Here is a 72089-nt window from a genome sequence, read left to right on the forward strand (position 1 = left end):
AGTATTAATGACATGTGAGGAAGGCGTTACCATTTGCTGGCACAGAACTGGTGTAGAGGAGAGAGAAACCTCGCCCCGCCACAGAACTATCAGTGCGAAACTTGATTGCCACACGGTTACTGGAGGATGTGTAGTTCATTGGAAGAACGTTGCCACAGGACTTGTTGCTGTTGACCCAAGTGAACCACATTAGCCCATCTTACCTACACTTCATTCTCAAAGATTATTACTAAAATTATTTTCTTATTTACTTACACAGTACAGTACAGTATTAAAATATTTTACATTTGCCTGTAAAAACTAAATAGAAAATTGTGTAAATATTAATTTCACGACTTGTTAACAAACAACTCAATAGAGGAGTTCTTCCAATAATTATTAATTAGAGATTATATGGTATATTAAAAAAGTTAAAGAAATATCTTTATCTAATATTCAAATTTCAGTTAATAAATAATATAATACTGTATTAATTTAAAATACATAAGGAAATTGTATCGAGTATTTCAACTTGTAGTTTCAGCTCTTTCCTGTCACTCGTCTAGCATTATTCCCCTCCACCATTTCCTCCCATACTTAAGGTTCCTGAAACCTTGATCCAGGCCACACAGGAGGAGAGGCAGAAGGAAGGTAAAGAAAATAGGTAAACATATTCCAGATAATTCAATGTAATTTTCAATATTAAGAAAAGTTAATTTGTGTAATTTTGAACATGTTAAATTTTTGGCCTTATTAGTCTGGGACCACAAAGCTCAGTTAACAGCAGACTTACTTAAAGGTAATATATATTTAAGAAAAACTTAATAAATAACTTCAAGACAAAAATTTACTTACTACATTGTTAAGACTTCACCAAATGAAGAGAGTTCCTGTATCTGAACATAATCATAAATACAGTTAGATGAGCCTTCGAGATCAAAGCTCATCCAGGTGAAGTGGATGACAGTGCCTGGAGAGGTGAAGATCCGCCACTCACAGTCAAGATTGTTCTGGTAGGTTCCGTTGGCTGACCACATATCAATGTAGCCAGATTCTTCCTCCAACACTGTCACATGTCAAGGAAGATTATATATAACATGAGGGACATGTGGGTCAACAGGTGGCAGTGACCCTAACACTGCCAGGGGTCAGACAGCTATACTGTAGATATCATAAGGGACTGTTGGTCAATAAGTGATGAGGGATACATTTTATCATTGATGGGTATCAAAAGAGGTTTAATATGATTTGAGACTGATGACTGAATACTGAATTACCATTGAACAAAATGGTTACCATTATATTATAATGATGAGAGTGTATCAGTGAGAGTAGTAATTTTTCCTCCAGTAAGTTGAAGTACAGGATCCATTAATGTTAATAGTGCAGACTGTGGTATAGTATACACAGTGCATTATGAAGTGAACAAAATTATCAATATTAATTTCAATAGTTGTTTTTTACTTCAGCCCTTACCTTGAAGTGATTCACACATGTTGTCATTGTTTAGAACCCCAGAAAGTTCTCCTGATGGTGTGTTGGGTGGTTCTGAAGTATTGAGGTATTGTTGACGAGGCTGAAATCCAAGAAACAGGATACACATTAAAAGACAAGTATGGCAAGTACAGTAGTAAATTAAGAAGTACAGATATTTTATAAAAATCTTGATTAGTTAAAATGAACTAATTTCTGGGTACTCCATATATTGAAAACTTAAGGTACTAATGATGATTACCAATTAACATTGCATGTAATCACATGTACTGTATAACCGGGATATATGTTAGAAGTTTAAAAAAAATAATCCTGAATAAGATACAGATAAATACAAAATAACAGGAAAAATTTGCACCTAACTTACATATATGCTGACTTCTATGTATTGTATGATGTAAATGGGAGAAGTAAGTTAATATACAGTGAACAAGAAGTACCACAACAAAATTTAGTTACTGTACAATACCTCTGATCTACAGTGAACAGCACGTACAGTTTGATTATACAGTATGTTAAAGATATTTTGTATTTTATCCAATTTAGTCATGAACAAAAACATACACAGTGTTAATCACCAGTGCAGTATCCCACTCTAGGACTGTATAACATTGTCTGTCTTCTAATAATATTAAAATAATAAATATATTAAGTCAGCATTACCAGTGATACATGGAATAATCTAATGTCAATATTTGTAAGTTGACTAAAAGTACCCAGTAATTATAGGTTGAAGTGGAGAGTACTGTATACCTTGAGTTTGTTGAGGAGAGAGGAGGTGGCAGGTCCAGCCAGCAGGAGCAGGAGAGGCAACAGGTTTCCCAAGTGACGACCCATGGTGGTCAACACACTCACACCAGAGAAATAACTGTAAGGGATGAAAGCTAGCAGACGAGTGACCAGCAGCAGTTCTCTCTCACTCTTATGTTCTCTACCCACCAGCTGTTGCTTAATATTACCAGGGCAGCAGGGGAGGTGTGAGGGGCCAGGGAGGAGGGAAGGAGAGAAATGAGATACAGTATAGTCATAAAGGGTGGGAGGGACACTTGTGTAATGAAGTATACATTAATTTGTGAAGATAAACATATATCCAGGTCTTTCTTTATAGTGTTACAGAATTCCTTTGACTGCTTAATTTATGCAGCAAAGCAATGCCTCAATCATAAATTCCTTTGAGGTCAATAGCTTCATTACAGAATATGCTTTAGTAATTGAGCATTGACTAGTTGTGTACACAATTATTTTTATGGTTTAACAACCCTGAGCAAAGCTATCATGAACTTCATATCTCATTACAATGGTGTCAGGTGTCTGGGCTGGAGATAGTGCAGGTGTTGGTCACAGAATTATACAGCGAGGTGTAGTACAGTAGGTTTGGTGGGTGAATTAAACTTTGTGAAGTGTGAGATGGGTACTGGGCAATTTCAATAAACTGTAGTCACAAACACATTCCATTTCTTTTAATTATTCTTATAACATATAGTACTGTAAAGTTTAATCAAACGATACTGTACTGTATGGTGAAATGAACCAAGACCCAGACAGTATGGAAACAAGTTTACTAAAGTTGAGGGTGACTGATTTTAGCATCCATTAGAGCATCCTCAGAGATATTAAATAGGATCCAAATCCTTACCTTCAAGAATGTGAAAGCTACTGAATCCACAGTTGAGGTGGTTTGCCTTTCCAATGAAGGTACTGTACAGTATTGCATTTTTTGTTGGTTGACGGCAAATTATCATTCAGACATAGCTTTCATAAAGCTGCAAATGTATTGCAACAATGCATGCTGACAGTGTCCAAGAAGCACTTCACTGTTTACCCTGTAAACTAACCTTTCCCTAGCTACAAGAAACCATTTATGAAGTACAATATTATCAAAATGCACCAGTACTGGACAGGGACATACACTGCACAACAAAATGGCCATATTACTCTTTATCATCGTTCTTTTTATACTGCATAGGATTATAAATGTGTTTTTGTCACGTGATGACTAGTGGCAACGGGAGCTTAATGTTCCATTTTGGCCACCGTACCCTCCTCATTGGTTATGATGAGACCCAGCATTTTTGTGTTGTTCACCTCTACAGTGAGTCGCATCTTTAGCACATTAGAATAGAAAATTGTCCCTCCGAGTTTCTATAAAAAAAAGTTGTAGGATCATTTGGTGTACTTTCATTGTTCCAGTCGACATCACCATAATTCAAATCTCCATTATGGGGAGGTGGCCTGAGGTGAGTGCTTCCAACAATGATTTTGTCTCTTCCCACAAGTTTAATTTTACATCCTCACCAGACTGCCTTTAGATTAAACAACCACATACCTCTTACTTGTTGCCTCAGACAGGTTTGTAACTTTATTATAGCATCAATTTCAAACTTACGTTTATCCAGATAACATTAATGGATCTTAAGTAGTTTTATACTCTGCTCTCGTTTGTGTACAGTATACTGTAAAGTTTTAAAGCCAAATTTGATTCACAGGACGTAATGGGTTTGAACTTATTCACAAATCTGAACCCATTGCATTATCCGCAGTAGCCTCATTTTATCTGCCCACAATACAATACTATTTTGGGTGTGGTCAGACATATGTATGTTTATACACTGTCCACCTCCATCAAGGCGTGAGGTTGTGGGGTCGGACGTTAGCTCACTTTTCTCACATGTAGGTATACTACTCAGGTTTCCAATTAGTTACCCTTGCCTCCACTACTTTTCCATTGTATATCACCAACGAGATTCAATGCTCATATTCCTTTGATTCCTCTCTCTCTCTCTCTTGTGTTTCAAGCTTATAAGGAGTTTCCCTTTGCATTTTTGTGTGAATTGGACTCATAAAAGTGTTCTGAAAGGTTAGGTTCTGTCTCCTTACAAAGATTTTGACTGTTGAATGAATTTACACTGTTTCCTCATCCTCAACTATAGTCCTGAGGGAATTTGGTTTATTTTCCTGCTACCTACACTGTTTGGGATAACTTGTACATACAGACCTTCACCACAAATGCCATGAAAACTCATCATGTTACGTGTAATTCTATTTTCAGCCTTGTGTGACTGCCTTTCAGGGACTCCATACTGTATGTAGCTTCAGTTTAATAATTTCTCTATTCTATAAACCATTTTCTCAGGATCCAGCTGTTTCTACTTGAGAGTTCCTGTCCTAATGATCTACAACAGCATCATCAGCATTTGTCTCACAGCCAAGGTAACACAAACAATACCAATTCTACAATAATTTGTGTTTATTACCTTCAGCAGTCACACAATACAGTACTTGCAAAATCCCTTCATTCAGTAGTTGCATGCCAGGAAATCATTTGGGGTCTTATAGTTCACACACTAGAGGGCGCTAGTGATGGAGCTAAATGGGAGTGTTACTGGTAGGTGTTTTGAGGGTCTGTGGGTAAGTTTGTGTCAACTTCAGGTATTTAATCCTTTCACCACGGGGACATCACTTTTAATATTCAAGTTGGCTATTGTGATTACCTTCCTCTTAATCATTAACTCATTAAGTGATATAATTACAGAATATTCAAAATTCTGGCTCCTAGTATAAAAAATCCTTACAATGTATGATTTACGATACCTGTACTGTAGTCACCGGTACAGTACATGTTGTGATATGACGGTATTTAAGGCCTCATAACGTCAGTGTCTTCTTGTATTGATATGGAAATTATTTTATGCATTAATAACAATGATTAGATTGTTATATTATAAGGTGGTGCACAAGTTCTCCTAAGTGACTGGCCAGGTTATGTCACACATCATTTAGTAGCGATGGAAAGAGTTTTCCTGTGTTCCTTGTAATTCTTTGTGTATCATTTCTGCCTTTGGTGCATCTTTTTAAGGTATACAGACTGTTTGGATTGCATAACTTTAGGATAATCATTTACAATCATGGCATCTTCACTGGGATAGGATTTACTAACAACTTGCTGCCACCATGATGTTCCTCACTGTGCATGATTACCATGTACTTGTGTGACCCATTATCAAGAATAATAAAGGCTGGCAAAAGTAACCAAGAAAAAGAGTTGGAATTTGAGAATCTGTAATATACTTGTATCTAAAAACCAGAATAAATTAAAATCATGCAGTACAGTACTTCCTCGTTTAACGTTGCCTCCGATAACGTTGTTTCGTTATAACGTCGCTATTCTTTAGATACCTGTGATTCGGATGACGTCCCGCCGATTCAGTGTAATTTCGTCACGGACTACATTGTACGGCGCATCACCCTCTCTCATCTTGGCGTGCTACGCTCTCACCCGCGGAGCATCACGGCGTCCCCAAGCGTCGCCAGTCTTTGTTAGGCTACCACAGCGTTCGTGCGTGTTTAAGCAATATGCTCTTAATACTGTACTCTAACCATTCAAAATGGTTTCCAAGCGCCCATCAAGTGCTACTGATGCTAGTGTTGTGAAGAAGCAACGTAAGACCATTAGCCTTGCTACGAAAATGGAGGTTTAAACCAGGAGGAGGAGCCAAACGCCGGGTCTCAGTGACTTGCCACCCTCCTCCTCCTCTCCCACCCTCCTCCTCCGCTCCACTACCCACCAAACACTCGCTCCACCACCTCCGTCCATCGGTGAGTACAATACAAAATGATTTAGTTTATTTATATATATACGTACTATTTTCTAAAAAAATGCCATTGAATATCTGTATGTGCAATGTATTTTATGGGGCAAAGGGAGGCTGGGGAACGTAACTCCCGTATTTTATTTATTTCTTATAGGGAAAATTGATTCCGTTAACGTCGCAGTTTTCAGGAATGGAACCATGACGTTAAGCGAGGACTTACTGCATATGTGAAAGTGGAGCTGGGTTCCATATGTATGACTGTCCATTAGGGTCAATGTAGATAGAGCACACTGTATACTAAGCCTTCGGTACACAAGGAGGCGCCATGGCCGGTACTGCACTCGACCACATTCACTTCCCGAGTTGTAAGACTGGTACCCATTTATAGCTGGGTGAACTGGGAGTGCCCGGAAATTGAACTACCAACCCCAGGAACAGGAGGCGAACACTGTATCCACTCAACCACCATGCTCAACATATATGTACCGTAATTAAGCCTTATGAGTTATGATGCAAATTTGGATACAACATACTTTACACATACTAATTACAGTACAATACAGTGAAACCCATCTAATGAACCTGTACCTCTATCTAGCGTATAAAGTCTGTATGGTGGAGATTTCACATCTTATCGACCCTCAATTTAATGGACTCTTCTCTCCATTACCCTTCCCTTACCTCCTGGTCGAGATAGATGATAAGCAGCAGTGAAGAGAATACAGTACAGTACAAGTAAATATTTGTACTGTATGACGACAGTGATGAACGTTAAACCATTGATTATGATGACTTAACCACTTGATTACAATGACTTAACCCCTTGATTACAATGACTTAACCCCTTTACTATGATGACTTTAATAAACACTGGGTTGAAGATAATGTTGATGGGTAACTGATTAACTCCATTACTCAAATTATGGCACAGTAATTGTCCTCTTTTTCACCTTTACCTAACAACTGTGTAACCTGAGTGAGTGAGTGAGTGAGGTACCTTAAACCTTTGTATTGTTGTCTGGAGCTGAATTTTGAGTGGCACGAATAATTTTCCTAGGACACAGAATATAGCAATCATCTCTAGAGGCCCAAGGCATCTATAACAAGTACAGAGAATAAATCCATAATCAGTTATAGCAGGAAACAGGGATTATAGATCAATATACTGTACTGTGCTTTCTTGACATACCAGATATGCAGATCTATACACTGCACTGGACTAACTTATAAAAGGAGCAAAAAAACAGCATCTCAGATATAGATATAATCTGTGATATACGGATCAATATTAAAGTAAGAAACCTCTCAAATGTATGTACAATACACTCTTTGTATATTATCTAATTATAAGACTTTCATCAGAAGCCACAGCTGGTCAGTCTGTGTAGAAAGGACAACTGAAAAACTCATTATGGATAGTTTTTCTTTAACCTAAATCAGTTTTGAACTTTTCAAATCCAATGTAGTAAGAAAATTACATAAATACTTTTCTTTGCTACTTATAAAAACTCAGGCACAATTTTAGCATATACCGGTAAATCAATTGTTATCCCTCAGCATTATTCTAACACATTCCTATAATCTAAAGCAATAGACTGAACAATGGGTTTGCATACTTATCAACTGTGAAGTGAATCTTGCTATGATTGGCAGCAAGAATAGAAAAATGTGTATATATACATTTTACTAATTAAGAAAAATAAAGCTAAAGATTTATCCTGAAATCCCATTACGTATATATGAAAGCATGACAACTTGTGTATTAATTAGTTAACACTGTCTTGTCATATCCAGGTCCAGTACTGTACTGTACTGTATTTTAAAGGAGACATGAAGATACAGTTGTTCTTCATGACCCTCACTTGGCTTCAGTTACTGTCATTTCCCAGATGCAGCACACCTTAGTGTGACCCACTGGGGAGGGGGGGGGGGGCTACTGGACCTGAGTCACACAATCTAAGCTTGGTTATAAACTATCATGTCAAGATCAATCCTTCATTCCTAACCTCGTGCCTGACTCACATGACTCTTGTATCTGAGGCCAGCTAGATATGGAGAGTAAGGAGGAAAATCTAAGCTTCAAATATTAAAAGACACCCCCCACTAAGGAAATCATCCTACAAAAATAAATGTTGCTTCTTCCCGGTGCCACAAAACCCAAAAGCATAGTTAATTCATCCAGGTATTGATTAAAATACATCTAAATCAATGCCCAGGACCCTCACTGTGAGACTGAGTGAAAGGACCTGGTTCACAAAAAGGTCCATGAAGGTGCAGTGTCCCTCAAGTATTTGTCGTGTGAGTTTAATGGTTGACAATCCTGACATGAGATAAAAGCTCGGTTGTTCCTTACTTATGACTTTTGGTATAATAACAACAAATAATGACTAAAATATACAGTAGCCTTCAGGTAAAAATGAACTTAATAATGTGAGTCACAGGAGACAGGTGTTAGATTGCAAATTTCCTTTCACTGCAATCACCCACACTTAGTATGATCATAGAAGTAGTGGTAACACAGACAAAATAAATGGATGAATATACTAGACTGACATTAGATAATTATTTGAAATATATGATCTAAAGTATATTGTGGGACTTGTTCTCAATTTATGATGTAGTATTAGCTATTTTTTTATTTTTCTCATTACTTGACATTGGATTTGAAAAGTCCATACCTGATGTAAGGCTGTGAGCCAAATACAGTATCCTCAACAGGTATTGAAATTAACTTTTCTAAATTGATTTAATTTGCTGTGCAATTTTTAAACCAAACTCAAGTCAATAAAGTATTACAGGTATTCCTCACTATTCAGATGGGTTAGATTCCTTGAAAACCATTTGTTAAGTGAATACAAACTTCCCAAATCCAAATTGCTTGGGACCAACAAGCCCTGTTTGAATTCTGGAAAATCCCAATTTTGGATACCAAAACAACATGGTCTTTTAATACACAGTTTAAGTGTAATAACTATATGCAAATTGCTCAAAATCATATTATTTTCTTAATTCCTTATATCTGTGGAAAGTAGAAGTCATTAGCAATACAGAACAGTAACACGTGGCGGGATTTTTCCATTCAAATTTTGGATACTAACGGATTCTGGAGGATTGGATTTTGGAAATTTGACTGTATTCACGTAACGAATAACATTACATGAGAAAAAAACAATAATATACAGTACCTACAAAAAAAATTAAATCAGTTCACAAACAACAAAAACCTACCTAACTACTGTAATTTAGTACCTCTACTACTTTATGTTAATTCCTAAATTAAATCAAACATACTGTATAATTGTTACATTACCTTATTGGATGGGTGTCAGGGCTCACCACAGGGAGAGAGGAGGGTGCGCTCATTTGAATTTGAATTAATTTGAATTTTTGATCAGACCATCTTTGGATAAGCGAGGATCACTTCCAGGTGAAAAAGACGTGTAAGAATACAATTTTCAGATAAACAAATTTTTGGATATTGAATATTCAGATAAAAAGGGATACCTGTAGTGTATCTGCAAAATATTTAATTTTCCTCATTACTTGACATTGAATTTGAAAAGTTCACACCTAATGTAAGGTTGTGGGCCAAATATCTTGAATAAGTATTACAGTTACTATATTTTACCACATATAAGACTCACTTTTTGCTATGAAATTGGCTCAATAATCACCTTTCATCCTACTGTAAAACTGTACAAACATAATTCCCATGAAAATCTGTAAGGCTGTGTGTTTACATATTTTGAGATATCCTTGCATAATTATAACAACTATGTAATACCCTGAGAATTAAAATTCTTATTGAAGTGAAATAAAAACACTGACTAAAGCTAATTATGTAATGCTGTCAAGATTATTTTAGGGGCAGTCAAATATCAAGAAATTCTTCAAGAACCCACTAAATGCTCCAACCACTAGGAGCTTCAACCTGACTCTCCTAACAATAAAAAATAATGGTCTCCAGTAGTGTCTTGATGGCCAATATATAATTAGATACTTGTATATTACGGAGTGGGTAATTACAATGAACTAATACACCAATCACTCATAAACTACTTGGCCCCAAGATATAAATTCAAATTAATTACTCCTTAGTTTTGTAGAGTAAAACATTTCCTCTGTTACTACTGTCCAGTATTTGTTACTTCAAGACTTGTGGTAATTTCAGTTTATTCAACAATCTGTAGCTTCAACCAAAATTCAGTACATTGTAAACCTATGAATTATCCGCTCTGTATCTGTATTTTTCTGGCTAAATAAACTGTTACAATTCAATTCAATTCAATACATTATCATAAGTAAAAAAGTAACATGTAGTACCAAAAGAAATCTTAGGTGAGCTTACTGCACCTTGTAACACTAGCCAGAAAAATTGAACAATTTAAATAGCATTATGAGCATCTCCCTTAGAAATCAGTATCCAGCTTCTCATAACCAAAAAAAAAAAAAAAAACCAGTACATCAAAGCCCCAGCATTAACAAGGGATACCTGGTAGGTTCCTGGGATGCTTGCGAATGTAAGATTTTGCAAATAACATTCTTAAATACACAACCTTTAATATCATACCTTAAATTAGGGATTGAAGGCAAAAAAATCATAAATTGATGAAAAAAAATTTACTTAAACCCTCAAAATATTATAGAGGTATGTACAGTTCCTTTATACAAATGTATTGTGTTAATAAAAAGGAAATAATGAGAAAGGAAGTGAATGTGGCACAGGTATGATGTTAGGGAAGTCAACTGGATCACAGTAATGGAGACTCGTTGCCCCACATGGTTCATATCACTACCATTGTGCCATCAACACACACACGAATGCACGCCTCACACGCAACACTGTGAATGAAACGTGCATATGAATATATTGGGTTTTCCTTTCACAAACTTATGACTGGGAAGAATATATAATCTATCCCAGTCATAAGTGCATTATCAACATTATGGGAGCAAAATAATTAGCAGTGTTACTTATGTATATAAAGTGTACTTTTCTTACCTCATAATGAGATGCTGTAGAAGCTTCAGTAATGATACTGAAGATATTACTGCTCCTCCTTTAAGACCTCTGGACCGGGATCATCCAGAATGTCTGATGAAGGACTGGCAGGTGAGTATACCATATCAGTGGAATGAAGGGAGAGGCAGGTCATAAGCGTGGGAGAGGTAATTTAGATGATGCCCGGGCTGGTTGACGAGGAGAGGGACGGGAGTGGAGGGAGGGGCTGGATCTTGGTGTTAAAAGCTTGTGACTGGCAATTGTCTGGCTTTCTTTTTTAGTTCTTTATAGTCATCACTTACTTCACTCTCTTTGCACCAGACACACTACCACCAGTTAACCCTCTGATACTATTGGCCATAGTCTAAAATCTCCCCTCTTCACAGTCTTTTGAAGCAGGTTGTGTAGGTAACAGGAACTGTTTTTTCCATTTTAATAAACATTGGGTAGAGCGATCCAGACCCAAATTACAGCCTTAGAGATGCATCTGCCAGCCCATAACAAAGTAATAATTAAAGTTATAATTGCTCAGGAGGAAAGAGGAGTAAGAATTCATGCAGTCTGGCTACAGCAGAGACAACTCAGATAAGACTGGAAGGAGAACACAGCAACGTGGGAAGCAGCAGGACACCGTGACGTCACATCATGACAAACACCCGCAGTTTTTAAAATAACCACCACACCTTTTTATGTTACTTTAATAGATTTAAACCTCTGAGGCTTATTCACGGAAAGTACAACTCGCAAAAGTTTAATTCACGTATGCTGAGGTTCTGGTGTAATACAGTAATAACCTTTAGACTTTAATTGATGCAAGAAAGAGTAAACATGACGAGTGAGCTTCCAAGAAACACTAACATAAAAATTATTAAGCATTCACCAGAAGCCATTTGGACTGGAAGCAAACTTTCAAACTGAAAAGGATATTACAGCAAAAATAAATTTATAACAATAAATCAGTCAAATGTGAAGATACAGTGGCTGAATACTGTCCACGGGTTTCATTAATGTGATTATCATGTACAGCATCTGAATTAATAATTACTGTATCCAAAATAAACAAATCCACAATTCCTTATGAAAGAAAACTAAAGAATTGTCTTTCTTTTAGAGAAGATTCATGAGTAAATTACATCAACAGCTGAAATGAATGTTTCAAAATGTAACATTATGGAGAAATTATAACACCTGTGCATTAATCTATCCTAACCTGTACATTAAACTTAAATCTGCCTTTGTACTGGTATTCCAAAATCGTTTCTGGATGAACACCTTTGCATTTCTAATCAAACCCATTACAAAAACTAAAGTTACAGTACTGTATCTCTTTTTGCAAAATGTACCGGTACTCCACTGTGAGTAATTAATAAAAATATCTGCATTTCTTCCAGTAACACAACACAAAACAACTCAACACACACTGTACACCTTCCATATACTAGACAGCAATTAGGTAATACTGAATTAACAATATCATACCACACAACACAGTATTTTATCATCTATCTCCCGACAAGAAGTCCTGGGTATATTTCTTATCTCCAATGAACATGGCTAACTTGAGAATGGCATCTACGGTTGGTTCGTAAAGCAGCTCGTCATCGCAGTCGTGAATCTCAGCTTGAACTGTAAAAACAAGTGAAAACAGCAATAAGAAACAAATCATTCTTAGTACAATACAAGCTTTTCCTATTAAACTGACCCCAACCCAAAGTGATGATTCACCTGACATCTACGCCTCTTGAAACAACCTAAACAAAACAATAATAATTAGACTTTAGTTCATTACTATACACATCTACATTCCTTTCATCTTCAAGTTACTGTTATTTGTGGGATGTGGGATTTTTTCAAGGTTTGAGAGAGTTGTCTCGTTACCCGGAAATCTCTCATCTCCGGAAAAACTCTGCATTAAATGTTCCAGCTAACAGAGATATCACTGTATTGCAACCTGAAATCGTGTGAATAAATATATACCGGGTACCTAACAATAAATGAAGTTATACATGACATTGGTTTTTCTACTTTATTTTCGAATACAAGGCTATCACTAGCTCATAAAACAAGCAGAATTAAATATATTAATGAGAACTCCTACAAAATTTAATGCACTATGAATAGTTATGTTGATGTGAATAACAGCCCCCTTTCAATGTCAATGACCCTGAATGTCCAGGTTGTTTGCTCAGCTAAGAGACCTCCTCCCCCCCCCCCAGCTTATAGACTTTGCCTCCCACATCCACATCTGTCTGTGTTTACATAACTGTTTGCGATGCATCAGATGTATCTGTCTCAGAGGGCAGAGTTGGGGGTGACTGAGTTGAAGGGGTTTAGGGAGGTATGCATCTCCCCAGGCTGACTTGGCTTTGACCACTGCCTGCCTGTTGGCTGCAGTGCAACACAAAGTAGGAGGATTTATGCAGTGTTGGCCTGCAAGGGGGTGAGTTTTGCACTGTTTCAATTCAATTCAAAGAACTACTGGCTTACAGGATGTAATATACCCCCATACATGAGGGGGGGGGGACCTGAATGCATGCCAATTCGCACTTATGTGGGGAATCCCAGAAACTTAACCCTCATGTACTCTGAGACCCTACTGTATTGTGCTTCAACAACTAAGTTCTTTAAGTGCATAACAAGGTTAGTAATTACACACACACACACACTAATTCATAATTATTAAAAACTATGGGAGATAGAACAGTTATACACATAAACATATTTAGGCTAAAGATTATCTTAATAAACTTTGGTTAAGATAGACTTCAATCCTCTTGTTCGTATCAAACTCATTTTGTAGATAAAACATTTGGTCAATGACATCTCTCTCTCACAGCTCCCCAATACCACCACTTCTTAACAAATACAGCTGCTGCTGGAATAGTTATGCTTTAATAAAAAATTTTATAGTAAACATTATTTTTCTTGTGTACAGTTTTCTTTAACATAAGAACATAAGAACATAAGAAAGTGGGATACTGCAGGAGGCCGACTGGCCCATACAGGGCAGATCCCTTTCACACCCATCCCAGCACTTCCATGTGCCTATCCAACTTCGTCTTGAAGCTCCCTAGCGTCCCCGATCCTACTATAGCACTCGGTAGCCTATTCCACATATCCACAACTCTATTACCAAACCAGTGCTTGCCTGTATCCTTTCTGAATCGGAATTTATCTAATTTAAAGCCATTTGTTCTAGTTATTTCGTTATTACTGAGCTTCAGAACATCTTCCATTTTACCCTTGTTAATCCCACTTACCCACTTGTACACCTCTATCATATCTCCCCTAACTCTACGCCTCTCTAATGAATGTAACTAAACACCTGGTAGTAATTAGTGTCGATATAGAAGTTTGTGGGTTACAGGTGAGGTGTGTACATGTGTGTTCATTAAGGTGTATAGGAACATGACAAGATGATCAATAAGTTCATATAATTTTGAGTGTTAATACCCATTCCCTAGTCACCTTACCTAGTTGTTATCATTCCCTCTCAGATACCACAAGCAAGAAAACTATTAATAGATCAGTTTAAAGTTTTATTTATATGTGTATATAATACAAGAACCAAGTGATATTTAAAGAGATAATAACTGGACAGTAGCATGTGTCTTGAGGAGGGTGCAAGCAGACATGGGAGCTAGTTTTTCATTTAAAATTTTGCTTGTTAAATTTAATATAAGTTTGTTAATTTAATTTTCCTATTACAAAACACTAATATAATTAAACGAAATTCTCATTAATTGGTGACTCATTAAGTGAGACTTTACTGTACCCATTTCTAGCCAGGTAGACTGGGATGGCCCCGAATGCAAATCATTGGCCCCCATAACAGGTGCCAAGTGCTGTACCCACTCAGCTGCCACACCCCAGACAACAAAGGAGTACAATATCTATTAATTAATCCTTTGGGAACACAGCACCATAAAATCCAAGGTATAACTTACCTAGAATATAATCCACAGTGTCTGAGAATAGAGAAGGTTTATGCGAGGGAATTAGATGTTCCCGCACGATGCAATGGAGATGAACCAGGGTCTCTAATAAGTCATGAGTATGTGCAGGCTGCAGGGCTGGAGAAAAACGACACACAATGTCTCTTCCACTAATCCCCGGCCGTTCCATGATGAGGCTGAGGACAGCACCCAAAAGGCGATCCAGAACACGCCTGTTAAGAGTGCCATTGAGACGAACCCACGGTCGTACTGCCACACTGATCTCCTCATAGTCCGTACTAGAGCAGGAAATAAAGATTTGATTATGGTAATGTCCCACACAGACCCCAAGTATAACATTTGTGTCTCTACATCAAATGAAAGACAAACATACAAAACAATCTTTATCTCCAGTATCTTCTCCATACAGTAGCTCTATTGTTCTATGTTGTATAAGAAGAAGAATCTACAGGATGGAGAGAAGGTCTGGGCACCTGTGTGGGGACCCAGCCTAGTGGTGTTTCCCCAGCAACATTCCTAACATATAATGATCACATGTAGTCTCAGTCAGGTCAACTGAGGTTAACTTAGTCATATCCTAAAGGCAGTTATATAGTGTGCATTGTTTGATCGTTAAGTGTGAGCATAACACCGGAGCCAAGCTTTTCTGGTATGTGTACAGAGGCATATATGAGAGCCTCTGTGGGTTAGGTATATTATGAGGAGTGGGTGTCCAGGGAGCAAGAGATATCCAGAGGCTGTTCCACCAATTACAGCCAAACATTAGTTCTCTAAGAGGGCTGAAGTGAGGATACCATGGGAGTATGTTGTTTTATTTCCCTTAATTTTAGAATAACTCCCTACCTACCTTAGGGTGGTGATGAATGTTATATGATTACGAGTCAACATATTCTTGTAAGTAACATCAATAACCTTAACCTATTCTCTCCTCTTCTGCAATTAATTATAGTGATTACATGTGTGACACACCTGGTGGCAGCATATGGACACACTTCCACCCATCACCCACAAGAGGTTCTTTAGTCCTCCACTTGGAATAATATCCGAGTTCCTTTATGCTTACAAGTAACCTGGAGATTGATCTAAATACCAAACTATGGTTAAAGATCACAACAATAATACTAAAAATAATCAACACATTAAGGAAAATATATTCACAGTACATAATAAGGATAGACAAATGTAAAAACCTAACCTAACCTAACCTAACCTAACCTAACCTAACCTAACCTAACCTAACCTAACCTAACCTAACCTAACCTACCCTACCCTACCCTACCCTACCCTACCCTACCCTACCCTACCCTACCCTACCCTACCCTACCCTACCCTACCCTACCCTAACCTAATTCAAGACCTATTACTGACTAGGAGGGTTTCCTGTTAGTAATGCCAGTTGGCCATCTTTTTATCTGCTACTAGTCAACTATTTATTTCTATCCAATAAAAATACATTATAACGAGTAATAGCGTCTTACTCTCCTCTCAGCTTGTGCCAAATTCATGCGTTGGTTTCTGCGCAATAATCAATAATGGAAAATTGAGGAGACAGACAGACATATACACATATAGGCAGACAGACACAAACAGGCAGACACACAGATACACACAAATAGACAGAAAGATAGACAGATACTTGTACATACACAAATAGGCAAACAGAAAGTCAGTTACACAAATAGGCAGACAGAAAGACAGATACATACACAAACAGACAGACAAAAGATGACCTTACAGCTTCAACATAATCACCAAGAGGGGACTAACATTGCCGACAGACTACCGACATAACGTTGGAACCATAATCCTTACACATTCTGATGGTGTTTGATAGTCTTCTCCATCTTCTTGGACACCTCTTCGTCACGCCTGTACTTCCTCTTACGCATGGCCATGAAGGAGTGAATGTGGCGTATAGAGTTCCCCTCGTCTATCTGTCCTCCTCCTCCTCCTGAGATATTGGAATATTAGACAAGGAAGATAAGATAGTGATTATTATTATTATTTTTTTTAATATGCGGTAAGACGGTTTAGTACAGAGGTGAGAAAATATCATGTGGAAGGCAAATTACTGTACTAAATTTAGATGAACTTAAATCCACTTGATTTACAAAGGTCTTTTCAGGAATGCAACAGTTTTTATAAATTGAAGGATAATCTGGATGTGAACATAAATGAGAGCCAAGTATGTGAGTGTATAAAGAGCAGACCAACAGCTACACAGAACATTATGGTTAGGAGTAAGATGCACGACAAACATGGAAAGAGTTAGAAGGATTAAGAAGAAGGAAGGAGGAGATACACATGGAAAAAGACAGAGGAAGGAGGAGGAAGATTAAGGAGGAGGAAGGGGAAGATACACATGAAGAAAGGTGGACGGAGGAGGAAATACAATGAACAAAAGGAAGAAGATATAGAAAATATTGCAACAAAAGAGGCCGAACATGGCTAATGGTCCACACCCTCACCCTCTTTGGTCTTATAGCTCTTTAAGGAAATCCTGCGCGAACGTCTCGAGGCCGGGAGAAAAATATCATTACCGTCCATTAACTGCGAAGAGCTAGAGGCTTCAAGAGGGTCATCTACAGTTTTATTAGTAGTGTCTGAAGTACTGATGCTTGGGGTGGGATGATCGGTTTTCATGACAGACTCATCCATGGCAGCAGTTTTGTGGACACCATCGGATGAGATGGTTGTGTCAGCGTTGTCATCCAGGGAGGTGCTAGTGACTGTGGGTAAAGAACTGGCTTCACCTTTCACAGCTGAAAGAAATAAAAATAATTAATCTTTGACAAATACAAATAACTAGCAAGCCTACAGCCCCAGGTTGCCCACAGAACCACAGGCATGAGTTGTGGATCAAATCTTTGACATTATTCCCCCTACAAAGTCACTTAGTCCTTTTTTATATGTTCTTTGTTTATTTTTTTCTCAGTGATTTATATTTCCATTTTATATTTACATTTTTCCTTTACAAGTGTCTTGCTGTCTTCCACTAGCTGTTTCCTTCTGTTCTCTCATTAGTTCCACTCTCTTTTGTCTAATGGTTCAATTTCTCACATAAGATTAGTACTGTACATTATAACTCAGTGGATAAAAACTATAATAATTAGCATGGGTTTAATATAGAGCTGTCTCACCTTGTTCTGCTAAGTCATGGGTTTATTACGAACTGTCTCACCTTGTTCTGCTAAGTCATGGGTTTAATAAAGAAATGATTCACCTTGTTCAGCTAAGTCATGGGTTTCTGCAACATTGACTTCAGGGAGATCCGACGACGCTTCATCGGCAGGCAGGGTGGAGGACGTCTGCTCAGGATTTGACTGGTCAGGATGGAGGTGAGGGCTGGTTGTTTCCCTGTCAGCTGTGCCACCTTCCTGCTACAGGGAAAGACCAATATATTCATAAGAGTAAAACACATACGGGAAAAAAGATACCGTATATAGTTTTTAAATCATGACACCTTTTACATTACGTGCTGGTAGCTCTTGCAAGGTCTACCACAACCCCCACCTTTCTTTAACTGGATATTATTAGATGATTGTAATATAAAGTAGAACATCTCCTGAAAGTATTCCTGTCAGCACATACTCCACTATATTCTATAAGTGGTAGAATCATCTTCATTATATAAGTTCCTCCAGGTTTATCTTCCATAAAACGAGTGATCAGTATACTTCTTCCAGTAAAGAGTAATAGAGTACATGATAATACTTAACAAAATCCATTGAAGCATTACCAAACTTGGATCATGACAGCAGAACCAAGAGGAACTGAGACCAAGGAATCACTAGCTTAACCCCTTCACTACAGGGATGCCACTTTTAATATAATATTTGGCCAACACCAGATGATTTTATTCAGCTCAGAAGGGAACCCATACAAAAGGGGTTTAATGTATCTGAACTCTGATTACAAAGAAAACAAAGGAATAACATAACATAATTTTTAAGCCTGAGTATGAATATGACTATCTCAGTGTTGTGATTCTAGAGAGGTCATACACAGCCAGTACCACAAGTGTTTTCATCACATAAATTCAACATGCAATTCAGATTAACCTTCAGGAGTTCAATTGTGGTTCAATAGTGTTTTTGGGAACCAGCGTGTATCAGTGAAGTAGATGAGACCACGAATGATAACTTTTCTTAATTTTAGACTTAATAGGTTACCTGAAGATTAACCTCCCAGTCTCAGGGTATTTAGACTTCAGGCCGGTTAAGCTGGAGGAGTGGGGGAGGAGATGATAATTTAGGTGAGCACTTGGGGGCTAATCTTCAGGTGATCCATGAAGGCAAAAATTCTGAAAGGTTTCGTTCTTGGCCACTGCCTTGGCTATGTGTGTACAGGATACATTCATAGTGTGTGTGTGTGTGGTGTGTGTGTGTGTGTGTGTGTGTGTGTGTGTACAGGATACATTCATAGTGTGTGTAGGTGAGGAATGAATACTCCACTTCTTATATATCTTCAGTCTACTCTCAAGTAACCCTCTGAGGATGCCAGTCTCAGCACACTGCCCCTTACCTCCACAGTATGGCCATCGTCTTCACTAACTTCTGTGGCGTTTTCTTTGTCTTGACTGTTTGTGCCCTTGTCTCCATTCTTCAGGTTCATGCGGTAGACGCCCTGTAGCCGTACACTCTGACGGTGGACTCTACAGGGGGGATAATTCTTATTTATTCAACTATTATAGCACCTGCATCTATTAGTAAGATAATTTATAGGTTGGGACACATTCATCTACGCCTGTACGGTATCTCTACTCACGTACAGTCTCTTTCTACAGTCATACTTCACTTAATACATTCAGAAATGCTTAAGACACTTAGTGAAAAGACCGTGGCAACTATATAAAATAATAACACAATACAGTAAGTAAATAACAAATATACATACAATAAAAGTACAGAAAATAAATAACAAAATATACATACAATAACATATTAAGTCACCGATGAATCTCGTACTTCAGTGATTGCAGTGACTTACCTCGTGATTTTGTTCGTATGGATGAGCCAAGGTTTCGTGTATGGCATGGTGACCCAACGCACCACAGCGACACCCACACGCAGCACCAGTAGTGTCTTCTCCATCATTGCCACCACCCCAGTGATGCTAAAAGGCCGATCCTCAAATATCTCCTAAAAATTTCCAAATAGCAGGTAAATATCAGGGATTATCCATATAAGACTCAGATTTAGATATTCTACTCATGAAGCAGCTGAGTTTTATATCATAATTTACGTTCATCCATTCCATATATCTCTATTTGTTTCATTCTTTGTGTTCATCCATTCCATATATCTCTATTTTTTCATCCTTTGTGTTCATCCGTTCCATATATCTATCCAATTTTATCATTGCATCAACCATTTCTCTTTCTCTCTCTCAACTCTATATTTCTATCTCTTATTCACCTCATTCTTGTTCACTCCCAGTCAGATACACAGATTCAATCCTGTGGCTGAGAAGGGTTAGTGGGTCATTCTCTGAGAGGGTTAACTCACTTAAAAAAAATGCTCAGACAATATTGGTTTTTATTTATTTTTAGCTCTTAAATGAAAGTAATTTGGGATTACCTGAAAATTATACACCCCAGTTTATTAAACACCCTGACACTAACGTTATCTAATTTAATCCCTCCAGATTGCATTAGGGTATTTTAATCATCAAGTGAAATAAGCTGGGGTGCTTAATAATCAGGTGAAATAAGCTGGGGTGCTTAATAATCAGGTGAAATAAGCCGAGGTGCCTAATCTTCAGGCGATGCACAAATTGTCATTTCCTCTCCACAAAAAAATATAGAGTACCGCATATCTCTACCTTCAGATTATTAATAGAAGCACCAATGTCCTTGCAAGAGTTGATGTACTGATAGACTTCCACCACCATGTCAAGCAGTTCCTGACTCTCACCGTCCTCCTCCCACTTCTTCAACACATCTTCCAGCAGACACCAATCCTCCAATGTAACTCTGGTAAAAAGAACAAAGAAAATGGTAAAACCTCTATTCAACCATTTGAGTCCGGAAGGGTTAAATCATAATCATCAAAGGGTAAATCATTGCTGTCAAAGGGTTAAATCATTATCATCAAAGGGTTATATCATTAGACTGAATCGTCAAAGGGTTAAATCATCATCGTCAAAGGGTTAAAGCATCACCATCAAAGGGTTAAATCATTATCAGCAAATGGCTATATAGTATCATTATTATCAAAGGGTTAAATTATCACCGTCAAAGGGTTAATTGACTATATATTATAAATGAAATTTCTAACTGACTATTTGTAAGAGGTTAGTCCATTTTATTAAAGTCCATTGCAGTATATGAAGATTTCACCACACTGCAATTCTCGTTTTCACTACAGTACCAGATTCTGTATAACTGTCTGGAAGAACTGAGGTACAGAAAAAAAGGATCATGTGAAGATTACTGTAGGTACTGTACTCCAGCTCATTTCACCTGATGATTAAACACTACAGCTTTACTTTAAGGGGTTAGGTTAGGGTGCTTGGTCATGTGGTGAAATAAGCTGGGATGCCTAATCTTCACGTGATCCTAAAAGACTTACTTCTTCCTGTGTTCTAAAGCTTCTGCGATGATCTTCTTGGGTAAGGGAAGCAGAAAATTATCAGTTACGTCCGAGTCTTTGGATGCCGCTGCGTCAAATTCATCTTGCATCACCGGAGGCGGCCTCAGACGGCAGGTTATCTCGCAGGCGTTGACCACCAGGTGCTCTTGTGCGTGCTGGATGTTGATCTGGTCCACCTCAGCCAGAGTCAGCTGGTCACGCATCATGTAAAGTCCCAAGCGCGATGCCGAGGACTGACTGCCCCGTCCCTGTAAGTCATATGTGAGGTTAAGCCCTAAGTTTATATTCATGTTACCGAGGCTGGAAAATGTTGTTGTTGTTGTTGTTGTTGATGATGATGATGATGATGATGATGATGATGATGATGATGGTTTGATGGATGATGATAGTTGATGGTTGATGGATGATGATAATGGTTTGATGGATGATGGTAATGATGATGATGATAATGATGATGATTAATGATGACAGGTTAATATGATGATGATGAGGATGATGATTAATGATAATGACAATGATGATGAACCCCACCAGTGGCTAAGTACGAAAAAACTGAAAATATTTCCCTATTAGGTTAAAAATACTACAAAACTTATTAAGATGAAGTGTACATGGACTGTGACTAATTATTTATAAGCAAGAATATCAGTGAATAGAAAGACGTTTATTAAAGTTGGTTAGTCGAGGTAAATTGTACGTGGCGGAAAGAGTTAGAGGAATGACCGTGACTAAATGGATACCTGTGAAAGAGGACGAGGCATGAGGGTTTGAAGAAGAATGGGACAAATGTGATTAATGACCCCATGGAACGTTAGGCTTGATGTACCCATGTGTTCCATCCTGATTTAGTTGGTAATACATTAAGACTAATACATTCTGGGCATTGAAAGTTCCCAGACCCCAAGACAAGTTAATACAAACATTTCTATAAATCTTCCATTTTAGTTGCAACCTGAGAATTTTCTTTCCCAAATGATTACTCATAACTTAAGACTCACTGATGTTTTACCTTTTCACAATACTTCCTCAATCCTCTTGTCATTCCAACATTCACCTAATCAACTTTTTCCTATTAAATCTAAAATTCTTTGATCCTCACTCATAACTATTTTTCACATCCCCTTGTCAGTAGATACTTTTCTATGCCAAATTCTCACCTTCATCTCCCTATCATCATCATTTATTTCAGAGTCAAAAAGTATCAATGGTTAAGTTTACTCTCACCTGAGGGCAGGACACGTCTAGGTCTTCTTCAGTAGAAGAAGCATCACCGGGCTGACAACTATCCTCTGTGTCTTGCGTGTCCTCATTATCTTCCTCCAATGCTGGTTCTTCCAGTGCTTCTTGTTTCATCTTCATCAACTGGCCAGCCTTTTCTGCTGCTGCTCCTGGAGTCGTCTTTTTCACAGGCAAACCTTTTTCTGCAGAGTCCGGCTCAGACTTTACCTGCTCGGCGTCTCTCGTGGATTTACGGCAGGATCTGGTCGGCCGTCTAACATCTTGCGGCGGTGGAGTGGATACCGTTTCCATTTTTTCAGGAGTGTTTTGACCCTGTTTGGATTTTTTCACTTTGTCTTGATCTTTTCCAATTGCTTTCCTCTTTACTGGTTCTTTTGTTTTGCTTTTCCCATCAACTAAAGCCTGGGATTCTTTGAGATCCTTAAGCCTTTCCTTTACTACATGTGTTCCTTTGGTTTTGGCAGTGACATCACCCCCTATTAATGTGTTTGACGAAGATGGCGACGGAGCGTTCACGTAGTCCAGGAAAGGCCCGTCAATATCCTTAATATCTCTACCGGACATCTGGGTGTGGGAGGAGAACCTACGCAGCAGACTCTGCTGGTGGTCCTCCATGATGGGCTGATGCTGGTCCATCATGATGATCTGCTCGGGAATCACAATGTCAAATATGAGGCGTTTAGTGGCCATCAGAGCTACTATGGTGGCACAGTAACCGCCTTCGTGAAGAATCACCACTGGCACCCCATCTTCTCCGACATTTTCGACATATTCTCCTCCTTTGGGGTCACTACGAACAGTGCCGGAAGTCTTTTCTTTAAGCATTATTTGTCGTTTCTTTTCCAGCAACTGCTTCAACATCTGCCATGACTGACTAAATATTTCATACTGATACTGAAAGACAGAACACGGAGATTAACAAATGTGGAAAACAAACAAGCAAAGAATTAATACACAAATACAGGCATAATGAAAATAGGAGACAGTGCATAACAAACAAGTAAAACTAAAGATGAACTCTATCAAACTGAAGGATAGATGTATGACCTTTTAATGTCTTTTATTACCAAATATGATTGCGTAGAATTAAGTTGTGTCAAATAAAATCATGAAAGTAAATTCCTGATATTGCACAAATATTTCTGGTCGCACTCTCATGTTAAATAAGGGAGTCTACTTTATTGTTTTGAGGTGCCCAATGTTGAACAACCAAAATCTACACTACCATCCAGTTGCAAGGTTACAAGGCTCACAAACAAGTACAGTACATCTTCGCTTTGATATTATTTAACACGAGTCTATCAAAGTCAGTGTAGAATTTTACTAGCTTTGTACACTGCTTCATATCATATACAGTTTTGTGACCAACACCTTCACACAAACTCAGCTGATACACTGACACATCCTTTATCTAATATCTGTATAATGGCAAGAGCAACAGGCTACTCCCTCACAACACAACACTAAACAATATCACTTGGAATATTATTGATGCCTTTAAATTGGAAGACAGATAGTTGACAAATGCATGGAGCTTTACTGCCACACCTTCACACAGTGCTAACAGTAAGTGGTGGTGTGGTGTAGGAAATGACAGTGCATGGTAAACAGCTCTGCCCACACTCTCAACCCTGTTACACTCAACATATTCTCTACAGTTTACAGGATAGACTGAACACACTAAATACAATGATAATTATTCATTCAATCATTATAACAGGCTTGAGGATGATTCTATACATAGTAAGATGATTATTATAGATCCGAATACAGTCCAACTTTACATTTAGCAGCTTGATCTAACTGTGTTAATTGTAAGCATAAACTTCAGATAGACTATTAACACATTATAAAGACTTTAAACAGATGAACAAGTCAACAAAGACATTAATCATAATCATGTTCCCAATAATAACCAATTCAATTATAAATGGTTTTGGGTAGTTCACTTACTTTAAAATTAAAGACGTGTAGGTACGTCACCGAGAGCTGGAAAGGTGACGTGGAGAGCGGTAAACAAGTCTGGGCAAACTGAGAACGGTTGTAACATTTCTTGAAGCTGATCATCTGGTCGTGACGCATGCAGGTGAGCACATTGTTGAGCAGGGCCTGCGGGTACTGTTGGTACGCCAGGTACAGCTGGTAAGCGTACGAGTCACGGTCATACTTGGAACACAGTGAACTCTGAAAATATTAAAGTGATGAGTTTGAGTATATTAAAACCTACGTAAACACTGTACAGTGACCCCTCCGTTAACGAACTCAATCCGTTCCAGAAGGTCGTTCGTTAACCGAAAAGTTTGTTAACCGAAACCATTGTTTCAATGGGTTTTTGGGTAATTGGTTCCAGCTCACCGAAAATTTCCTAAATTCTACAAAAATGGTAGAAAAGTTCACTTACTTTGAGGTGTGTATGTAGAAGGCTCCTGGATGATGATGATGATGATGGGATTTAGAATGGGGGTGGAGGAGAAGGAAGAAGAGAAGGCATTAGGGTGGAAGAGAAGTCACCCCACGGCGTCATTTCACCCATAAAATTTTAGCTCTCTTGGTGTAATTCAAGATTATTTTCTTTAAATCAACACTGCACTGCATTATATATTGTCAATATGTAAAATATATTTCAAAATGACCAATAATTTGCTTGGAAACACAGAAAAAAAGCGTTTAGTTGAAGAGAGTCTCAAGCAAGATGTTACCTCCAGTGAAAACAGAGAGAGACTAACTCCTGTTTGCTGTGTTAAGAGGCTGGATGCCGCGCATTAAACTAGTCACTTTACCTTCAATTATGTTCAATAATTGTTAAAATGACGAAAAAATTTAATATTAAACTTTTAAAATTATTGAATAGTATAAACTTCTTGATATTTACTAAAATAGTAAGGAATTTAAGCCCTAGAACCGATTAATGTATTGGCGGACTGATACTAAAGCTGGTTGCCCGGTCAGTGCAAGCGAAAACATGTTGAGGTCAGTTCGTAAGAACTTCGTTAACCAAATTTTTTTTCGTCAACCGAATTGAAGATCCTTATGGAAGGCAGTTCGTTAATCGAAATTACGTTAACCGAGGTGTTCGTTAAACGAGGGGTCACTGTACTATGAATTATTGTGCAGTCCTTACCTAATAAATTCATTAAATTACAATATACATCATATTTTGAGTAACTTTCACACCTCTTCCACCTGCAGAGGATCACAAGAGGGTGTACAGTACATATTCATTTACATCCACATTTCTTTTTGTTTCACCTCATAATTTATGAATCATAAGTCTCAACACCTTTTTTTCATAACCTTCTGAACAGAGTAACTATTTAATACTTCCCCTTTGATCACAACATACCGTAATGTTGTGTTGTAATGGTTGAGTTAACTGCCAATCATGTAAGACAAACGTAGACAGGCTAATGACACATGCTATAGTGTGAACTGCCATAAGGATTACAACAAGTAATAACAACTAAGTCACTGTCAATAAATAACATAAGTCACCACATATTTGTTCTTCACTTCAGTCATAATATAAGAATAAGGACACAGTTACCTACATACTAGTATTTACATCCCAAATTTACCCAGTCTAATATTTATCCAAAAACATTATCTAAAGTTTTATCTTCAACAAAACCAGTTGGCCACAGACTTACATATATAAGAGCGTTGACCACAAAGAAGTCTATTTCAGAGACTGACGTGACTTCCTTGACCTTGAGCTTGCTGCGCAGGGAGGAGGACGCCATGATGATGCAGTAACGCTGCTCAAACTCCTTGGCCGTGTCAGGCAGGTCCGGACACTGCCGAGACTCACTCGAGGCAAACTTGACTACGAGTCGGATCATGAGTCGACGGAACATCTTGGCATAGACATTTTCAATATTCTTCTTATTACGTGGAAGTCTTGGACCCTTCAATACAGAGATAATTATGAAAAGTATTTAATATCAGAGTATCTTGTGATCCGAAAATATGGAAATATAATATGTATACAGATAAAGGCATCCCTCAAGTTACAATAGATCAAATTACATATAGTTGTCAGGAATGGAATCTTTATGTAAATATAGGGATACCTGTATACAACAACATACCCATCATGTGATAATTGTATTAAATGAAACAAAATGAGTATTGAATGTAAAGATAAATGAATATAAATACCATGATCCCGAACTACAGAAAAAGCTCTAGGGTTCCATTCAATATCATTCACAAACAACCTGATAGTTCTCCCTCAAATTAAACTTTTATGACAACAATAAGGATGTGTTTCTTGACCATAGAAATTCTTGCATACTATACTTCTTTGGTTGTCCTATAATGACATAAGAGCCTCATAACTTGGACAACCAATACAAGTATTCTGTCCTGCACAACTCCCAAAGACCATGGATGATGCACAAAAAATACTGAGGAGAATAACAACATTCTAAAAGTGGTACAGAAAACAGAAAGGCAGAAACAAAGATTGGGAAACAGACAGTCAAGAGTACAGATGTAAATAGGAGTACATAAACTGACAGATATACTTGATCATACACATATAATGAGACAGAGAGATATACTGTACCCATACATACACATATATAGAGAAAGATAGACAGACAGACGGAGACAAATACACTCATATATAGACACCTTTTGTTTTTGTTATTTCCTGTTACTTTGTACCCTCATCTTGAACTGTTCTCCCTATTATAATTCCCCCCCACCCCCCATTTTTGTGGCTTCTTCACCCACTGATTTACTCCACACAACAATGGGAGAGGAGGAAATAGATAAATAGAAAGATAGAATTAGAAATGCCAAATCAAAAGCTGATAAAGACACTACAGTAATGACAAGGACCAGAAACTTAAAACTACCAACCTTGAATTCTGCCACAATCTTAGCATCCTGCCTGACCTCCTCCAGGAAGATAGCAACGTTGTCTTCTGTGGTCGGGTTCTTCATGATATAGTTAATTCGTCTCTGGCAGGCGCGGGAGGTCTTGTTGCGGGCCTCGGGGAAGCGCTCGTGCAACAGGTCCCTCACCAGACTAAAGGTGATCATCTGACTACGAATGTTAGGGAAGAGGAAGCAGGAGGCAACTTTACACAGAAGCAAGAAGGAGTCCTCTGCTGATGACCAATCCACACGCCTGCAGGGAAAATAACAGTCATAATATGATAAGAGTACTGTACAGCCAACACCATAAACACACCCACAGAGATGCACAACACTGTCGAAGTGATCCAAAAGTTAGTAGGCTTCTGGAATCTGAAATCTGAAATCTAGCCACATACACAACTTCCTGTTTAGGTTTGGAGTCTGTCAGTGTAAAACAAACTTATAATACATAAAACACATACACACACACATCCTTCCATCATAAAACTCCAAACCATACACTCTTCCTCTTCCCCTTTTCTCAATATAACAGTACCACCCAAGCAAACTCTCATCCACTCACTATCCACTTCTCCATCTCTTCCTTATTTCTGTATATTTTAGTCTCCTTAAATAATGCAACTTATATATAGCTATCAGAGTAAGTAGTAACTAAGGGGTTGCTTGTTAATGTTTTCTTACAGTTTGTTCATCCTCCTGAGAGCAGCACGGTCTTCTTCGTCGTAGTAAGGCTTCTTGGGGGATTTCTTGCGCATTTTCAACTCCCGCTGGTAACTTGTAGGACGATTGCGCTTCTGTCCTGACGTTCGAGTGGGTCTGTGGATGGCGGATTTCTTTTACAAATGCATTAAGCTGTTATGCAAATTAATTATTGGACAAATTTCATCATCAATCTAAAGTACAATATGACTGAAACACTGTGTGAAATTACCTAACATTAACTATCTTTACCTCTCTCTTTCAATAGCTACAACAAGCTGTTTCTCACCATTTAATATGGTGGGTGAAATTATTTTCAGTGGTTTTGAGATTTTTTTAAATTCGAAAACTGTGACAGAATATACTGTACTGATGATATATAAGGGTAAATTGCTTAAATCTAATCAGTCAAGGAGGAACATTACTGTGAAATTTATGACAAAATTTTAGCTTACTATTCCTCTGCAGAACAAGATTAATAACAGATTTCAATTGGAAAATTGTCTCAGAAAAGTAAAGAGAAAATTACTGCATAAACTTGGATAAATTTAGTTACACTTACACAAATTCTTTTTCACTTTAGATGAGTTATAACTTATAACACTACAAGTGTCTTACTCCTACCACTGTATGACGAAAACTCACTTGGTTGGAGGGGTGTCGGAGTCAGATGACTGAGAACCACCTCGTTTACGCTTCCTTCCCTGGGATGGTTGGGTAACTAGAGCCACGGGAATCTCTAAAGCTTTGCCATCTGTTCCCATTCTTGGCTGAAAAAGTTATAATGTAAACCTAACTATTTGTCTGTGTGTTAAACTATCCTTCTTCTGTTGCTAAGGATAATTCTCAGACCACATACACTCTCACTACGTACGTGGTCCTTGACTTGTGCACTCCTACCCTACCCAGGTCCGCCACCCCTAGCTCTCCCCCCATCAATACCTCCCTCACCCTCTTGTGACCCGCCGTGTAGAAACGCCCGAGCTCACGGGTATGGTAGTAGGAGGGATGGATGATTACTTTAGACCATGATTGTATTTACGCAACATTCAAAAGCATGAAATAAACAACGAATTAAAACTACTGTATCCTGAAAATGGGAAGAAAAAAAAATCAAGTACAAGTATTACTATGACATAAGACAGTTAATATCTACTCATTAATAAAAAAAATACCAATCAAAACAAACCTTGTAGACCGACAGCTTAACATTACGGAGTCCTGCTAGACGATGTTTTGGGGACAAGGTGCCTGAGGAAGGATTTGTAGTATTCATGAGGTACTGAGTGTAAGACATGGTCCCCTCATATGTGGCTCTCTCCCCTCCATCAGTGCTGGGCGGGAGGAGGGCTGATGGCCGAGCAGCAGCCGCATGACCAGAAGTAGATGACCAGTTTCGCTTCAGGTGAGCAAACATCGCTGAGTCCAGACCCCCAGCACCTCGCCCGTCACCTGGGATACTGCCGATGTCTCTAATAATAAAATAACAGAGAGAATTACTTACTGTCATATTAACAATTCAAGAACACCACTGAATGTAACTATATAAATGATCACAAAACAAAGACAGAAAAAAACATATAAAGTTACAAACAGAAGACTGATAAAAAAATGATACTTGAGTACATAGATAAACAATACTAACATATACAATACAAAAGTAAAATAAGAATTCTACTCATTTTAGGAAAGGTAAAGGGCAACTCCTCACCTCGCCGGGGCCTCGTAAGTGTTGCGTGGTTTGAGGGACTCGATGATCTGAGGTTTACGGTCAAGGATCTGGATGGTAATTTTCTTTCCCTGCATACAATTATGGCCACCGAGGGGAGTGTGCATGGAGATGGTCCACATGTCATACCTATCATAAAAAGGTTATTTCTTCTATCAAATAATCCATGTTAAATATATTATCAGTAAGATCTGTTACTGGACGTATAATGAATCAAGTCATATCCAGAGTTAGTGACAATATGGTAAGGTCTTCCATCTTTCAGCCATATACTGTACACCATCGTTATCACATAATATAAACTGAATCTATCAAGTTAGGTTTATCTGATATGTTCAACCCAATGGAATTTGTCAGTTTATTATACAAATGTCTTACCTACTACAGTACATAATAATAATAATAATAATAATAATAATAATAATAATAATAATAATAACAGTAATTCCAACAGAACTTCTCATCTGGAAGGAGAAACTGAACACTTAATATACATTCTCTGAGTTTAAACACACAAATTTAAAGCAATACTACAACTTACCAATACTGAAGAACATCCTGAAGGTAAGTGAAATAATATTCCTTGCGTACATATTCTTTGTCAGCAGAGATCTGGTGGTATCCAGGGGAGGAAGTGGTGGTGTCGATCAGACTAGCTTTTCGATTAACATAAATGAACACCTGGTCTTTCTCTTTCATGATTTGGTGGCCGTACTGCAGTAAACCTGAAGTGTTGATATATTTAATTATCTCATTACAATAGAACGATCCCATTAAAGACAGATCAATCAACTTGCCAAATACAATGCCAAAGGTATAATATTCTGCTACAATACTGATGTAAATTTATAATCTTCACCAATGACTCTTCAGGTCTGTAATTTATCATGGAAGATTAGTATCGAGACTAATGTGAACTGAGTTGGGTATGCCTATAGTAAAACTCATTCTCATGACCCTGACATACAAGCCCTAGTAACTTATCAACAGCAAGCACACACTGGCAACCTGGCAAAATAGAACCACATGAAGATTCACCCCCAACATAGTTCAACTTAAGATTCACCACACTAATGCTAACCTAACCAAATTCAATCTACTCTAAGATAACCAAATCTAACATAATGTAAACAAATCTAGTTTAGAATAACCTAACCTAATATATCTAAACCAAATTAATGTAACCAAACATATTAAACCTCTCAGGTAGCATTAAGTAAAATAACCAAGGGGGGCTAATCTTCATGTGATTTTGCTGTCAATAAATTTTTTTCTGAATTCTCACCCACATAACAGAGGCGGTTGATGAGGTCGATGACATAAGTGACATAACGACGTCCCTGAAGAAGTGACTGCCTCAAGTGTGGAGGGAGGTACTTCACCAGTAGGTTCCTCTTCAATGGGTGACTGAGGTACTCTTCAATCTCTCCCGAGGTGTATGAGACGCTGACTAAACGGACAAAAATGCAGAGTGGCAGGCGAAGAAGAACATCACAAACAAAAGCCCAGCCTTTCTCAGTGTTCATGTGGTTTGGTAGAGGTGGAATGAACATCCTGGAAATTAAAATGAACATCGTAGAAACTAAGGCTCCATCACCTCAAAGGACAACCATTTTAAAGTTCAATTTGCTGTACTGTTAATAACAACACACAAAATAGCCAAACTATTTATATCATGAACAAGAGTGAATGTACAATGAAAGACAAAAGTCGTGTCGTGAAATTTGGTGAAAACATATGCCGAAGGGCTAAACTTTTGGTGCGCTCTGTAACAAAAGAGAAAGAAAACAACAAACTCACTTCCAGGATAACTCGGCAAAATAGATGGTTGGGTAGCTGGTCAGATCCTCATTCTGGAGTTGTACCTCGGGGGAAGACGCAGCGATGGTGGTCCACGCCTCCTCTTGCTCTATGTCCTCCTGGCCCCCATAGCCATACACCAGGTAGTAGAGCAACTTGTGCAGCTCACACATGCGTACAAACTTTGGTCCTAAGCTTCCCTTGACTCCAGCTACCTATAAATGTACGAGCAGATATGATTTCTTTCAAGTTTCCGATGCTACAGTCTGTAACGGTATATAATTACAGAATAGTATTTATCTTCACCCAATAAACACTTCTGTATTTTTGTCAACCACTAAGCATTATATATCTTTAACTAATAAACATTATATATCTTTAACTAATAAACATTATATATTTTCAACCAGTAAACAGTTAGCCAAAATACAGGTGAGACATGACACTCCTGAACACAAGATTTTCACACTTATCCGCAAAAAACTTGGAACTTCCTCTACCCCTTCATGTCAACCTTCGACATCTAACACCTACCGGGTATTCCATCACTGTTATACTAACATTGGGCTTTGGTTGTAACTGTTAAAATGCTAAAAATTTCCCTTTATATTCACATTTGCTTTCAAACTTACCTGTCCTGTTTACTTTCTAACACACACACACACACACTAAGTCACAACACAAGATAAATGATGTGAGAAATTTGAGCATGGCCTTACTGACCTTCTTCACCACAGTACCAGTAGACACCACATGACTAGATGGAGATGGGTTCTTGGACGAGGAAATCTGGTGCATACGCTTTAACTCCTGCATACTCTCCCCAACGGAGCTCTTGTTCATCGGTCCGTCAGTGTCCTCTTCTGTTTCCCGATCTTTGGCCGATCTTGAACTTTTATCCTCACTCTTGATCTTGCGAGCTTCTTGCTTACCCTCAGCAGATCCCCTTTCACCCTCCCGCTTAGGTTCGCTCCCTACAGCCAAGAGTTTGAGCTTTTGTTGTTCGATAGCAGACTTGAGGTGTGGGCTCTCTGTAACACAACATCATTTTTACTCCACACATCACAGCTAATTTACTTGAACTGGAATATCACAATGTTATATTAAGGAACCATAAGTGGTACAAAGTGAGCTGAGTCTGAATAACTCACTTGGCATGAAACTATCTGTTTTGTCTTTTTTCCCTTTTAAGGTTTCTATTGTACTTGAAGAACCATCAGCTTGTCTACAAATTAAAAATGAACAAACAGATGGCTATTGCAAAGAGAAAATCTCTGGCAATGTCATAACACTTTATTAACTCTCTGTGATCTGCAGTATAATGAAACATGAACTATAAACAATAAAAGAGCAAAACAGATCACCAAACAGAGAGAGGAGAGACACACACACTTGCACCTTCTGCTAGTGACTTACCAAAAGTGATGCTTGGGTGAACAACAAACCTCACAGACTTTTCCAAAGTAGCACACTTAAGTTTAACAATTATGTTTTTAAGGAAGCCTCCCTTTGACAGCTTGTCCAGTAACCGGTTAAGACTCTTCTTATCCATCTTTACAGCATAACCTTCTTCTGATTCAGCCTAAGAAAAGATAAAGACAATACAGAATAATATTTGCCTGTTAAAAAAAGATTGTACTATATAATGTAGGTCTTATGTGTAAAAATATGGAGCACAAAGAAAGTGGAACATCCATTGATACTGGCTGCCATCCCTACCAAATGACCACAACAACAAACCCGGGGATCACTTCAAGAGCTTTAAACATATGGGCCGTCACCCACCCCCCCTGACATCCAACCCACAACACTTGACAGTCTTACACCACCCTAAACTTCCCATCCACCACACTTCAAAGTTCACCAAATCTGTAAAGTTCATACATTTATATAAATTCTGGAGATTTACATACAATAACAATTATCAGTACCGTACAAGTTGATAATTTGTGACGCGAACAATGCCAAACTCACCTGAACGATCATTTTCTGCAGCTTGAAGGCATCATCGATCACCTTGATGGACCTGACCGCCTCGATGATCATGTTCGCTCGCTTCATCATGCGGGTAGTCACGTGAGGGGAGTTACGCTTCTGATTGCTGTATGTCAGGCGGATTTCCTCCAGCATAGTCAAGAACCTGAAGAGAACACCAAACCAGGTTATAGTTACAAGTAAATGCAATGATTTACATTACGTGAATAAAAACAGTTGAAAGATCAGTTAAGCCTCGATGAGATATGGTGTTGTGATGCTGCATCTAATCAAAATGAAGAAAAAACAAAAGAAACAAAACAATGTTCCCTGATAAAACAAAAACAAAGGAACAATCCCTAGAAAAAAGTAGCATTCCCTGCATTCTCAAAGACTTAAATTTTCTAAGTTCACATATCAGAACAGTGATCTTAAGTGGCTGTTATACAATAAAATACTTAAATAATGTCTAAATTGGTCCTACAATCACACTGGTACTGTACCCTAATAAGATTAATTTTCTTAACTTCAATTAGGTGACAAAATTAACATACAGATTCTATAAACTACTAAGATAACGTCCTGACACATTTTATAAGTAATATCCTTCTGTTGGTGTTAGGTATCAAACTATAATGACAAGTGGAAATAACAGTAATGGTTCAAGGTATCATTCAGTAAGAACATGAGACATTCAGGAAATATAACTAAGTCTTCAAGCATTGTGAACCAGGAGTTAAGAGAAAAAATAGCCACTCCTTATACTGTATACATCTTCGGATACACATTATACAGTATTTAATGATTTGGGAGAAATTCAGAAAAATCTAATGATACGTGTATATAATTTAAGCAAGAAACATGTACAGTATAACACGATGAGAAGTCTAGACTGATTTGAACTGAATTTGTATGAAAATCTTTGTTTATACGATAGCTATAAAATTTTAATCCAACCTAATCCATCCCTAAACACACATACACTAACATTACAACTCTAAGCACTGTAGTTTGTTCCGTATGTTTAGTGATACAAAGCCTAGCCTCTTCAAATCCCCTTATGGTCACTCTCTCTCTCTCTCTATACTGTATTTGGCAAAAACCCTAACATTCTCTGTCTTACCCTTTGTTATTGGAATCATTCCCTGAAGTGTTTTTCTTGCTGTCACTTTGTTGAGGATCCCACACAGACACCGAGGGAGTCGAGTCCTTGCTGGTACTGGCTACTGGCTCTTTATCGTTGCGCTTCTCTGACGTCAGCATCTCCAGATCCACCTCCACACCTTCCAGATAATTGGACTCCAAAACTCGTGACACTTCACCCTGGAACAGATGATCAATACATCTAAGAAAATCAAATTAAAAATTAAACTTACTACAGTACAGCTATTTGTGTATCACTATAACAAATATCTGGAATCCATAATGTGCATATATTATTCCCAAGTTACTTCATAATAAACAAACAAAATACAATCTTGTTACAGTACTATGATTAATTCTTACACTGATAAACAATCATCTTGAACATCCCTATTACATACTACTGTATTTTCACTGAGCTCTGAGAAACATAACACCAAATACTACAAACTTTGGTAAATATTGCTAACTTCCAGCTGTATTAGATGTACTGTACAGTATATCTGCTTATGTCCAAGTGTGGGAAATGGCCAATACCAGATGATTTAATTCAGCTCAGCGAGGAGCCTGGACATAAGGGGTTAAGCTACTTATTACTAATCAAGGAAGTCATGTACACCACCTGCTACTGAACCACACCTACTGTATATCCTGCAGCTTTGTGAAAGGCATAAAAAACTAAATTGAATGAATCATATGAAGATTAATCACCCCAGCTAATTTCACCTGATGAGTACACACCCTAATGAGAAAATAACCCCCAAATAACCTAACTTAACCTAATCTAACCCAACATAACCTAACTCCCTCAGGTAATATTAGGGTGTTTGATCATCAGGTAAGATAAGCTGGGAGGACAATCTTCATGTGATCCTAACCCACCTTCCTTAAGCTCTTTAGAAACATAAGAGATTATCAAGTAGGACTTCCAAGTCTTTTACCTCTTTAGACGTTGAGGGTTTGTTTATCTCCGCCTGATCCTGCTTCATCATGGCCATCATCTTCTGCCGCTCTTTCCGGAACTCCTGAGTCAGGTGGCCCGTCCTGGCATACTTGTGAGAGACGTATCTGGACACTCGCTGCCTCCACACGTCCTTCATGAGGGAATGGACTGTGTTGCGGCGCTGAAGGTTCCGACAGATCGTACGAGAGTCGAGTTTAGTCTGTCCCAGTAACCGTGCCATGTCAGACTGAGAGACTCCATCTGGACCCGCCTGCTCCACGGCCTCGTATGCCTGCTGTAACAGACCCACACCCCACACCACCTGTAAATGGAAAGTAAACACATTAAGTACAATACTCTATCACAAAATTCATTATTCTATTACAAAATTATATAAATTCCTACTCCACTGTATCTTGTATTTGGTCTACACAAAGGCAACTTTATAACCACTATTGCCATATCTAACAACACTAAAAGCAAACAATACAAACACTTTTGAATCTTTGCACCAAAAATGTAAACATATTCTTTATACTGTATAACCATAAAATATAAGACATGAACGGAATTGGCCTTTCCTAATTATACTGTTTCTGGGAACTATGTCAGGATTATACCAATTATAGGGGTGTTTGCACGTCGCAAGAGTTTATATATAAAAAAAAACTTTACATACACAATACCACATTAAGTACATTAGAACCACAACACAACATTGTTATTACATGTCATATAAAATGTATCTCTACTTCATACTGCATGGAAAAATCCCTTCATGACACAGTTAGATTTGCACAGTCATTCAGCATTACACAGGTAGTGGGACATCTGCCAGCCATCATGAATGTTCCCGTCATATTAGACAGACCAGGGAGACAGTAGAGTCCTATCAACCAGTCACACAACCAATGCACAAGACCTCACACACAACAATGAGCATCCTTACACGGTGTTGATCCAGAATACCCGGGTAGGAGTCGTCATCCTCCTCCTCATCAGCCACCTCATCCACTTTGCACACCTCCAAAGGATCGATCATGGGATTGAGAAGTTCCATGATGCGTACGAATTTCTCCGCATCCTTCCCCTTACAGCGCCACTGGGACGGAGGAGCGTCAGGGTACATTTTGCGGTAAGGGGCGGTGATATTCTTGATGTACCTATTGACATCTTTATCATGAGTAAACTTAAACTTACCCAAAATCAAGTGGTAATGTGTACTGTACTTTAATTATTAACAAAACTAAAATAACTTGAAATATTGCAACTGTAACAAATACAAAGAAAACACTATGAAACAGAATGACAGATGGAAACACGACATAAAACAGACTAACAGATTCACTCCCACTCACTCCTGCGACAATATAAAAGAAGTGATATACAGTATATGAAATAAGAAAATACTGGAAGAGACAAAACCCCAGTCAATTGAGAACTATGAGAAGAATGAATTTGGGGTAAAGTGTTTATAAGGGTTAAAAGTATGAGGGCAAGCGTTGAACAAAGTAACCATGAACAGAGATGAAATAGCAGAAGAGAGTGAGTGAGATGCATTGTGCAGTAAATTACATAACATTTCCACAAAGCTATAATAATTTACATGAATTTGTTTTGTATTAAGTCCCCCCCTAGCAATAACTTAGGACATTATCCCAGTTTTCTGTCCTATGATGTAGACAACCTCCCTCCTGGTCTCACCACTATTACTCCATCCCAACAAGAAGAATATACAGTATAACTTATCCTTGGTGTAAGTAATTATCTCCCTCCACAGCCAAAATCCTACTAATCCTCCCCTTCCGCCTATAATAAATCCTACTAATCCTCCTCTTCCGCCTATCATAAATCCTACAATGCCTGTTCCAATCTCTAACATACCTTTGAAATTCTGTGCTCTTAAATAACTTTCTGCAAGATGTTTCTGGCATCCCCATCTCCTCTTTAACCATAGTGTAAGGGGCACAGTTGTTAGGTTTACTCTTGAGGATCTCCACCGCTCGCTGTATCATCATGATGAACTTTGACCGACGCTCCACATAGAACCTGTTAATACCAAACAAGATTCTATAGATATTGTGCCAGTTTAAGTTTACAAAATACTGGGATAATAAGGGATGATTAGTATAAGTTTCAATATTTATCTCTAGAGTGTCAATGTACCTTCACAAACTTCTAACCTGGTGAGATGTAGAAGAGAACCATTGTGAGTTTGTCCCTTGGTGCCCTTCTGCTGGTGAGGCTGTTTGGTGATCAGGTTCAGCTTGAGCAGTCGCTTACGGTGGTAGAACATTGACTTGGGATTTTCACCCATGGAGGCCAAGCTTACCTGAATACATGACAGTATTAGTTGTGTGACCTACTGACAAACACTGGCTAAATTTACTGCCATCACTGATCCAAAACTTCAAAACTCTTTGTAACACACACTAACAATGTTATCAATTTTCTTTTTCTTATAATATCATAAATTCCAATCGACTTACAAGTGAGAGTGAATGTTAAGAGAATGTGTGTTATCCTTGATCCAGGCTACCAGCACCAGTGGCTAGAGAAGACTTACACTGGTGAGAATAATAAAATGTATCTACAATCAGACTCTGCTGAACTAGAGTAAACTAACCTTGCCCTGAGTGATCTCTCCCATCCTCCGTGAGCGTCCAATGCGCTCCACGATGATGTACTGAGTGAGCGTTAAGTCATAGAACTTATCAATACAGGTAGATATGTACAGCGCCTTGTTACGAAGCATCTGACTTGCCACCAACACCAGCCTTTGACCATACCTGTAACATGAATATTACAAATACATTAACACATGCCCAAGAATAATGATGGGTCAACACAAATCACAAATAAACACTTCAGGCAGTAGAGGAACTTCCCTATACAGATTTATAGCCCACAAAGATTCAGTACATATAATCATGGTTCCAAGGATTAGTTATCATTCTTGAGGAGGAATAACAAAAATTAAATAAATATACAGACACTAAAATGATTGTACCAGACATTGTACACACAGATAAGGACAATACCCAATCATAACAACAGCAGGTGAGAAGTAAAACAGAGGATGTATGTCAAAAGTACTGTACTTCTTGTCTCAATCTGATCCACAAAATATTCAGTTACATCACTAAGAGAGAGTTGATCAAGGAAAGACTACCTGAAGACAAGAAGTGTTAGCTGATCCCTGAGCTCTGACAAGGCAGAAGTCAGCAAACACCACAGCTTAATCTTTAGGTGATCTCTTTTTTATAAAATTAAGCTTCAAATTTCATCATGTCTGGTACAAACTAATAAAGGACAAATCCATAAAGCTTTCAAGGGTGGAGAGGAGTGAGAAACCAAAATATAAATCACTCAGGAGAGAATTCTGGGGACACTGTTGAAAATGGTCTTGTTTAAATATACTGTATACATTATATATGCTTGTATCTATGTGTGTATTCAAGAGAGTAAAATAAAGAAGCAAAATTTACTATTGTATACTGTATATATTCTTTACTTCATCAGTTCGTAACACATTTGTTTTAGTTGCATTGTATAATTATTTTTAAACAGTTCCAACTAAGCTTATCTAGAACTGCTCGTAGAGATGCCATCAATAAGGTTAAATGTCTGACTAACAACAATTCTTAGCCTTATTCACTAATAGTTAACCACTTACTCTTTCAGCACCTCCTGAAGCGTCATGGAGGCAGCCTGATGAGTGATGTCCACCCGCTCATTGTAGGTCTTGCAGGAGCCTCGTACCCCCTTCTTCTTATCATCAACAGGGTGGAAGGGGTAAATATCCTTGGGTTCTTTTTCTGGCTCCAGAACTATACCCAGCTCAGGGTCCATATGTTCATACCTGTACACGGAGCATGTGAACATTTAGGTAAATATAATTATAAAGTTTAACATTATTATTATTACAGTAATATTGCTTTTGCATATAATTAATTATACCGGATAGTTTAAGAATAACCTACAGGATATTAAAACAAGTTTTCTTTGTATTAATGCATCTCAACACTACAGTACTTGTTTCTCCCACCTCTCTTACCAACACATTAACTATTGTGTCTGGTATAAGATCTCACTGTCTCTTAACTTACGATCATTCACTCTAGGATGGAGACCAAAGTCCTTTCATTTAAGCCTGGAGTTACACTTTAAACACACAGACACACACAGGTGCTAATAACAGTTTCTGAATACCTTTAGCCCATCACATGATCTCTTCAACTGAATATAATTTACCACAACAGCATAACAGGACTTTCAAATCCTTCAGGAGCCGAGTTATGATCAGGAGGTACTGTACCCGTACTTCTCAAGGTGGAGTGAGAGTCTGGAGGGGCTTAGGATCCTGTATTGGAGCTGGTACAGTACTTGTGATAAGTTAAGCCAAATGAGTTACCAGGTACCAATCCATTCTGTAAGTCTCAGTACAAGTATAGACACTTTACCTATTGAAGATCACAAGCTCATCCCGGGGAGAGGGCAACTGGTATATCGAGATCTCATCGTCATCGGCTGCTATTGACCACAAGAAGGCTTTACTGTTGTCATCAAGGGGCATGTTCGTCTCAAAGTTTGTTCTCTGCTTCAGTCTTACCCACAGTCCTGTAAAACAAAATAACAAAACATTTCAGAATCCCAATTACAGTACAGGTACAGTAATTCTGAAATACAATAAAGTAAAGCTTTAATTTTTTGTTTACTACTATAAATGTTACCAGAATACAGTAGTGTACGATTAACAAAAACAAATATACAGAACCTCCTTCTACACATACTGTACTGTCAATGACTATTTCCACACACACACTCACACAATTAATGAATTCTTCTGCACACTGTCAATATCAGTAAATAACATCACTAATTCTACCAGCAATGATACCAGAGTATATTAAATGAATATAAACCGTTGAAAGTGTTCAATGGAAAAAATTAAATTATTCATAAATCAAACCACTGGTAAATAAAACCAGTTGTAAGTCAAGGTACGATATACACGACACATGTACATTACCACACATCTCGTTTACTTCCTTATGTGGACCCAACAAAGAACTGAACTGTGAAAGCATTACGCTGACACTGCCATAAACAACATATATGAGGAGACAATGAATGTATTAAATTGCCTTTACCAAAACAACAATCAAAGCGTTGACAGCTAAAATTACAGGCACTCACCATCTACAGTTATGCCGTCCAGCCCCTCGAGAGCAATTTCATCCTCCAGGTCTGCGATATAGTTCATGTTTAGGGACACCATCTTTTTGTTACACTGGGTAATGTTTGATTCTGAAAATAAGAGTCCAGAAAATAGAGTAAAATTACAGTAATGTACAGATATATACAGTGACCCCTCGGTTAACGAACTCAATCCGTTCCAGAAGGTCGTTCGTTAACCGAAAAGTTCGTTAACCGAAACCATTGTTTCAATGGGTTTTTGGGTAATTGGTTCCAGCTCACCGAAAATTGCCTAAATTCAACAAAAATGGTAGAAAAGTTCACTTACTTTGAGATGTGTATGTAGAAGGCTCCTGGATGATGATGATGATGATGGGAATTAGAATGGGGGTGGAGGAGAAGGAAGAAGAGAAGGGATTGGGGTGGAAGAGAAGTCACCCCATGGCACCATTTCACCCATAAAATTTTAGTTCTCTTGGTGTATTTCAAGATTATTTTCTTTAAATCAACACTGCACTGCATTATATATTGTCAATATGTATAATATATTTCAAAATGACCAATAATTTGCTTGGAAACACAGAAAAAAAGTGTTTAGTTGAAGAGAGTCTCAAGCAAGATGTTACCTCCAATGAAAACAGAGAGAGACTAACGCCTGTTTGCTGTGTTAAGAGGCTGAATGCTGTGCATTAAACTAGTCACTTTACCTTCAATTATGTTCAATAATTGTTAAAATGACTAAAAAATTGAATATTAAACTTTTAAAATTATTGAATAGTATAAACTTCTTGATATTTACCAAAATAGTAAGGAATTTAAGCCCTAGAACCGATTAATGTATTGGCGGACTGAAACTAAAGCTGGATGCCCGGTCAGTGCAAGCGAAAACATGTTGAGGTCGGTTCGTAAAAAATTCGTTAACCGAATTTTTGTTCGTTAACCGAATTGAAGATGCTTATGGAAGGCAGTTCGTTAACCGAAATTTCGTTAACCGAAATTTCGTTAACCGAGGCGTTCGTTAAACGAGGGGTCACTGTACTGTAATGAAAAATTACAGTACAAAATACATTATAAAGAAAAATTATACCGGTAGTAGAGATATACAAAAAGAAAAATTACAGTAGCTACAGATATATAATGAAAAATTACAGTAGATACAGATATATAATGAAAAATTACAGTAGCTACAGATATATAATGAAAAATTAAAGTACAGATATATCAAACACTTTACATTACAGTACTGGGCCCATATACCCAAAACTCCTCGTAAGTTAATAACTCGGTGATCAAACTCGGTTCAAACTTACAAACTGCTAACACTATTGTAATCCCTCCGTACTCATAACTATTTTGTGATGTCGTTAGGGCATTGTAATTCAAACGTAAGCACTGAGAGTGAGTCTTCCTGCAGGCCAGTCACCTAATCTCAGTTACACTTACAAAACATACAGCAATCACAAGCTAAGGGTATCAGATGGTGGAGAGCACAAGATTCATAAACAGGTTTTTAGCTATGCTGCAAGAAGTGGAAAAGTGGAAGGATGTTTTCTTGGGGAAATTGGACAACAAAACACTGGTAAAATGTAAAATATCGCTTGGGATTTAGTTTAATGTGCAGTGAATTTTGTGGCTCCAGTACCAAGAGATGTTGGTGAAGGTTGGAGAAAGTTCACTGATTTAAGGATATCTGTAGGGTAAAAAAAAACATGCAAAATACTAACAACACCTGATGACTCTCAAATACCAGTTCACAGTATCGGGTACATGTCTAAATTAAACTAACCAGAGAAACCAGAAAGACCTGAGCTAACCTCCTATCCAGGGGGGCTATGGAAACCAAACCTGAAATCAAAGTAATACAACTCAATCAACACTTCCAATGATTGACTGAATAAGAAATAAATGTACAGGGGTGAATATATATCCCCACAAACTTGTACTCTCTTAAGTGAAATTGAAAAGTTTAAATAATTGGAAAACTCTAAATTTTTTATTGAAACGTTGTCAAGTACAGTACATTATTCTTATTTTTTTGTGTTCTACCTCCCCATCATTACCATAATCATTTTACGACCATTTTCTATGCCTGTTTGGATCAGCTACGGTTACCTGATGGCAGCTTTCCATCCTGCTCGGTCTCTTGCAGTCACTCTACTCTTAATTTTAATTCGGTAATGTATGAGAACAACACTATCACCAGAAGGACTTGTTTGACTTCATTAATTTTTTTCAATATTTTCTTATCATTATAATACCCGGCAAGTATTTTAAGAGACGATATTTACTAGAACCTAATAGAACCTGACCAAAACCAACCAAAGAAACCTACCTAACCTAACTTCCAAGCTGGGCATGACCCCTCGACAGAAAGTACTTATTTGATATATGGTACCAATGAAAGTAACTTTGTTGGAGGGTCATGGTGTAAGTTTATGTTTTATTTTTGTGGAAGTGAGAGCACGTTTGAACCGACCGTCTCGGCAGATTTTACGGATCAGTATTTACAGTAAATAGTTAATTTCTTCATGTACAAAGCAGGTAGACATACCATTTTAGTGTCATATAAACAGTTTTTCGCCATAATTTATCCCACAATTTCCCTCATTCTTCATGCCTTGCCTACTACAGGTGATTTATGATCGTAAACTAAAAAATATATAAAATACTTATAACTCAAATAAACAAATTTCGCCTATTTTAAATTACATACCATAACGATAAGAACATGTGGAAAATATGAACTAAATCAAATGACTGGTGGTGGCAGTGTTCTCTAATATTACCGTTCTATCTTACAACCTCTCCCCCATGTCATTCTTGACCTAACCCTGAGTCTTTACCACATTTCACCCAACATTTATTATGTATTCTAGAGGTAAGAAAGTTATTTTCCTATATAGAAACTTTCAGAGTTTCTTCTTTCAATGAGTCACGTCTACCTTTGAGTATAAAGAGGATTACACTGTTAATATTACTAACAATTTATACGAGATGTTCTTGTATGTTATCCTCGGTAAATGTTTCTATGTGTATGCTTGTACTGTATGAATCTTTCCTAAATAAAATTAAAACAAACCTAACACTTGGTATTACTTATTCCCATAGTTTCAGACGTCACAAATCACATAACTTACTGGGCAAAATAACCAACAATAGCTACTTACTCTCTATTAAATGACGTTATTGTTAAACAGCACCGTACTCTTCTCCATCGCCACATAACAAATACAATAAACTTTATGTCATCATCTCATGTCCTCCTTCTCTTTACACCGAGATACATTAATTACGGGTTATGTATCCTTAAGATTCTAATGTTATACGGGTTATGTAGATGTGATCGGTTAAGAATTATTACAAACAAACTTTGGACTCAAATCATCACAAATACATCAGAATAAAGCCTTATATTGTTAATTGTTATTACTTGATAGATAATATAGTTGTTATTAAATAGATAATGCAGATGTTATTTAATATATAATAAACACGTTACTAGCACCATAGGTGTATAAAGTACTGTGATTTGTTATTAAGTTAAAATACAAGTAATCTCAGTAAAATGTATTTGAGTTAAACTATAAGTCAAGCAGGGCTGCAGTCCCCCCAGACACTCACTGCCAGGCGTATGATTCCTTTAGAGAGACAGCTGAATAATACACTACCAACAAATATATCATTTTATATGTTATTTAATTATTTTCAATACGTTGCTAAGTGAATTTTCATTAAAATCAGACCAAAATTTAAGTTACTTTCATAGTTGATGTTTGTTATTAATTGGCGCCGCCGCCGCACTTGAAGCAGCTCAGTCTCGTACAACGTGTGGACGGTGTGGTTAAATAGTGCTTTCTTTAATTACCCTTTGACGATGGAAAATCGAGTGAAGTATTTGCAAAACATCAGTGTTTATCAGAATGACAGACTGTCTGCTTTACCAGTGATATCCATTGAAAATAAAATGATAACAGAAATAAAGGATTTTAATGAAATAGTAATAAACAATTTTGCTACATCGAAGAGCAGACACGCGGACTTTATTTTCAGTTAATACTGGTCCATCACCACCAACACTACTACCATGCCCTGAGAATTCGTGGACATCAACTACAACTCATACCTGAGGTAGGTCACCTACTGTTGTGTGAGGCTTGCAGTCCCTCCATTTTATTTTTCACGAGCCGCCACTGAAGTCAAGTGATATTATACTATAGATTCTATAGTATAATATCACTATAGAAGTCTTCATCAAGGATTATAATAAGGATGGCCCACTCTTATAGGCCGCCCAGTGGCGCCACCAAATTAAACTAAATATTATCAACTAGGCAATGAAGGCGAGAAGACGAAAACCTCGGCGAAAGCACAATTTTCTTTTCTTTTGTACATTTTCTTTATAGCAGCTGTAATGAAGCCACAGTGCTGTGCAGCTATTAATTGCTCTAGCAAGTCGTTAAGGAACAGAAACATTTCTCTCTTTCGATTTCCGAAAGATAAGTGTTTTAGGCAAATATTCCGTCAAATGAGAACTGACGACAAATGAGCTTAACTATAAGCCGGTGGCGGGTAACGAGCGTAAACCGTATGTCATTATTTACGAAATAATTGCCCATTAAGTACAATAACCAGATTAGGTTATACTATACTTAATTTTTTTTATTTAACATTTTCCCACTGCTTCGAAGTACAGCCCACTTTTGGCGGAGCTGGGTGGTCATAACTCAACAATTACGCATTTTCCCAAACTTTCATCACCACTACTGCATTAAAAACTGCACTAGAATGAGTTGGTAAATTTTTATTTAATAGTTGGTTGCTTACTCTTTAACTACGACTTCTGAGACTTAAAGGTAATGGAAAAGTTGTTACGAGCCTAGTGGTGTGTGGGTTGGGGCTTGTGTGTGTTGGGGGGGGGATTGTGTGTGGGGAGATGGGGATTGTGTGTGGGGGGGATGGGGATTGTGTGTGGGGGTGGGGATTGTGTGGGGGGTGGGGATTGTGTCTGTCAAATAGATTTCTAGAGTTGCCAAAGATCGTCTATTTCTACCGGGTGACTCTTGATTACTAAAAGTCTTCACTAAGAATTATGACTAATTTCAGTCGGTGTGGAGAAACAGAAAGAGTTTGTGGGACCGGGAGTTTAAAAATCTACGGTAATAAACACTTATCAAAATATCTGCCCCAGGTCGTCTATGTCGTAACCAGAGTTGTAAAACGTACCGGATTTTGTTATTTAAGTAAAAGTATTGGTACATTGGCAAAATATTACTCAAGTAGAAGTAAAAGTAACCAACGTTCAGTGTACTCAAGTAGAGGTAAAAAAGTATCTCATTCATAAAGTACTCAAGTACTGAAAGTAAAAAGTGACAACAAAATTGTCTCGAATATTAAAGTAAATCCACAGTAAATAATAAATAAAATAGTAAACTAAAGATATAATTAAAGACAGCATTTCACATGTTTATTTACAAACCCTTCTATTGAGATTAATCACTAATTGATTATCGAAATTATGGCTGTCCAATCAAGATCTTTTAGGCCTAAATATAAGCCCCGCAAGAGTTACTGAAAGAGAATACATCCAGCCGCTCTTTTCCCCACAATCAATCGCAGGGGGTGGTGAACGGGCTGAAGATATATCCATCCAACACTATGATCACTTTCTGCCTTATCCACACAAGTATCGTCGCGTGGACTTAAGGTCCACAGACATAATGTTGTCTCTTAGGTTAGGATAAAGACCTATCTGGTAAGTATCTGAGGTGGGGGATGACCTGCACTTCTCTTCCTGTAAACTCTGTAACTTTCCCGATCGCTCAGGCGGCAAATGAGCCGATCAGTGGTGAAGAGGATAATCGTAAAAAAAGTATAACGCTCTTCGAAAATTATGTTATTCTCTTTTCGAAATTCTTGATTTGGCTGAAAAGAAAGATTCAAAGGTATATTTAAGTATGGCAATGGATTAGTTAGCAAGGGAGGTCTGTCTGTCTATCTGCATTTTTGTATTACCTCCTGCCTCTTTGTCTTATTATATCTCTTGTTTCTACTTCACCTCTTATTATTTTTTTTACTATCTTAACCATTTGTTTCCTTAATTCTCTTGTCTCTTCTGTTTTCATCACTCCCTGTCTAGCATCTCTATCTCATCTCTTCTCCTTTCATAAATCAAGGTCAAGTTTGTTCTTAAAAAAAATGTATTTTAATGATCGTCAGCTGCGAGGGTGACGCACTGGGTAAAACAAACACATCTCGACTCAAAGTGATGCACAAAAACACGGGAGAATTAAAACACAGAAACCACCTCTTTTATAATTTATATTAACTAAAATAACATCACAATTCTCACAATACAATCTGAGCTCTAGTCTTCTTAGAACTAACACTCGCCTACGTACACGATAACTTTCAAGCCTTGTGTACGTACATAACCACAGTCACCTCCCACAGTTTACAAAGCCACTCATTTAATACATAATTAATGGGTGTATAGAAGTCGTAGACAAGTGCCAGTGTGGATAAAAATACATCAATTAATTATAACTCATCAGTAAGGTAAAAACACGGTCTCATTTCCTTGCAAACTCTACATATCGCCCGTATGCAGTACAGTACATTCCACGTTTTATTTTGTTTCAATGACGATCACACTCAGTATTTCACGTTCAAATAATCATCTATCACATTTCAATATATAATTAAAAATAAACAAAATATATATATGGGCGGCTGGGATCACTTATCACCAGTTAGGAAACAATTAGTATGTTATATTTTTTATGGTTCTAAAAAGTATCTAAATCAATTGAGTTTCTTGTATTTAATGTTATATTTATGCGTTACATATGCGTTTCAGCTTCAATGTAAAAGTTACATCGTTACATAATGTATTTAAGTTAACTAGTTACAAGACACAATCATCTCAGAAACCTTTGAGGATCTGATAACTCCATAAATATCAAACCAGCTCACCGTATATGGCCGAGACCACCTTAAAATGTCAACACTGTCCATCTTATAATATTTCACCTTCCTTTCACACACCACGAGATACCAATGCCAATCCCTTCATCTACCATCTCCTCCACCTTTAATGTGTATTAACTTCCACGTTTCAACAACCAAATTTAATACTGTAATAATATCTATGTGAATTATATACTGTATATTACTATTATTAAAACCTATTGAATTTTATGCTCTTAATTATAATGAACTTGCATTTTTATTACTCTACATAACACCAAATTTCGCTTCCTTAGCTTTTAAAGGCAAAGTTTGGGTATATTTCAGGTAATAGCTAAATTTACAATGAGAATATTGATATGGGAGGAAATAATTTTAATATCAGTAAAAAAATCGGCTACAAAACCAAATTTTCCTTGTGATAACTCCCGAATCTTTACCTATTCTAAGACAAAATTATTTCATGGACAGTTTAAGCAACACATGTTTCAAAGAGGGTGGTATCAGTTCCCGAATCCCTGTCCACGATTCACTAACAAAGTATGAATCGAGAATCAATGACACGTCCGTCACCTTTTCCGTGTTTGTGAGTTATTTACACCCCACTAAACATCAATAACAACAATTAACAAGAGATACAGCCATTTAATTAATATATACAATAAAGATTTAATATACATTTAGTACTATTTACACTAAGTAATGAAATAATAACTTCAACATTATTTTACATTATCATTATTACAGTGATTCGTTGATCTTTCATGTTGTGAGTTTGTGCATTATTTAATTCGGAATATTTATAACAAAAATGACAAAACAGAGGTGGGGTTATTTCAGGTGTGTGTGTGTGTGTGTGTGTGTGTGTGTGTGTGTGTGTGTGTGTGGCCAATATACCTGAATATTTGTACATGTTTAAGTTGGCATTACACATATTTTTAGGATTACTAACATAACATAAACAATCCCTTTAAACACAGACACACGTTTCCAAAAGAGTATCGTACCAACTTTGAACCCTTGATAATTATAAACCCTAAATATTTCTAAATTATAAACACAATTATTGGGATAAAAACTTAAAATCACATCCTGGTTATCTAAAAACACGTAAATAGTGTACATTTAAACTATTAAAATCACAATAAGACTTTACGTTAATTAGACACGTTCACTTCACACTAATTAGTTAACCAGATACGTTCACTTCACACCAATTAGTTAACCAGATACGTTCACTTCACACCAATTAGTTAACCAGATACGTTCACTTCACACTAATTAGTTAACCAGATACGTTCACTTCACACCAATTAGTTAACCAGATACGTTCACTTCACACTAATTAGTTAACCAGATACGTTCACTTCACACTAATTAGTTAACCAGATACGTTCACTTCACACCAATCAGTTAACCAGATACGTTCACTTCACACCAATTAGTTAACCAGATACGTTCACTTCACACCAATTAGTTAACCAGATACATTAACGTCACACTGATTAACACAAGTCACACTAAAATTGTATTCCCTTTAATATCTAAGTGTTCAGCCGAAGTATGTAATTAAGGTTTAGTGTTATTTTTTTCAAGATCGTGATAAAGTCAACCGGTTTAGAATATTCGTAAAATATTCCGTTACGAGAAATATTCACTTTACGAACCTTTGAGAATAGAAAACCCGGAAGTAAGATAACACCATTAACGTTTTTATTTATGCTATACATTTTTTTTTCAAGTTTCCCGGGACTTCAATACACATCTGACGCGAGGTATACATAAGGCTTCAGTAATGAAAACAAAAATAAAGTCATCATCAATTCCAAGGGACCATACAGGTCAAGACACCATACAGGTCAAGTGTCACACGAAAAGATCCTGCCTCTTGTATGTACACTGAAGCCAACACATTCTCTACACATAAATGCATCCCTTCAACATTATGAACGGGTCTTACTCACAAACATCAACATAACATACAAACAGGTGATCTATCCACCACGGGGGCCTGAGCACTTCACTAATAGTAGATCAGATACAGGTACATAATCACTGTAATAGCATGGGAGGTCTGTAATTGTCATGGCATACAAGAAAAAAGTCGATTCCGAACAAGGAAATTGATCTACCTAGGACAGCACACGCTAGCTAAAAGATCCCATCATAAGGTCTATAAACTTTTGAAGTAAGAGTAAGGTTGATGTAGAGGCGGAAGGTCAGAAGCTGTCATGGGTGAGGAAGAAAGACGGGAACTCGGTCTCACTAAATAATATCTCTAGCTGTACATCCTGCCTCCAGTCTGATCGCTGAATCATTAAGATAATAATAAGTATTAGATTTATCGTAAAATATTAACACTTATACAACGTCTCACAGGACTCTGGCAGGACTCAGGACCGCCGCGCCACCTCCACCACAATCATCAGCTCTCTAAAACCGGTATACCATTTACGTAACGCTGGGGTGTCAAAAAAAAAATAATTGTGGCTGAAACCCACTGTTGGCTTGGTTGTGTGTGTGTGTGTGTGTGGATAGCTGGTCACATTTACCCAAGTCATCCATCCCAATATCATTCCATTGTATTCTTTTTTCACCCATTCAAGCGTTTAATTCAAGGTAGAGTGGATCTCAGGTACTCCCGGGGTGGGTTGGGAGGGAACACACACACACACACACACACACACACACACACACACACACACACACACACACACACCAGCTATCCTCAGCAAACCTCGTACAAGAATCACACAATTACTCTCTAAATAAAATAAATAAATTAATCCAATACATAACAGCTTAAAAAAAAATTTGACTCAAGAAGCTATTCATTTCCGTAAGCTAAAATGTTACCCTACAAGAAAAATCTACTTTTGTCAAATAATAATATCAAGCAGTAGTCTTAACCTCTCGACCTCCAGTCTTCGTGAGCATTAACCTCCAGTCTGAGTATTAACTTCTTAACCTCCAGTCTTAGTGAATATTAACCTTTTAACCTCCAGCCTTAGTGAGTATTAACCTCTCAATCTACAGCCTTAGTGAGTATTCACCCTTTAACCTCCAGCCTTAGTGAATATTAACTTAATCTACAGCCTTAATGAGTATTAACCTAGTTACCTCCAGCCTCAGTGAGTATTAACCTCTTAACCTCCAGCTTTTAAAAGAAAATTATTGTTTTTTATGGAAATATTCAGAGGATGAAAGGATGGTACGATAATAAAGTTGCCAGTTATGGTCAATATACGCACACTCTCCCTCCTAAATTAAAACACACGCTGGTTATATGAGTCAAGTGATTTTTTTAATAACTTTAAAGACGAAATAATTGCTGATCAAACCCAGGAAATAATAAACATTACCTCTCTACCCCACCCCATATATCAAACAGAACTATGCTTGGAGTACATCACACTGGATCTTAACTACTGTACACGAACGTATCTACCACAATTAAAATATAAAGATTTGGTAAATATGACATAGAAGTTTAATAATGTCATCAGACGTTTGGGGCCATATGCAGATTTCACGATAATGAATTCAACGGGTTTGTATCACACGAGACAAGAATGTTCAAACAGGACAGGGAACGTATTCTGGCGTGGCAAAAAGAGTATACCGCGGTATTTTACACGTTCCTCCCGAACTCTTACTTCCCGCTTCTATACCGGCATTTACACACCCACCCTGGGGCATGTATTACCTCTAGAGCATTTCAATCCCGCCTTTAGCAGATATATTTGGTAGGTCTTCTTAGCCCCGTTAACACACACCACCTCCCCCGTTAACACCCCCACCTCCTCCCCCGTTAACACACCCCCACCTCCTCCCCCGTTAACACACCCCCATCTCTCCCCCCTCCCCCGTTAACACTCCCCCACCTCCCTCGTTAACCCCCCTACCTACCCCTGCACAGAGTTGTATCTGGATCTCGCTCAAGACAGATATTCGAATTCCTTTCAATTACCACCGTGGCATTTATACCTACCCAAGGACCATGGCATTTTCACCTCCTCCAGGGCATTGACATTTACACCCCTTTCCCCCCCTCAGTGACATTAACCTCCTCCTACACCGTAACGTTTACCCCCCCTCACACACTACAAAGAACGTGATGTACCTCGTCATCACCTTTCTCCCGCCATCCCACACGTCACCTCTACTGTAAATCATTATCGTTACAATGAATCACCATCGTTAGTGTACCACCATCGTTACACCGAATCACCATAGTTAGTGTACCACCATCGTTACACCGAATCACCATCGCTAATACAGTACATTCTTCAGGGTGACCAGACAATTGTTCCACACGTCCTGGTGAATTCAACATAACACTGGATAGCTATAGAGGCAGTACAGTAGTGAACACAAATGCTAATAGACGGTAAAGAAATGTACAGTATGAGATAGTATGTATACAATTCAGTTAACATACAACAATGAGATGGATACGAACTGTAAAGGATATCATCTGAAGACTGACTTAACGCCTGGGAAAAATAGATTTGGAATAATTAAATAAAATTTGTCGGATTATTGAAGCGAAGATAAAGGTAATGCTGAGGCTGTACCCATCTTATCAACACCCCGCTGCTGCTCCTCATGTATACCTGCTCACACACACACACACACACACACACACAGTTGACGGTTTAGAGTTAGCTGCCAGCACCACATAAAGTCGGTATTCAAAACAAGAACCCATGACAATTACAACAATGCTCTTAAATATACCACCAAGAATATCATTGCTAACTTGATCAACACCACTGATCTGCACTCGACTGTCCACTGACCTAAGACACACTACGTCTCGTATGAATTAATCGAATCACTTTTAAAGGGATGCTCACATCATTACAACTTTTTGTACCGGTTGACGTCAACTCAAACACTTCCTGTTTCACTAACTAGTTCTTTTACATCAATATATCTTTTTCATCATCTCTCGCTGTGGGCAGTGTCCTCCACAGCATCACATCTCACTGCCAACATTACACTTACTTCCTCAATTCCTACTGCAAACCTTTTCAAGCTTCACCTTCTTTAACTCACAACACTATTCCTAGAGGGTCACAACACCTGCTAGACATATTGCACAGTATTAAAGAACTTGTACTTTAACCTTTCAACACATAAGTAACAAGTTCGCACAACACAACAGGTAGTAATCACAGGACAAGAACCAAGTCGTTTACAGAGAGGAGTGCGGGGCAGTGGGCCAGGATTCTTCCATGACGGAATATTTCACCGAGACTAGTTCACATTTATCTCAACCACTGAGAACAGACGCCAAAGATCAATAATAGACGTCAAGTGTGGAAAGGATCCATGAAAAGACTTATGTTATCCCACAAAATACTTTCTCTGACAGCAGCGAAGACGAACCTCGTCTTGTTAGTATCTGTGGCACACGTTTCGTGGGGGAAGACGTGGTCTCGGTTCTTGGAGACGGTCTCAAAGCGGTTCCTTATGTAGTCTGTGGCGGCGCGCGCGTCCCCTCGAGGTCCTGTGTAGTCTGGGAAATATTTGCTCAGGTCAGACCTGCTGATCTTTTTCTGCAATACGTCTGTCTTATTGAGGAACAAGATAATGCTGGTTCTGCAGAAACCCGGATATTTTAGAGTCTCGCGGAAGAGTTGCATCGACAGCTCCAGTCTGTTCATACCACCCTCTTCCTCCTGACTCCACGTCTGGTCGTACTCACTCAACGCAGCCAAAAAGATGATGGCGTTGACCTCATCAAACAGACGAAGCCATCTCCTCCTCTCACCGCGTTGACCCCCCACGTCCGTTATACGAAAGGTCCAATTTCTGTCGTGGAAGTCGAAGACAGTGGCAGCGCGAGTCGGGATGCGTAGTTGCAACACGTCCTCCTGTGTGGGTAAGTACGGCTGCTTCGCCAGGCGATCTGTGGCTGACAGGTAGTAGGCAGTACTATCTGGCAGATTAAACTCGTTGGCCCGCTGCCAACACTCTTGGGCCGCTATGTCTTCCCACAAGACACGCATGAGGTGAGCGTGGTCCTGGGGCATCAGCGCGGGCTTGTCGTCCTCTTCTGTTAATCCCCAGTCTGGGGGTGTCACCGCAGCCAAGGTGTGGGCGGCATGGGCGGCCTCAGGCGAGCCCCAAGGAATAGCAGCTTCCTGGACGGCAGCTATCAGCCGCGTGACGCACGTGAGAACATTGTTGAGTACGTGCCGCGTGTAGGAGCGTAGCGAGGCTGGCGACATTCCACCACTGTCGATGATTTTCATTTGCCTCATAATGGTGGACTTGCCAGTCTCCGCCGCCCCGAGCAACAAAACATAAACAGTGTGGCTGCGGTGTGTATCTGGCCCCAGCGACCCGCCTGACGTCATGGAGGGCACCTCTGGTGAGGGGATACACCCACAACGACACATTAGTCCACAGTAACACGACAGTGGGCACGCCATGACCGACGCTGTGTGGGGGAGCCCTTGTGTGGGGGCTGCCGTCACCTGTGTCACTCACTACCCAGGCAACGCTACACTCCCTCAACACCCAAGCTGCCACAATCTCCACCTAGAACGAAACAAAAAAATATATCCAAATGTTGCAGCGATACACAGCCTACACAAAAATCAAATATGTCTAATTTATTTTCTTAATTTCAACAATACTTATATTATCAACTTTCAACATTTTGTGTGGAAAACCCGAAGTCCATCACACTAATCCGTGGATTCTCGCACTTACACTGGTCGTGACTCGGTGCAGGCAAACAAAGATGGTGCCTCTCCTCCGTGGCTGCAAGACTTCAACTCCCCCACACCGAGTAATCCAAACCCCTTTCGCTGTCACCCATCACAGGAGCACTCTCGGGTTTCCTCTGAACTATTCCACAGTGAGGGAGAGATAGGAGTGGGTTGTAGGGAGCAGCAGGTGGAGGCAGGCGGAGCAGCCAGCGCCGTCTTACCACACTGTGATCACGTTGACGACAAAACCACTCTGACCGCCCAAGACGGCCACCCTGATGTATGATAATATCCTCCTTTAGTTCCCTTGCTTCAACTTTCTACCATAACTTACGCTGTTTCCTTTAATTGCAACTTCGTAAAATACATCCGTTTCACTTCGTAGAGTCGGACATTGCAGGTTTCTCAATATTAGCCATAATTAGTTTTACTTACAATTTTTTCACTTTGGCAACACTAATAGTGGGTGCAATAGTTAACTCGCCTGACATTTCACTTGGTAATTATTCTAAATAAAACGTTGCAGACAACGCTCCTGTTATATTACCAAATGATCTTCTGAGTCTATTACAATGAAATATTCACAACCAAATATATATACAATGAGTAAAGACGGTGCTGTAACATGTGTGTGTGTGTATGTGTGGATGTCCTTGATGCTACGCTGTCTGTCGGTCACAATACAGAAACTACTTTTTGCCACGATGTCCAACCTTTACGATCCAGAGTATCAGCTCCACCCTTCTTAGTCAGTCTTACGCAAGACAATAAATGCTAAATATACGCCATAGGGGCAGCCACCCTACACTATACCGCTAGATAAGCTCGGAGATGCAACATTGCCAATGACCAAGGATTTTATGACTACCGTTGGTGGATCCGGCTGCTGACGTCACAATTTATGGCCAATCAACGTGTTTGTTGTGTCCGGGTGGTGACGTCAGGGTCTATTGGGACCAATCAGGACGCTGAATATTTGAAGGGCCAGGAGATCCCCAGCACCCGGGAATATTTACTAACACTTGAGGGGCCAACCCGACCCCTGAGGCACACGGCCCGCACGACACTAGGGAAAAGTACTGCTTGAAGGGGAATCTTCATCTTATTCCTATGCTGTAAATAACGATGAGTATTATTGCCAATCCAGAGTTACCATTTACACACTAACTCGAGAATACACTAGCAACACTTGACACATACAATATATTTCAACCTAAGTTTTGTACATAACGAGACATTCAGATCAAAATAATGCTTCAAAAGACGTGAACGATATAATGTACCAAATTTTTGAAACGTCACAGCAAACTAAAATTTATCAAATATATCCCGAAGCCTTTAGAACCATAAGATTATTAACATTTATTAGGTTAAATTGTAATATTATTAATGTGTTTTTTTGCCTTTCTTGACAAACGTCTCAGAACAGCTTACGTCTCGACTTTCAGATTTTAAACGTTCTTTTGGACAATAACATCAATTAACATCAAATTATAGTCATATACCACCAGCAACACTATCAACAAGACTAACTAACATCATCATCAACATTATGTCCAACATGTAACACTTAACATTCAGTTTGTTGTGGTTGGAGGTGCAAGTGTCAGAACGTTTACCCCAGGAATCACCCCGTCACCCCATACTCAACGTCCACACACCAGATTCCCCCTGACTCTCTTCATTTCGTCTTGTTAGTGTTGAAATATGGACTAGTGCAGGAACAGATACTGGTGTAGGTACAGTACAAGGACAGATACCAGTATAATGTTAGTACATACGGTATATCAATAATGGTAGCACAGGTGTTAGATTTGGCAGTACAGTACCATGAACTTGTAGGACCAACATAAACATGACCATATTTCTTGACCACCTTGAAGATGTTACAAGGACGTCTGGACTTGTTCTCTACTACCCTTATTGCCACCACCACCGCCGCCACAATCATCACCATCACCACCATAACCACAATTACTAACACTACCACCCCTGTAATTAAATCACCATTACAACCACAACCACTATCACCACCATAACCACAATTACTAACACTACCACCACCGTAACTAAATCACCATTACAACTACAACCACTATCACCACTATAACCACAAGTACTAACACTACCACCCCCGTAACTAAATCACCATCACTATCCTCACAAGTCATCAAAAACGTATAATGAAAGGCATGTACAGCTATATACAAACTCAAAAAAATCAATAATAGAATAAGATGTTTATTTTTTCTCAAGTAAATGTCCCTATATCGTCCAAAAGGTCATACTTGTTAGATATACAACACTCAGGAAGGCTGCACTGTATACAATAGCACCAGTGGAGGAAGATGATTAGATGCCCCTTTTTTCACTTCGTTTCACAATTTCTTCGCTAATATAACACCTAATTTGATTTATTCGTTTATCGAATTTTAAAATAATCTTTAGTCTGTTATTAAGTCATGGTATAATGATATTGAGAGAGACGGAAAGCGGTAAAATAATAATAGTAATTGAGGTTGATCCGGGGGAGGTGACGCTGCCAGGATAAGGGGAGGAACCCGGGTCGTATGTCCAATGACGAACCTACGCGCTGCCATCACGCTCTTACTTCAGTATCTAAAAATCAATTTAAACCTATTTTAGGATGAGCCTGGCTGTTCTTTACACTATTAACGTGAAATACGATCTATATATTACGTTAATGAGCCAACTATTATGAAGGAACTTAAATAAATTATACGCATATATAATTTTAGTGTTTCTAGTCATGGCGAATGCGATATCTCCACTAACGTCACGCATTTCCCCGTACTGTGAGCGGTTCAGTGCCCCAGGGTGCATAATATTTAGCTTATCCCCCACAACACACAGCTTGCATCCAAACCCATCACCGGCGTCTCACTGACATCCTGGGAACATGACGGGGAAAACTGTAAGTAATAATATCAATTTCAAGCAGGCAAAACTTCATTAATTCGTTGGTAAAGTTAAACGCTCTTCATTTACAACCATCAACTGAAGACGATCACCAAAAGTAAATTCTCATACTTAAATATACAGCAAAAAATGGTCCAGATACAATATTAAGTGACATCTATTTACTTGAGGACACCAGTGACTGTGGCCTCTTCGCAGCATTATCGGTCTTATCCTTGGTTGAATTAACTTATTACTTACCACTGTTTGTATACCCGTACTGTTTGTGTATTTTATATACCTGTACTGTCTACTGTTTGCATATTATATTGGCTGTAATTGTTTGTATACCAGTTCTGTCTATGTAAATTTTTGTATACCTGTACTGGCTGTGTATATTGTTTGTATACCTTTAATGTCGATGTTTATTGTTTATATACTTGTACTGCTTTATTATTGTTTGCATTTCTGTACTGTTTGTGTATAATATTTGTATACCTGTGTTATCTATATTGTTTATATACCGTATATGTACATACTGTAGTTTATATACCTGTAGTATACAGTATATAGTTTGTATACCCACACTGTACATGCTGAACCAATGTGAATTTGTATGCCGATTTTACTGAATAAATGGACATATACCTATCCAATCTATTAAATCCATCTAGTTTATCTAAATTAATCTAATCCATCTGATCAATCAAATATTTTTATTTATCAATATTTGATGAGAAGAAAACTCGACACAAAATTAGAGACAATACCACACCAATGTCATGTGTTCCAAGGAAGGTATTCCCAAACGCCCGTACGATAAATATTCCTTAAAATCAAATTAAAACATCTGCCTTACTGATTAACTTATAAGGAGTCTTCCTTAACTTTCGAAAGATTTTATGCCATCATTTGTCTCCTGACTTGTGTCAAGTACACAACCACAACAACAATAATAATAATAATAATAATAATCCTGGAACATATGGCTAACCCCAGAACACGTAGCTCAATTTCGTACATTTTTTCCATAGTTGTATTTTAGATGATAGTAAAACAACAACGACACGACAACGCATAAAACCTAACAGAACCTGGACTAACAAACCAAAGAAACCTACTTAACTTCCTAGCCGCGGGGTGGACCCTCAGACCCCCCGCCATATTAAACAGAAAGTACTTGGTACTTACTTTGATATCTGGTACCAATAATGCAACTTTCTTGAAGAGGCATGGTGTAATTTAGGTTTTTTGTGGGCGTGAGAACACGCTCGGGCTGAGCGGAGGCGGCGTCACACTAGCACTTTTTCTGTCATTTTATTGCGTAAATTACTAAATTTTATTAAACTAGTCATGTTCTAAGCGCGTCCTGTCATACTAACTCGCCAATCTTTCAGCGTTCGTCAATTGTAAGCAAAGATGGCGTTGTATGCCTTCCTCTTCGTTTTTTTTACTGTGCCGTATAATATCGTCCCTTGGGTTCCCTTGGGTTCCCTTGTGGACAGGTGTGTCACACAGGAATAAGCAGACCGTGAAGTTGAACACACGGCTCAATGTAAACAAACATATCAGCTGTATTTACGAATATCAACATCAATAAAAAATCACTTACCCGGTAAACATGTTTTTTTTAATCCGATACTGAATACTTTTAAAATTAAATTTAGTTATTTAACATAGTTCAATATTTATTTTATATTAATACAGGATCCTCATTGTCGAGTATAGATCTTGACCACAGAAATTTCCGCAAGCCAGTCAGGCGGAAATGAAACGTTTCGTCTGAACGAGACGGACCAGAAAAATTGACAATACGCTGAAAAAACGACGGAAACTGGGAAAGTTGACGGAAAAAAATGCTAGTGTTACGGCTCTTGCATAAAGAGCATACGAAATGACGCCCCAACACGGAAGAATCTTCAGAGAAATATTTACGGTATATAATTAATTTCTTCGCGTTCTCTACATTGTTGTATCGCTTTTATTATCACACCCAGAACATTTGTGGAAAAAATTAACGAAATCGTACTATGGATTCTGGTACTAGCAGTCTCCTTAGGTCAGGTCACGTTAGGTGAGGTTCTATTAGGTTCTGTGCATTGTCCTATGTTATTTTTTTTTACTTACTATCATCCAAAGAACATGTGGAAAATTTTACGAAATTGAACACGTTCTGGCGTTAGCCATCTACTCCAGAATTACCGTAATAATAATAATACGTAATCATACTGCTAGTACTAACACTCCCAACAATACCTAATAATAGCCATCACCTCTCCACAGGTAACAATGGGGTGGTTCCTCCTCCAGCTGGCGCTAACATCCAAGGTGGTGATGTCCCATGAACCAGACGCACCCCCTGCCACGCCAGACCAGGCCGTAAACCTTCTGGTCGGCCACAACTTGGATCAGATACGGCAGATGATGAATGTGAATGGGGAGGAAGAGGTAGGTTGGTCGTGTGTGGCTTAATATTGTTATGGAAGTGGAAATGGTGGTGGTGAGAGGTGGGTAGGAGGATAAAGGGGTAGTGGTGGTGGTGGGTAGGAGCAGGAAGTGGGTGTATCGCCCCTGCTTTGTTTTGAAAAATGGGGAGGAGAGGCATATGTATGTAGGCCTACTGTATGTTCCATGACCTTAAATAAAGAATAAGAATACAGAGGGTTCGTATTCAAGCACAACATCACATGGTTGGTTGTCTCTGTGTTGCAGGATACAGGAGACGACGATCTACCTAAGATACGATCATCTCCGTGGGTTGAAGTCACGGAGGAACACACTGTCGGAGACCTACCTCCTGAAGCCATCCATCCTCTGGGAGGAATCGATCCAAAGGACCTCACCGCCATCTTCCGGGCAAGTTTGCACGAGGGCGATGACGGTGTGGGTGTCGGTGAAGACGAGGACATGGATGCCGTGGAGGAAGGCAGCAACAGAAACAAGAGAGCAGCAACCTCGACCTTTATGCATCCAGCAGCTCTCTACAAGTCCTTTTTCAGAGACCAAGATGACTATTGATGTATCCAGGCCACACCATACAGTCCATTAACTTTTTTTTTTACTGAATATCTATATCGATCTACCTGTATCTAGTTTGGCAATTTTACTGAATATCTATCCATCTAATGTCATTTGACAACTTTACTGAATAAATATCATGTGATGAAATAATTCGCCACAGCTCACTAAAATAACAAATACCATAACTCTTGAAATTTCCCGGTTGTCGATATTCTTTTTTATCATATTATGTTATTTTGTTTTATCTCGTGTGTATGTGTGTTAGTGTACCAAGAAATTTTAAAGAGCGTCTATGAGCCCCAAGAAACCGACCTTTATAAAAAAGTACTGTACAGTACAAGTACACACAGTACTTGTTCATATTCTCAGTTTACACGCACAGTATACCATGTGAATCTTTAATCTCCACATACAATACACTCATAGTGCTTCATATTTGTTTGTTTTTTTATTAAACTCTTAAGTGGGGCAAATTTTATATCCCTCCCCCTACAGGAATTGCCTAGCTTATACTATAGGTAGTCAAGGGGCGACTTAATTGAAGTTTATAGACAATAATAATAGTAATAATAATAAAAAAAGTAATGGAAGTATTACGCTTATGCTAACCGTGGAAGCCAACTGCTTGTTTGGTTGTGGACTAGTTTAGTGACGTAAGAGCGGATCATTGACGAAGCTTCGAAACTCATGACTAACTTTCGTTAATAATTATCAATTTTATTTTAGCTAATGGTGGATAGAAGTGATTTAAGAAAACTAATGAGATTATAGATGACGGACCAATCGTGTATGGTGTTCTTTCCGCCGTCCAGTCGATTATTTTCATATGAATCAGTAAAGCGAACCAATGAATTAAGGAATCGAAGCACTTCGGGTTCGCCACTCGCCAGTGATCATTAGAGTTACGGCAGTGGTGGAGGCAATATGTGTGTGTGTGTGGTCATACAGTATTTGATCGCTATTTCCATGTTTTACTTTTGCTGTTTGTGGATTACCTCGTGTTTGATGCGTCTAGGAAGGAGGAGGCGGTAGTGTAGCTCTCAGCCGTGTGTACGGGAGTTGTGATGCCGTGGCTCGGACAGAAAATACTGCTATTAGGATGGCTATTAACCAAAGTTATCATGTGGATAGACATATAATACTGCTATTAAGATGGCTATTAACCTGAGCTAATATGTGGATATATGAATAAATCCAAAAATTAGTATCGGTACATTGTTGTTGCAGTGCGGGGTACTTATCCACCTGTACTGGGACCTTGATTTAGTATGAATTTATTGAGTAAAAATCATACATAAATACATGAGGGTTATCGGCCTGGTTATTTCATGTTAAACACCTTGTTCAGTTGAAGTTTTTGTTTGGGGAAGAGTGGTAGGTATCGTCACCGGGTCCCATATGCTGCTATTGCTGAAGTAAATTATGTCATGGGATCACTAACCAACATTTCCGATATAATTATTTGCCCTTGATAGTGTAAATATCTAGCGCGTCACTTGGATCAATTCAATTAAATTTCAATTGTTTATTCCTTGATAGAGGAAGCGGGATCCTAGTGCTGTCATTAGGTACCCCTGTACAATGACACCAGAAGCATCTGGCAAGTGTCACAAGTATATATAGTCGTCATCACTTATACGCCATCATTATCATTCATCATCATCATCATCATCATCGTCACACACACCACACATTACCACCCCTGAGCCCTCTCCCCCGCCCGCCTTGACTACCAGCAGTGTCTGTTGGTACAAATTAGTGGTTATTTAGGTTCGTTTACGCCATTTTGTAGATTTTCTCATAAAAATAAATATATCGTAATACACCAAATGAAAATCTTTGTTTGGCATATGCAATAAATTCTGATTATCTACATGCCATTACGTGTAATTTATTCAGAATGTATTCATCATGCAGAACCTCTACCTATGGGGATATGTGAACCTGTCGTTTGTATCATGAGTTCTGAGTGGCTGGTCACCACAAAGGAAGCGCTGAATCTGTATCGAGAGTTCTGAGTGGCTGGGCACCACAAACGAAGCGCTGAATCAGGAGTCGAGCTTGGAGCCACATTTCTCTGAACCATCTGTGATTTTTGTTGATCAGCTGAATATAAAACGTTTCCCATTATTTCCTGCAGAAGCAACTCAGTTTTTCTGTTAGTGAGTATTTACATGTAATATCCGGTCCTTATCATTACAAGAGCGTCGGTTAGATAGAAGTTTCGATCGGGTGGTTCAGTGTCTGGGAGTCGAGCTCTCAGTTGTCACTTTGGAAGGTATCAGTACTTTCTTATGGTGTCAAATTAAGCAAAACAAATATGGCCACGCCAGCCATCCGATTAAGTGTTATTACTAAGGTTCGCAAGTGACGCTTTATATCATGTGCTTCAACACCACAAGAGCGTATGTTCGTACTGGAGATGGTTCAGTGTGTGGTGAAGATGTGGGTGAACTTTAGACCAGGGACAGACAGACGTGGAGGGAGGGAGCCGGCCAGTAGTGAGACGGTCGATGCGATTAATGGATGTGTGACGGAAGTTAACGTTTACAAAATGTTCCTAAATTAATACATCCAGTTGTCAAGGATTATAAAATACAGACGCCATCATATGTGTGTTGGTGTTGAAAAATATAAGGTATGTCGCTGTGTATATTGCCCTTACAACTTATTTCTCTCTCCAATCTACGTCAATTCGATAGCCCATTAATTGTATAGAAATGTTGATGACTGGGACTTAATTATAGTGAATGATCTTGACAGCTTCACTGGGGTAGAAATCCATTTCAACGTGATTTGGTTGTAGGAGTTTAAGGTTAGGTACCAGAACAAGGCGACCACCCACGCTGATTAATCCGATCTTCTGCCCTAGCTAGACCATTGTCCGGTTTAGCCTTTGTACGGAGTCCTTTAACACGGCTTTAGAGGATTATGAACATTAGATTAACACCTAATCGTGTCCATGATCAAACCTTACAAGTGGTTGTTCCCAGTCGGCGTAATAGAGATGTCTTAACTGTGTACATTATGCCTTCAGTCTTCATTTGTGTATTCATAAGTGTTCTAAGTGGTCTATGATTGTCGGGAACAAAATGTAAACAGCACTTTTAGGCTAAAATGTATGTAACAATATAAGCAACTAACCACTCAGCGCAGCCAAACTCGGCTCGACATTAGCCATCACGTGAAGATTAGGCACTCAATCAGATTTTACTTCTTATACACAGAAGTGCCACTCTTGGTGGTGGGGGGGTGGGTGTTAGCGTGGTTAATCTTCAGGTGATATAAGATGGGCTGCTGCCATATCTTCGTGATTTCATAAGTTTATCTTGTTTAAACCAAACACGATTTCCATGAGCGTTTTGAATCCCAGTGTAAGAGGCGGTGTTACCTTGTTCACCTGACAGTCAAATATTGTAGCCAGAAACAATCAGATCCATCTTGAGTACATCAGTTGGTCACTGTGGAGGAATGGTGGTGGTGGGGAGGTGTTTATAGTGGTGGTGGGGAGGTGTTTATAGTGGTGGTGGGGAGGTGTCTGTGTTGGTTGCGGTGGGGAAGTGTCTGTGGTGGTGGTAGGTAACTCACTTGCCAACCTCCAATCACCAGTGTAAAGGTGATATTTTCGACAAGTAGAATAATATACTTTTGTGCCATAAATTATTATAGTCAGGTGAAGTATAATGGTCAAATAAATAGTTTACTTTCCATTATCACCGTATTTACTGTGTTGGGAAAAAATATTTGTGACCTTCGCAAGATATTCACTGATATTTAGGGAAATGAAGAAGAGAAATTAAAGAATATCACTATCAGAAAAGAGGATGTTCTTAAGATAAATAAATTAAAGAAGACAAAATCCCCAGGGCCGGATGAAATTTTACCTCGAGTCTTGACAGAGTGTAGGGAACAGATTAGCGGACCCCCTCGTAAATTTATTTACAAAATCATTAGACACGGGAGTTGTGCCAGACTTGTGGAAACAGGCAAATGTAGTACCCATATTTATAAAGGGTGACAGTATACTGCCAGACTGGGGTCACTAAATCTAAGGGGATAATTTAACTCTAATCTTAATGTCTAAGGGTCGCTGCCACCAGACCCCCTCTGGACAGCATGTAGCTCGTTAGGTAGCGGGCAGAGCGGACTAGGCATTGGGTTAGGTTTTCCATTGATCAGGTCGATAAGGGTAAAGAAGGGTGAAACCATAACATGTCTTCATTGATTTATTTCTTATAAAACACACTGGTAAAAAAAACACGTACAACCACACTGTGGACCATAATTCCAAGGCCTGTCCCAGGGTATAGCACTGGCGCCTCTAACAATTGTTGTTGTGGTCGGTTACACTCCGACCCGAGGTGGGTTTGGGGTCCTCGGCCCACGAGGTAGAGTAGAGCCGATTAATCATGACGAATCAGCGCCATCACTCCTATATTGACTATTGCTGGGTATCCACCGGCTCCGAGCGACCGGTGGGTTTCAATTAAGCCCACCCTCGATCTGGAGATAAACGGGAATCAGCGTCAGGGAACCAGAAACATGACAACACCAACAAACTCTCTTGTCTAGACGACAGACGTATTTACGTTATATTACTTCTACACTGGGTGAATGGCAATTCAACTGTTAAATCATGAACACTGGTGAACACTGATAATCACTACAATTGACTGAATTAACTGAAGGGCTAGGAAACACAGAACATACCTGGAGATAAACGGGAATCAGCGTCAGGGAACGCTGCTTCCTCGCTGTCTCGAGCTTATATACCCCTGAGTTGCCAGTAATCGCCACTCACACAATGACAATAATTACAAACAAACTAACTGTTACTCATTCAAAGACGACCCTCAGTTGACAAAGGTCTGGCGAATTACTTGGGTTGATTTACACAGACTAATTCAAGATTGAGCTTCCCAGGAGAAAGTGGAATAAACAACGCATTGATAACCGTCTTCACGAAGGCGGGGCTTACTGAGGGATCGCGAGGATAAACCCGCTCCAGAGATTCTACAAGCGCGGTGGATTTGAATATTATGTAGCGTAATATGAATTAAAACGGGTTTTTAGGAATGACAATGAGCTGCGCAGTACAACAGAACATCAGCGTCAAATTACCGGCCGATTAGTTTGACGTCAGTAGTGGGGAAATTTCTTGAATCAATTATAGCAAATAACATCCGATCGCATTTAGAGAAAACAAATTAATCTACGATTCTCAACAAGGGCTTACAAGGGGAAAATCTTGTCTAAAAATCAGCTGCCGTTTTTTTTAGGAAAGTCTTCGAGGTAGTAGATAATGACGAAAATTACGATGTTATTTACTTAGACTTTAGCAAAGCGTTTGACAGAATACCGCATCAGAGGCTTCTGAGAAAAGTTAAGGCTCATGGTATCGAGGGGAAAGTTTTAAATTGGATAAAATCATGGCTCACCGAAAGAACACAGAGGGTCAGCTTAGATGGTGTTAAATCTGAGTGGGGCTGTGTAACCAGTGGGGTTCCCCAGGGGTCAGTACTGGGCCCACTCTTGTTCATAATCTACATAAACGATCTAGATAATGGGATCAGCAGTGACATAAGGAAATTTGCGGATGACACCAAAATAGGGCGGCAGATTAATTCAGGGAAGCATTCAAATGCACTACAGGAGGATTTAAATAAACTGCAAGAGTGGTCAGTAAAATGTCAAATGAAATTCAACACCAGCAAGTGCAGCGTACTTAATATTGGAAGAACAAATACTGTCAATATACACAGCCTTAACAACATCAACCTAGAGAAGTCGACTTGTGAAAGAGTCTTAGGGGTACTTGTAAGCACTGACCTACAGCCTAGAAAACAGTGCGTTAATGTTCGAAATAAGGCAAACATGAACCGGCTGGTTAAGTCAAAGTTAACCAGGTTGGTTCATGTATATTATTATTAGGCTTTAGTAAGGAAACCCAATTGAAGTTTCTTCTTTTATTAAAAAGTATTATTTGTATAATTCCTGAGTGTAGATCAACAGTAAGTTCCACTATTTATGAGTGTGATAAGAAAGGACGGCGTCTATGTAAATAGACGTGAATCAACGTCGTTTCGATGCAAGTTTGTGAGTGAGACTGAGTAGGGACCCATCGAGGGAGAACGGAATAGACGCATCGTCCTCCCTCGAGGGAAGACGGAGCCATCCACTGCGGCTCTCAAATAACGTCTTCCTCTAGTCAAGGATATCAAGCTACTGCCCGCTTTAGGTGGCTAGGAGCCGGCTACTTTACGCCTTTACTCAGCATAGTATGACGCAGCTTCCCGTGGGCACACCTTATCACGTGCATTGAACATGTCACCTCATAACCAGTGGAAAGTTACAGGGGATGAATCAGAGTATAAATCAAATGTAATTAACCCATTTATATAATTCTTATGTTTATGAAACATGGGCCATTACAAACAGAGTATTAGGTTTTATATCTAGAAGTGTAAGTAATAAGAGTGCAGAGGTCTTATTGCAACTATATCTTGCGCTAGTCAGGTCGCACCTCCATTATGCTGTTCAGTTCTAGTGCCTTTATTATAGAATGGATATCAATTCAATGAAGTCGGTGCAGCGAAGAATGACGAAAAATGATTCCGGGACTTAGAAACCTTCCATATCAAGATAGGTTAAATAAACTAAACTTGCATTCCCTAGAAAGACGAAGAGTGCGGGGAGATAAGATAGAAGTATTTAAGTGGGTGAAAGGAATCAATAAAGGAGATATAGATAAAGTTCTTATAGTATCCGGGCAAGATAGGACTTGTAGCAACGGATTTAATTTGGATAAGTTTAGGTTTAGGAGGGAGATAGGAAGGAACTGGTTCACAAATAGGGTGGTTGACGAGTGGAACAAGCTTAGCAACTTTGTAGTAAGTGCTGGAATGCTGGAAAGTTTTAAAAGGAGGCTAGATAGATTCATGGATGATAGAGTGGTAGTAACTCTCGATAGGAGCTGCAATGCACAGGCCAACTGGCCTATTGCAGACTCCTTATGTTCTTTTCACTTTGTAATACCTGTTGTGTTGTAACGGGCCGAGTTTTCTCTTTTTAATAATTTACCATATAGATATTATTTTTCTGTTAGTATTCTATTTATTCATATACTTATTTGTTCTGTAGCATTCTTTCCAATGAGTATCCTGTTATATATACTTATCCTTCTTCAGTTCTTTACATACATACTTACTTTTATATATTCTTGCTTATATTCTTATATGTTCTTTATCTCTATATGCCTTATATTCTTATATAAGTAACTCTTATGCTTCTCTGCTTATGTTTTCCAAGTCAATGTTCTTTTTTTAAATTTCCTTTCATATATTATGATCTCTTCCATATATTTGGTTCTAGTTATATTCTAAACCATGGATTAACCTGGGAAACCATGTCTTTCTTATTACCACACTTATTATACTTACACCGGTAGACCTGCCACCACCCAGGATTTTCTAGAATATAACATCTCTTAGTTAACTGTTAGGTAGCGAGCTTCTAGGCACGTGAGTTAGTTATTTTCTGAGAACCAATGTGGGAAAGGATAGAGTGGTGATACTCGTAGACGTAGATTACTAATTCAATATTTATTAACAGTGTACTGCGCACCTCATTGTCATTCCTAAAAACCCGTTTTAATTCATATTACGCTACATAATATTCAAATCCACCGCGCTTGTAGAATCTCAGGAGCGTGTTTTACCCCCAGGATCACTCTCAGTAAGTCCCGCTTTCGAACACAGTTGTCACTACGTTTATTGCACTCTCTGCTGGCAAACGCAACCTTGAATTAGTCTGTTTAAATCAACTTTAGTAATTCGCCAGACCTTTGTCAACTGAGGGTCATCTTTGAATGAGTAACAGTTAGTTTGTTTGTGATTATTGTCATTGCGTGAGTAGCGATCACTGGCAACTCAGGGGTATATAAGCTCAAGATGGCCAGGGAGCGCGTCCCCTGACGCTGATCCCCGTTTGTCTCCAGGTATGTTCTGTGTTTCCTAGCCATTCAGTGAATTCAGTCAATTGTAGTGATTATCAGTGTTCACCAGTGTTCATGATTTAACAGTTGAATTGTCATTCACCCAGTGTAGAAATAATATAACGCAAATACGTCTGTCGTCTAGACAAGAGAGTTTGTTGGTGTTGTCATGTTTCTGGTTCCCTGACGCTGATTCCTGTTTGTCTCCAGGTCGAGGGTGGGCTTAATTGAAACCCACTGGTCGCTCGGAGCCGATGGATACCCAGCAGTGGTCAATATAGGAGTGATGGCGCTGATTCGGCATGATTAATCGGCTCTACTCTACCTCGTGGGCCGAGGACCCCAAACCCATCTCGGGTCGGAGTGTAACCGACCACAACAGCAGTTGTTAGAGGCGCCAGTGCTATACCCTGGGACAGGCCTTGGAATTATGGTCCACAGTGTGGTTGTACGTGTTTTTTACCAGTATGTTTTATAAGAAATAAATCAATTAAGACATGTTATGGTTTCACCCTTCTTTACCCTTATCGATCTGGTCAATGGAAAACCTAACCCAATGCCTAGTCCACTCTGCCCACTACCTAACGAGCTACATGCTGTCCAGAGGGGGTCTGGTGGCAGCGACCCTTAGAAATTAAGATTAGAGTTAAGTTATCCCCTTAGACTTAGTGACCCCAGAATCTGGCAGTATAACAGTGATTAGATAAGATGCATCTTAGATTCACTCAGACAAAGCAGAACTGCAATTTATTTCTTAAGTCATCAAACACTTCAAGAACTTATTACCTCATTAAATACCTCCAAATTCTTATTACTTCAATCGACAATTGTGGTATTGTCACTCTGCCAAATGATAGTCAGTACTGGGTATACACCAGATATCACTGGACCCTCAGGTCTTACCTTACCAAGTAGCAAATTAACTCTTCACTTCTTGGTTATATCATTATACTCTCAGATTATCATTTCATGGTCACTACCAATGAATACATAGCACACTGGACAACTCCACAATTATCTCAACATACAATACCTCCTGTTAATTCACAAGGAACGACATGGCACTTTTAACTCTCATTCAGTGGTTCAATACTTAACCTGGGATACTATATTTCTGCTAGTTATCCCCCAAACAAGATACCATAATACTTGGCCTATGTAACTGTGAGGAGTGCCCCAGGGTAACGCTGGTCTCTACAACAAATGAAGATCACTGTTAGGGGTCGGTTGTAGACCGACACACGCTCAGGGAGTAGGCGCCTGATTTGCAGGAAACGGACTTCCCAGTTCAATCCTGTCGAATCAACGGTATCGTCCAACCCGGTTACCGCCCCACGTTAGCCGATGAGTATTCAGCTCAACACACTGGAGAGACGTTGAGGAAGTCACGAATGCGTCAAGGTCTAACTTCAACTATACAAAACATACGCCTGGCAACGGTTCAGACGATATCTAAATCTCTACGTTGCTCGACTTAATTGGCACAGAATTCACTATGTTAACACATGAGCACTGATATTCACCAAAATTGACTAAGTTAAACTGAATTAATAGGCGGCGGGGAACACACGTTAACATACCTAGAGAGACGTTGAGGAAGAGTCACGAATGCGTGATTCTCCCTCGTGTAGAGGTATTTACGTGCACCCGTGGGGCAGCTTGGGCCTCCGTATTCATACCAGAAGGGTCGATCTTACCAACAACATAACTTCTCTACCATTTTGGATCACTGTATACTTGGTTATGAACTCCGGTGTTCTTGATCAGGGTAATTTCCTGTCTATTCATATAATCTAATCAGAGGTTGAGCTTGCCAGGAAAAGGTGGAATATACGCGTCGATAACATTAATTCTGCAAGCTCAGGCCTGAGGCGAACAAGGCGCTATTCACGGGGAGGCGCTAGATCTTGGAGATTATACCAGTTGACAGAATAGTTCAGGAGATCAATGACTTTCTTAAATAGACAACTGACACTAATTAAACTATAAACATCAGATTCTCTGATGTCGGGGCGACAAAATGATATAACTTCAGGCGCGATCAGAAACTCATGGATGCCCCCACGGACGACATAAAATACGCCACTCTAGCTGGCAAACTCGACACTCACGTACTTGACACGTTCTACTAACGATAAGGACAGTTGAAGCGTTTTACCCCACTCACAATGGATCTTGATTGTTCCAACTGTAAACAGACATATCTAAGTTGACTCAAAACAAAGGTGTTCTCTCTCACACTCAAATTCATTTTATAGAGAGGTTGGTTACAGTAAGTCAGAGAAAATGGGATAACGGAGGACTGAGGTGTCTTGAAGTGATGAGAAAACGGACTCCTCAGATGGAGGACTCAAACGAAAGCCGAGTTACATGTTTTGTGGGCTATTGAGCGTAATATGAATCATTTGATTTTGGCGCTAACTGACGTGTAAGACCGTGGTCATTACAGTGTATCGCATTAATTGTTTTAAATAAGTTCTGGAACTCTTAAGTGTCAGGCTGAGGTAAACACTTCTTTTGGGTTTTTTCTTTATTGTTGAAGTAATTATAACACAGCACTTAGTTTGGGAGAGAATCTATTGTGAATTATCTCCAGGGAAGTGTTTTGAGTACACTTATATAATGAACACTTAAGTTACATATTCACCCCTTAACTAGTGGTAAGACTCTGGCCCCTCTCCTCCGAGCGTGTGAGCGGAGAAGCGGGCGTCAAGCAGTGTTTTGATTAGTCAGGTGACCTCGCTCGACTTCTGAGAGAGTTTGAGCCGCGTATAACGTGAACAACTACCAAGTCATTGTTTAATAACTTAGTGAATAATTTGGTGTTATTCATTTGGGTGACTATTTATTTAATGCAAAAGGTGCTGTTGCAACTTTCTCATCACCACCGCCACAATCACTTAACCACAATCACTCTATCATTATCAATTCACCACTATAACTTCACCACAACTGCTTCACCACCTCCACCACAATCACTTCACCAGAATCACTTCACCAGAATCACTCACCAATATCACCACAAACACTTCACCACCATCACCACAAACACTTCACCACCATCACCACAAACACTTCACCACCATCACCACAAACACTTCACCACCATCACCACAAACACTTCACCACCATCACCACAAACACTTCACCACCATCACCACAATCACTTCACCACCATCACCACAAACACTTCACCATAATCACTTCACCACCATAAGAACATAAGAAAATAAGGA

The 72089-nt window shown here is 38.7% G+C and overlaps 4 protein-coding genes across 8 annotated transcripts in view; 1 reads left to right on the forward strand and 3 right to left on the reverse strand.

The window, feature by feature from the left end:
• LOC121853428 (CUB domain-containing protein 2-like) overlaps nt 1-2413 on the reverse strand; it is a 16055-nt gene extending 13642 nt beyond the window's left edge. Inside the window, exons 1-4 of the mRNA XM_042347536.1 lie at nt 2227-2413; nt 1456-1555; nt 835-1045; nt 31-167 (exon numbers count right to left, since the gene is read on the reverse strand). Of these exons, the coding sequence (XP_042203470.1) occupies nt 31-167; nt 835-1045; nt 1456-1555; nt 2227-2310 (532 nt within the window). The 5' untranslated portion in view covers nt 2311-2413. The remainder of the gene's footprint in view (nt 1-30; nt 168-834; nt 1046-1455; nt 1556-2226) is intronic.
• Nucleotides 2414-10670: 8257 nt separating this feature from the next.
• LOC121853406 (general transcription factor 3C polypeptide 1-like) lies at nt 10671-44503 on the reverse strand. Of its 4 annotated transcripts, none has more exons than XM_042347491.1 (35): nt 44397-44503; nt 41230-41340; nt 40494-40650; nt 39707-39892; nt 38657-38819; nt 38214-38362; nt 37915-38079; nt 36980-37193; nt 36029-36352; nt 35068-35267; nt 33945-34110; nt 33387-33552; nt 32694-33001; nt 31971-32185; nt 31456-31724; nt 30712-30895; nt 30153-30299; nt 29631-29913; nt 29087-29211; nt 28424-28558; nt 27722-27992; nt 26503-26760; nt 24809-25039; nt 22841-23749; nt 21596-21864; nt 20847-20997; nt 20013-20164; nt 19548-19677; nt 18247-18403; nt 17491-17785; nt 16836-16976; nt 15015-15301; nt 12547-12693; nt 11068-11160; nt 10671-10907 (listed from the first exon to the last, which is right to left on the reverse strand). In XM_042347491.1, the coding sequence occupies exons 2-33, from the start codon at nt 41309-41311 to the stop codon at nt 12566-12568; spliced, it is 7017 nt and encodes a 2338-aa protein (XP_042203425.1). In that variant the 5' UTR covers nt 41312-41340; nt 44397-44503; the 3' UTR covers nt 10671-10907; nt 11068-11160; nt 12547-12565. The 4 variants fall into 4 exon arrangements, with proteins under 4 accessions (XP_042203425.1, XP_042203424.1, XP_042203427.1 ...); XM_042347490.1 differs by having other exon boundaries at nt 11068-11554; XM_042347493.1 differs by having other exon boundaries at nt 11068-12693; nt 16836-16974; nt 17564-17785.
• Nucleotides 44504-52294: 7791 nt separating this feature from the next.
• On the reverse strand, nt 52295-55654 carry LOC121853602 (guanine nucleotide-binding protein subunit alpha-11-like). The gene is made up of 2 exons (XM_042347855.1): nt 54922-55654; nt 52295-54747 (listed from the first exon to the last, which is right to left on the reverse strand). The coding sequence occupies exon 2, from the start codon at nt 54636-54638 to the stop codon at nt 53514-53516; it is 1125 nt and encodes a 374-aa protein (XP_042203789.1). The 5' UTR covers nt 54639-54747; nt 54922-55654; the 3' UTR covers nt 52295-53513.
• A 300-nt stretch (nt 55655-55954) lies between these two features.
• On the forward strand, nt 55955-61042 carry LOC121853448. 2 transcript variants are annotated; one of them, XM_042347589.1, is made up of 3 exons: nt 55955-56035; nt 60123-60287; nt 60552-61042. In XM_042347589.1, exons 2-3 carry the CDS (start codon nt 60129-60131, stop codon nt 60855-60857), a joined length of 465 nt encoding a protein of 154 aa, XP_042203523.1. In that variant the 5' UTR covers nt 55955-56035; nt 60123-60128; the 3' UTR covers nt 60858-61042. The 2 variants fall into 2 exon arrangements, with proteins under 2 accessions (XP_042203523.1, XP_042203522.1); XM_042347588.1 differs by lacking the exon at nt 55955-56035 and adding an exon at nt 57738-57855.
• Nucleotides 61043-72089: the final 11047 nt, after the last annotated feature.

Source organism: Homarus americanus, unplaced genomic scaffold, assembly GCF_018991925.1.
Source record: "Homarus americanus isolate GMGI-L3 unplaced genomic scaffold, GMGI_Hamer_2.0 scaffold4896, whole genome shotgun sequence".
NCBI classification, from domain to species: Eukaryota; Metazoa; Arthropoda; class Malacostraca; order Decapoda; family Nephropidae; genus Homarus; species Homarus americanus.

Coding starts and splice junctions, on each gene's coding strand:
- LOC121853406 (XM_042347491.1), bottom strand. CDS start 41,311: ATGGTGTCCCTAAACATGAACTATATCGCAGACCTGGAGGATGAAATT. Junction 40,651..41,229: donor GGACGGCATAACTGTAGATG/GTGAGTGCCTGT, acceptor TTTGTTTTACAG/GACTGTGGGTAAGACTGAAG. Junction 29,212..29,630: donor TTAAGCTGTCGGTCTACAAG/GTTTGTTTTGAT, acceptor TAACTTTTTCAG/CCAAGAATGGGAACAGATGG.
- LOC121853448 (XM_042347588.1), top strand. Junction 60,288..60,551: donor ATGTGAATGGGGAGGAAGAG/GTAGGTTGGTCG, acceptor TCTGTGTTGCAG/GATACAGGAGACGACGATCT.
- LOC121853602 (XM_042347855.1), bottom strand. CDS start 54,638: ATGGCGTGCCCACTGTCGTGTTACTGTGGACTAATGTGTCGTTGTGGG.